Source organism: Pagrus pagrus (genome assembly GCF_965226575.1).
Source record: "Pagrus pagrus genome assembly, chromosome: 13".
NCBI classification, from domain to species: Eukaryota; Metazoa; Chordata; class Actinopteri; order Spariformes; family Sparidae; genus Pagrus; species Pagrus pagrus.
Window position 1 is genome coordinate 3168 of NC_140197.1, and position 72089 is coordinate 75256.

Sequence of the window (72089 nt, forward strand, 5' to 3'; positions counted from 1 at the left end):
AAGCACACAAAAACTCTTCTTGAACTTTTTAAGACACCTTGCACTGTACAGTTCATCTAGGGAGGGAAGAGAGCAGCCAGCGAAAGTTTGAGTATTATTACACAGTAATATTTATATATATTTTATCCAATTTAATGCAGCAGCAGCAGCCGCGGGTGTGTGGCGCAGTCGGCTGTAATTTAGCTGCGTGATAAACGGTTTGTGACGCAGCGCAATTACGGCCGACTGGGACAAATTGAGGCCGTTTTCCTTTGAAAAGCTTGAGTGTTACTTTCTAATAACAATAATTATTATTACTATTGTCTATCTAAACTCTTTTAAAGTTAGATTTGATAAAAAAAATATAAACCCAACAGCTGGTTGAGTCCACGGGAAAAGCAGCGGATTTTCACAGTGAAATAGTTCATTTATCCACATTTTATAAATGTAATGTCATATTTGTGCATATTAGAGATAAGCTGTGTGTATTTCATGACGTTTTAGTGCATTTTTGTTAGTTAAACGTTTAATGTTAAAGTGCGTCATTTTGTGAGGACGCAGTAAAACACACACACACACACACACACACACACACACATTCTTGTTCTTGGTAGTTTATGAGGACCTTGTGTGCTGTGAAGAGGCCATCAGAACTCCATCATGTTAACCCTTTAACCGCCTACAGGAAAAGTGGACAACTCCTTATTACGAACAAGCACTTCATTCTTCTGAGCTAAATGCAAGTTGCACTTGGTGAACATGAAATCACAAAATGCCATTTAGCTGTTAAAATTAGGTTGAAGAATGTGATAAACAAACAATTAACAGAATATTGTATATAAGAGCTTCCTACAAATTATTGTTGAAAAGTGATCAAAGTAATGCAGACAAAAACAAAATAAAAAATGATGGAATGGAGACTGTTTTTTCAAGTCACAACAGACCCTGTATGGGTGAAATTAGAAAATAACATTATTAAGGTTAATTTTTAATATAAATGTAAGTGCAACTCAAACAAAGAAAATGGATTGTAACTGTTTTATTACTTTTTGGCTGAACTGAAGATAACCATATAATCCTCCCACCACTTGTAGGACCATGACAGAACCCGAGACATTTCGTCTACGTGTCATCCTACCAGAGGGTGGCATTGAGAGAGTGACACTTCAACGCCGTCCTGATTCTGTCGCTCAGCTGACCTGTTTGCTTCGTCAGAAACTGGAGATCCCATTCAATTTCCTGATCCAATTTGAAGATCCTGAGTTTGATAACCAGCTGGTAAATTTAAACACGATTGAGGAAATTCCAAACATGGGTACAGCCAAATTGGTGAAGATACTAGAGCACGATGTTAGCTCAACATCAAGCTGGGCTAGCGATAGTGGGGAAAGTTCAAGCTGCTCAACACCCCAAAGAAGCTCTGCATGGCCACTAGTATTTCTGGTTCCCACGTTCTCACATGATATTGAGTTTCTATTAAGAGAAGCAAATGCTGCAAAACAACAGCATGGAAGGCGCCTGACTTTAACAAAGGAACAAAAGAGCAAGATCCTTGATGGAATGGGTTGTGCAATGTACCAGTACAAAGCCTACCCAAGTGGCAGAGAAATCTTTCAGGCTGCTGAGGCCTTGGTGTGCAAACATCCATGTTTAGAGGAGACAGGTTCCAAAAATGGCTGGGATGGCTGGAAGGACAGCCTTACAAACAAAATGAACAACTACCGACGCAAGCTGTGCAAATCTGGATGCCCAGAGGTCAAAATAAACAGTGGCAGGAGGAGCAGAGCCAATCCTGATGCAGCTTCACCACATGCCTCCATTAAGCGCCCACGACGTGCAGAAGTTAATTATCTGCCGCAGCTTCCTCAGGGGGAAACATTGGAGACTTTGGAAGTGCTCAGAGTCGACATGTTGATGGAAATGGAGAAAACGGATAAAGACAGTGTGCTGCCCTCTCTGGCATGCACGTCTCTGCCTGAAGGTGGCAGTATTGCGACAGAGGTAGAAAGAGTAGAAGCAGAAGAAGCAGTCAGTCTGCAGCCAAACTTCAGCAGTGCCAATTCCAGAGTTAAGAGAACATATGCCTGTGAGTATTATAGTTTAGTGTGTTGTTGTAACACTAACAGCTATTGGTTTAAGATGGCGGTCATTTATGTATGTTTGCCACTGTTACAATGCCAGTTGTTAGCATGTCTGTGTTTGCATTGTATATTAGCATTGAGCTAGCTGACTCTATTCCTAGCTGTGTAATGGGAATGCTAATGGCTACTGTAAGTGTGAATGTTGTTTCAAACTCTGTTGTTTGAACATATTTGTTGCTTAAAGACATATTATTTTAATCCTCTTTCTTGTATTTCAGTTTTACAGTTAACTTCATTGGGAGCGATAATAAATCCTTAAAAGAAAAGAAGACTTTGCCTTTCATTGAAGGACTGTTTAGCTATCTGCCAAACTAACACGGCACGTTCAGGGAGGGCAGAATAGACAGCATAGATTTCTCAGTGATAGACGCCAACATGAGCAAGACCTTTGCTGCAAGAAGGCTGGAGATTGTAAATTCAAGTCCCTCTGTGGAGCATGTTCAGGAAAGATGGCCAGCTCCTTTCCTGGAACACCAGGTACTTAAAGTGTATGTATTTAGAGCTATGGAATGTAGTTCATTTGATTGTTAATTTTTGTACTTGTCACACTGTGTTTTCTCATATATTTGTCACATTGTGTGTTGTAGTTAGCAATCATCTGAGATACACAGACTGAGATATTATTCGTATGTATTTGATGTTAAGGGGGAGTGATTGAGGTCACTTTGTTTTTATCAGGTTCGCGCAGAATACCAACGTATCACCAACCAGCAGCTGAGAGTTGAACTGTATGCTGCATTGGATCAACACACAGATCGTTTGCTGGCTATTGCCAGAGAGATGCAGGGAAAATCTGGTCCATGTGCCCAGAAGATCTCTTCCATCTTAAAGGCATACTCTCAGGTAAATTATAGGAACGTCCTGAGCAGATCCGAAGGATCAGTACAGGAGCCGATCAGAACCTATTTTAATGGATCAGTATGATCTTTTCTTAACTGTACTCTACTTTGTTTTGTCCGACTCAGCTTGCTAGTGTTACAATGCTGCTCTCCTTTACAAGAGCTTGTGAGGATTTTGCTTGTATATTTGAGTGAAAATTAGATTGTGTGAAATGTGAAAAATTATTTGGACACCCGGGTTGGCAAAACATTAATTGTAACTTTCATTAACAAATCTGATATCTATCTTCTTTTTTAGCAAAGAGCAGTATACCGAGCACTCAACTAGCAGCTTCTAATTTTTAGCCAGCGTAGACAGCCGCTTTCTCCGCTTAAAATGGCAAAAGTTGCCAGCAGCATGTCATATCAGTGAGTTACTAAACAACATGCCAAAAGCAAACTTTTCTGTGGTCAGTTTGTTTGTACACAGCCAAAGATCATTTGTGAGGGAAGAAGTTCCACTAATTTCAGGAGTCACGTTTCCCCAGTTAAACATTAATTCATATCCTATAAATGATTTAAGCTTATGGACTTTATAGTTTTGGATCTAGACAAATGTGTAAAATAAGGTGTGTCAAATTTAGTAGGCTACAGCTGCATTAATTCAGTGTGTCAGATATATATTTAATCAACATTTAGATAAATATAATTATAATGGATCGGACTTGGCATTGGCAAAGAACTCAGATTGGGATCCAGGCCAAAAAAGTTTATTCGGGACTTCCCTAGTAAATACAGAGAAAAACAAATCAGCACAATAATGTCTACAACAGTGTAAATATATATGGTTGGTATTTTAACATTTGTATTTTGTTCTCTTTTCCCTTATGTTTCACTACAGCAAACACAAGACATCAATGTGGACCGGATTACAGTTCTCCGGTGTCTACCAGTGCTGCTGCAAGAAGACGACTCAGAGCTGTTCTACACCTGCAAGGTGGGCTGACATACATTTTACATGGGCAAGCAATAGTAGGCTTTAATTGAAAATTGAAAATGTAATTTATCAAAACCTAATTTAAGTCCCATTGATCTGTCTGATGGATAAATTCTCTAAGAAAGGATGTTGCTACCCCTTTAATGCACCAAAAAGTACTGCAACAAATCATGAATCAGATGAACTGTAGATCAGTTAAAAAGACATAAAGTCAATAAAAAAACAGTGTTCATCTCAGATATTCAGCAAGGAAACTTTTAAAATATCAAGCATTCTAAACAGAGTTTGGCACGTTTGTCAAAGCAAAGCCGAATGTATGGTCGCATTAAATTATTATAGAGTAGTCTGAGAAAAAGACAATCTAAATTCCGATTAGAATTTAGATAGATTTAGATAAAGGTCCGAAATTAACACCCACGCGAAAATGCGGGTAGGGGTTCAACAGTTAATTTCGTAGGCTGTAGGCCTGTAAAAATATCCATTATTATCTCATGCTTTCACATTTAGGTAAATTGGCCAACAAGCAGTGTTTCCTCTAGGATTTTTTTCAACAGCGGGGGCAGGCTCTCCGGGGAGCCGTGGCGGCGTAAACAAATGACACTTGACTGCAGATTATACTTTTATGCCCAGCATAATCCCAGTTTGAATGGGATGGCCAGTTGAAAATGGCTTTTTAAAGGCTGAATGTAAAAATAAAAATAATTTAAAAAAAATACAACAATAAAATAAAACAATAAATAATAATTTCTTGATGGGGCTGTAGAATCAGTGGCAAAGTTCGCATCCAGGCTCAGAACGATGAATTTTTCTGGGTTTTTTATAGAAGAGCACTTTCTGTCATCACTAACATACTGTTAATAATCAAAGAAGCTCTGAGGCTTTGTGGTGGAGACACACATCAGTGTCTGGACATACGTGCTGCTGTCGTGTCTTCAACCTAAAAGCTGATCTTTATACATTTTTTCGTTGAGTAAAAATCCTCTCTGAATTATGGAACTGATAAAGATCATTTCTTAAATGCTTGTATGGATGTGAAACTTCTGTAGGCTGCGCGTAATTGTTTCTGACTCCGCTTAGCCGTGGATGCAGCGAGCGAGCAAAATCACAACCTCAGATGTCTTTGACGTGTGCACCAAAAAAGACCACAGTTAAACATAAACGCAAAATGAAAACAGATAAACATAAAATGGGAATATCACAGATAAATACAAAATACCCAGAATAAGACCTTAAAAGACATTTAAAAGGCTTCATAGTGAGTTGTTGATGATGTTGATGGCGGATGAGATGAATGATTTTTTTTAAGTTTGTCCTTGCTAGAGGGACCCTGTAGCGACAGGCTGAAGGAAGGAGTAGAGAATGCGGTGTGGAGTGGGTGAGGTATTATTAGCTACATTCTTGTATTGAAGCAACAACGAACAGAAACATAAATCAGGCAACTCGGTCCATTCCCCGTTTATGGTCACTGCTCCCTGCTGCTGCATGTTGTCGTCCTCCTGCTCACAGATGCCACCTGGTGGTTGTTTGGGCACATTGCCGCTTCTCATGAAAACACAATTGATCCTCCACTAAAAAGGTGCGTGATTCTCGTGCGATGATCGTGTAGCTGGTTACACTCATATTTCCTCACAGTCACCCAAGGGGAATTTGAGGAAGCAACTTTTTTAATTTGCTGGGCGGCTGTAGCTTAGGAGGTAGAGCGGCTCGTCTAGTGATCGGAAGGTCACTGGTTCGAATCCCTTCGACATGTAGCCGACACTTCCGCTACATGTCGAAGTGTCCTTGAGCAAGATACTGTACCCCAAATTGTTCCTGATGAGCAGCTGGCGCATGGCAGCCTCCGCCATCACTGTATGAATGTGTGTGTGAATGAGTGAATGGGGCATGTATTGTAAAGTGCTTTGAGCTGTCAGTAGACTGAAAAAGCTCTATAGAAGACCAAGACCAATCGAAAATATGAAATCCTTGTAAAATAACAAGTGTGTCTAGACTACAGACTGAATCAGTCAATCAATCAAACTTTATTTGTATAGAACTTTTCTTACAGGTTAGTGCAATTCAAAGTGCTTTACAGATAACTGACAAGCTGATACTAAGATCTATAGTAAAACAATTTCAGAATGAGACATGAGAAATAAAAAGGATGAAAATGTTATAATAAAACCAACCAAACGTTTTGGCCGGAGTTAGGCTAACTTTCCCCCCGTTTCTCTTCTTACTAACATACATTAACATCTCAAAGTTAACCTAAAAGTATGAACTGTCTTGTGACAGTTCAAGTATTAGAGTATGCTTCATTATTACTAAAAGAACTGTTCTGACCATAAAGTTGATCAGTATAATATGTACTGTAGTGTCATTTAAATTGGATTGTAATGGTTTAAATCCTGGTCAACTACCACTGGTCTTTTCCATGAAGAGTTTGCATGATGTTCTCCCCATCTCCATGTAGGTTTCATCTGGGTGCTCTGATTGGCTCCCACCTAACCCTCAAAAATATGTATGTTGAATTGGCTCTAATTTTTATGACAGATGTTCAGTTGGGCACACTTGTTGTTAACACGAAAAATATTGTAACTATTTCTAGTACTGAGGGTGTGTGTTAAGATTTTTTATTCTTTGATAAGCTTGTGAGATAATAAAATACACAAAAAAGAAAACACATGATGTGGCTGTAACAGACTGAGTATTTAATCAAAGTTGTAATTGTAAGTTTTTTGTACATATTTTCCAGGAGGGTGGTCCTACCATTAAGGGATCTGCTGCCATTGTGTCCATCATTGCTGACAGTGAGGATGTAAACACGGTGCCATACCATCCCCGTGAAGTCAAGGTCTTCGTCCAGGATCAGGTTGTCTTGCAGGGGACTGAGTGCTGGCCTGATGCACTCCTGTATTTGTATGGCTTGCTGTATGTCCTCCAGGCTGAGTACCCAAAAGGCATGGCATATACGTTTGAGTTCATTCAGAAAGTCCTTCTGAATGTGGGTGGAGACAAACTGAAACCCAAGACGCTGTCCTTAAAAAATAAGCTACAGTAGTGTAACAAACAAGTACAGACCATGGTGAAATAGTTTTGTTGTTATGGAGATGTTGAGCTGTTATAGCCCTGATTGTATACTGTATCTAAAATGGCATGGCACCCTCTCAGCTTTCATTAACAGTTAAAGGAATAGTTATTTGGGGAAACACAGTTAGGAAACCGCTAGCCTGGTTCTGTCCAAAATTCAAAAATACAGGCTCACTGATTAACACGTTCTATCATGTTTGCTTATTCTGTACACAGATCGAAAACTACAAGCTACCCAAAGCAAACTCAGTTGCATAGTTAGCAAAGAAAGTCTCTTAATTTGAATCAGGATTGATCACCATGGTTAATTCGAAGATAAGTACCTGCAGACATGTTGAAATTGTTGCCATTTTGTCATGAAGATGTTAAGCTGTTGGTCCTGATTGTGGCCCTTGCAAAATAAAAAAAGATAAACTTTAGACTACTATGTTCAGAGTTTTTCTTACGTAACCTTGTATTTTGTATTAGCAGTGAGAATGTTGAGACACCATGGGAGTTTGTATCAACAGTAAAATGTTCTGACACACAGCATAATTGATTATGCCTAGTAGAGAAATGTGTTAATGCTACATTTTTACGTTAGATATATTTATTATCGAGTGTAAGGTGTTTCCAAAATGTATTTTGAGGTTTTTTTAGATAAGTGAATTTTAACTAGTGTCAACATAAATACTTTTAGTAGGTACATTTGGAGAAGATGTGAAAACAGCCAAATGTAGTGGGTTTGGTTCATATCAACTTTTGAGTATATTCATGTCAGTAGGAATAGTTATATTGACATAAAAGCAATTTGTACACTTAACAAAATAGATTTTAGGTTCCAAACACAAATCTTTTTTGTCTTCGTCACACATTAACAGTAGTGGTGTAAAAATAAAAATATTTAGTATATAAAGCAGGAAGTGTATAGTTCAAATGTCATTGTAAAACTATCAACACTATTTGACAGTTTTTGTTTAACATCAAAAAAACATGGGTAAGTATGGCAGAAAAGATTCAATATGTAAGTATAACAAAAATGTGTGAAGTAAACTTAATTTTTATAGTACATTTAGCATGACAAATTTAGATGTTTTGATGCAATTTTTTTGTATTGAATAGAACACAGGTTTAATGTTTTAAAACCTAAATATTTTATGCTTAATGCACACAATGACAGACATTTTGAAAAAGAAAATTAATAGGTTTAAATAACAGAGAATATATAGTTCAAATGTACAATTACAAATGTGTTAATTGCACACAAAAAATACTGGTTGGAGAATGAATAACTTCATGTTAAGTTGACTATAAGACTTTGATAAGTATTAGTTAACTGTACACAAAATAATTTAGCTTAGTGACATCATTGTTTGTGTTGAAAAAACATTGATATATACGTTTAACAAATCAATAACTTTGTGTTATGTATAACATATATTTCAACTTAATATGACATAAACTTTTATGTTATTAAAACACAAATTATTTTATCAATTGATTGAAAACGTTATGTTAAACTGACAGAAATCTCCAGTCAGACAAGGGTCATGTGACACATTTATTTTTGAGTTAGGTGTACTCATAACTTTCATGTTATAGTACTGAAAAGTTTAGTGTGCAAGCTGTTTCCACTAACTCTTTGAGTAGAGTGAGCTAATTGGGATTAAGCTGAATAATGGAAAATGTTGTTAATTTGACTTTAAAATTACAATATATAACTGTTGTTTATACATAAAATGACGAAGTTATGACACACTATTTTGTTTACGCTTAATAAACATTAAAAAATGAATGTCAAATAACATATATTTCCGGTTAATATGACATAGAATTAAATGCTCACAAAACACAAATTATTTTGTTGTGTGATTAAAAAAGTTCTGTTGAACTGACATAAATGTCCAGTCAGACAAGGGTCATGTGACACAGTTATTTTGTGTCTGGTGTACTCAAAACTTTCATGTTACTACACTGTACTAAACTAAAAGTTTTGAGTGCAAGCTGTTTCCAATAAATGTTTAAGTTGAGTGAGCGAATTGGGAATTAACAGTGTACTCACCATCTCATCTTCAACTTTAACATTGTTTTTACAGTTTAACTTTATTTTTATTTTTGACAGACAGACAGACAGACAGACGGACGGTTGGACAGACATACGAACAGACAGACCCACAAAGCGTTCCATTTTCAGTTGGGCTTTTGACACTTATATACATAACTACTTGTGTCTGAGTGTCTGTGTGTTTTTTGTCATTTCAGAATGGCTCTCAGTGTGCTTCTAGCGACCAAACTCCAAATCAATACTTCCGCCCACCCCCACTGAAGATTTCAGTAGTAAAAGTAATTGACAGACCAAGAGTCATTACATGGGATTTTTCCCATACAACTGTGAGACCGGCTGCTAAAAAAAATAACAAAATGGCAGTCTTCACAGATGGAAAGACATGCACCAAAGTCACCATATTCGAACAGTTCGGGGAAAAAATCAGAGAGGGTAATACCTACATTATGCGAGGTCACACACTCAGGGGCAGTGACCCACCCTATCATTTAAACGTCACAGACAGAACAATGTTCTTTCGGACTGCAGCCATGACTATCACAGAAGAAATCCAGCAACAGACAGAGGCCCTTCTTTCCCCGGCATCCCCTCTCACTCCACTTAGTGAGTGGCAAAACTGCCAGGGCCTCATGACTCTAGAGGGTCAGCTGGTACAGGTAAGTTTTTTTTAATCATTATAATCATCATTATATGATCATTATAAAACATGTGAAATTAAAATAATCCATCTTGTCATTCAGGCATTACCAGTTAAAAAGGTCACCGTAGGTAGTGACTGCGTCCCTTTAAGAAAGGTCACAATGCAGCAGGTAAGCTTTAAAGCCATAGGCATGGTTAATGAAAAGGTAGAGATGGGGAAGGGGAAGGGGCAGATGGGAAGGGGAAATAGAGAGAGTTGGAATGAAAGAGGGAGGATGAAAAGAAAGAGGCAGGATATGGAGATCAGACAGTAGAAGGGAAGCAGAGGATGAGATGAGGAAAAGGAAGGTAGAGGAAGACAGAAGGAGAGAAGGAGGAGAAAGAAGAGAAGAAACGAGAAGAGAACAGGAAAAACAAATTCTGTGTGTGTTCTTTGTGTGTGTGTGTGTGTGTGTGTGTGTGTGTGTGTTCTCGTTTTCCTATCCCGGTGGGGACTGAAACCTGACTGCACACCAACATCATGGGGACTTGTGTCCCCGTGGGGACCAAAAATGAGGTCCCCACGGGCAGAGCCCCACTACTAGCTTTAAAACAGTATTTAGACACGCCCCATGCAAATTTCTCAGTTGTCCATTTTCATGACATATGTGTATCACTGTGTGTCCGAGGGTGTCTCTGGAGGTCACACAGAGTATTGCAGTCCTTATGAGGTTCAGTGTTCCGGAAATGTGCGTCACTGTTCGTCCACTCTCTATCACCCCCTACTGGTCAAAAGTCGCATTACAGCTGGGGACCATTTTTTAAGCTTTGTGTCTGTTTTGAATGAAAGATCAATATTAATTAATAAAAACATTAATAATAAGCAATCATTACTCCTAAATCGACTTAGTATTGTCTTTAATTAGATTAATTAATTAATTAATTAGATCAATCACGATCTTATTGAAACTATTCATCTCAACCTCTCAAAGTTATCTTGAATTTCTGTTTGTTACTCACAATAATTTAGTTAAACTAAATAAATACATAAAAATGTACATATTTTTTTATTTTATATCACATATTTTAAGGGTTTAATATTCTTTCAACCCATGAATCAACTTGGTAAAATATTAAACAAGCCTTTATAACCGTTCCATCCTTTAATTATATCATAAAATAATATTAAATGAAGGTGTTAATATTACTATCATTATTATCATTAAGATGCTATTTATACATGATAGATGCATGAGTAGAACTGCCCAGCTTATGGCTAGTAAGGCTTACTATTTTTGTTTTAGTAGCTAATTGCTGTTACATTATTATTATTATTATTATTATTATTATAACATCTGATGGATATGGTGGATACAGGGTTCTTTCTTTAACTCTTACAAAAGACAGTTCAGAAACTGATACGCCTCACTGAAGAGTCACCTCTTGCATCTATGTCACATGGTTCCTTCACTGCCCCACCCCAACAAGCCCCATATCTTCTGAACATTCAGACACTCAAATGGCATTCTTCAGGAGACAAATCAGGAGAGGATGAACTCTGTTTGAGACCTGTCTCTGTCTCAGCAACACACCGTCATGAAATCTGCAGATCTGTAGCAGATTATTAAACTAGCAGGTAAAAACGAGCCGGAAAATAAGACACAAACATTCTTTTTTAATTATTGACTGTATCTAATGTTGTACTGTTCTGACATGGACAAGCAACACATCAGTGATGTATCAGTGTTAAAAATGCCCAATGAAAATGGAGGGGAGAGGAGACCATGCCCACTTAGGGGACCGGAAGCAGATACTATTTCATACTGCTGGTGTAGCTTGTAGTGAGCTATGTAGTGAGTTGTTACAACCTTTGCTCTTACTTAACATTGTTGACCTCAACTGTAACTTAATGCATGGGATCCGAGGTTAAGCATATTAATAGGTTAGGCCTAATAATAATAATGTAGTAATCATAATGTGGACCCACCATATTTGCAGCATAATGTATGATGTACATACATTTAAGTTCCTTGTCTGTACCTTATGTGCCTTGTTTTTGTCTTCCTGGCCCCTTAGCTGGGCCATACTTTATATCATTATCATTTTAACTTGTCTTGTTTGCACACACTTTGGGTATGAGGGAACAATATTTCGATCCTATGTATGTCCTCTACATATGGCAGAATTGGTAGTTAAGTTGACTTTGATAATAATGTTTCATAAATATTGTGATATTTCCAGTGTTGGGCAAGTTACTCTAAAAAAGTAATTAGTTATAGTTACTAGTTACTTTCCCCAAAAAGTAATTGAATTAGTAACTGAATTACTCCTTCATAAAAGTAATTAATTACCAGGGAAAGTAACTATTGTATTACTTTTTCTAAAAAAGTTCAAATATGTCAAAGATTTTCACATGCCAGTTGCATAGAATAGAACAGCATAGACGGTACTTCATTTAACTTTTAATATTTAGTTAAACAATAAAGTGCTTTAAAGTTCTTGTACTGTAAATTCAATAAGTCAAACTATCACACAGCTACAGACAACTGGCACATACTGTAGGCCTACTTCAAGTATTTTCTTCATAACAAAAGTAAACAGTTTAACAATATAAGTGCTTTTAAAATAGATGAATAGAAGAAGTGAAAGATATGGACAAATACAACATTAGCTCCTAAACATTCATTCATTCATCCATATCACAACGGACATGGACAAACACTTTGCTCTGGGACCTAATGTACACTTCACATTGTAGTGTTGTAAGAATTAGGCAGTATCCCTTTAAGAGACTGAGGAAGTCATGTTGTGTCTACAGTCGGCGTTAGTAGCTGCAGCGTGAGCTGAGAGTAACAACGTAGCACGTTATCTGTGATAATTTCATGTACAAGAACGTTAATTAAAGCTTTAAGCCCAAACGCATGAACCAGTGAGGACATTGAGTTTCTACACACATGAACGTTCTTGTCTTTTACATCAATGTTAGAAGTAGTGCCGGTACTTCCAGTCAGAGTGTGCAGTGAGACAGCGTGAGCAGGGCATGATCCGCCCACCCAGCCAATCATCATCGCATTTGCAACGGCGTCATCACCACCCCCCTCCCCCCTCCCTCCTCCCACCCTGCTCTGTCCAGGCAGCTGATGTGTGGCCAAAACCTGACACCTTGCGCTTCATTCAACCAAATTGTAGTAACGCGCCACTTCACATTCTCAGTAACAGTAACGGCGTTGCAACGATGGGAAAAGTAATTAATTAGATTACTCGTTTCTGAAAAAAATAATGCCGTTAGTAACACCGTTATACTCTAACGCCGTTATTACCAACACTGGATATTTTTCCTATGCCATTTGAGCTATTGGTTCTTTTTCAAAGACGCATAATCACAACACAAAATTATATCCATAAATTGCCAGGGTCTGCTGCTGTTTCATTCTAAGTTTGTGAGCTTCCATGTGCACAAATATACATGCCATCCACAAACAAACGTGTAAGTCGGGCAACTCACCAAAACGGTAAAACTTCGGCAACAATTATCTTGTTAGATTTCTAAAGTTTCAGTCAATCTAATCCATGAAAATATTAAGTCTAAAGCACAGTATTACATCTATAACTAGCGACAATACACTGCTGCTTTGTTTTAAATTGGCAGACATCTAACTCTAACCTACACTCTAACTTGTTGATTGACATCTATTTTGGGCCAATAGCAGCTTCATTGTCCTATCTACCCCCTCCACCAGCCCTGCAGCAGCTAGCCTCTAGCAGCCCTGCAGCAGCTAGCCTCCACCAGCCCTGCAGCAGCTAGCCTCTAGCAGCCCTGCAGCAGCTAGCCTCCACTAGTCCTGCAGCAACTAGCCTCCAGCTAGCCTCCACTAGCCCTGCAGCAGCTAGCCTCCAGCTAGCCTCCACTAGCCATGCAGCAGCTAGCCTCCAGCTAGCCTCCACTAGCCCTACAGCAGCAAGCCTCCACCAGCCCTGCAGCAGCAAGCCTCCACAAGCCCTGCAGCAGCTAGCCTCCACTAGCCCTGCAGCAGCCAGCCACAACCAGCCCTGCAGCAGCTAGCCTCCACTAGCCCTGCAGCAGCTAGCCTCAACCAGCCCTGCAGCAGCTAGCCTTCACTAGCCCTGCAGCAGCTCGCTTCCAGCAGCCCTGCAGCAGCCAGCCTCCACCAGCCCTGCAGCAGCTAGCCTCCAGCTAGCCTCCACTAGCCATGCAGCAGCCAGCCTCGACCAGCCCTGCAGCAGCTAGCCTCCACTAGCCCTGCAGCAGCTAGCCTCAACCAGCCCTGCAGCAGCTCGGTTCCAGCAGCCCTGCAGCAGCCAGCCTCCACCAGCCCTGCAGCAGCTAGCCTCCAGCTAGCCTCCACTAGCCATGCAGCAGCTAGCCTCCAGCTAGCCTCCACTAGCCCTGCAGCAGCTAGCCTCAACCAGCCCTGCAGCAGCTAGCCTTCACTAGCCCTGCAGCAGCTCGCTTCCAGCAGCCCTGCAGCAGTCAGCCTCCACCAGCCCTGCAGCAGCAGCTAGCCTCAACCAGCCCTGCAGCAGCAGCTAGCCTCCAGCAGCCCCGCAGCAGCCAGCCTCCACCAGCCCTGCAGCAGCTAGCCTCCAGCTAGCCTCCACTAGCCATGCAGCAGCTAGCCTCCAGCTAGCCTCAACCAGCCCTGCAGCAGCAAGCCTCAACCAGCCCTGCAGCAGCAAGCCTCCAGCAGCCCTGCAGCAGCCAGCCTCCACCAGCCCTGCAGCAGCTAGCTTCCAGCAGCCCTGCAACAGCTAGCTGCACTTGACTAGTGATTTTCATCATGACAGATGTAGTGTTTGCTCTTCTGGCTTTTTTGTCTCTGCCTACCATCAGCGAACTTGAAGTGGTTGGGAATAGTTGGCATCCCATTGAATATGGGGAAGACTGTTTTATTCTTACTTATTATTGGTTTCCCATAAAAAGCACAGGCTGGGATACTATTTTTTTCAAGTTCTGTCCCACCCAGACCATGCATTGTACTGATGATACCATTTTGCCTCACTTTGTTGTATTATTTAGTGCATATGACTGGTTGCTATCGTTTCATTCTTATCCACCAAGTCCTATTAGTCGAAGGAATAGGCATCATTCTACTCAACCAGTACCTACATTCTCAGTGAAGAAAAAATGTCTCATATTTCTTTGGCTTTTACTGTCTGGGAATATTGAACTCAACCCTGGCCCAGATATAAATTGTCTAAGTACTCCAACTGATTTTAAATCCAGATCAGGGCTTGGTGTTTTACACCTAAATGTTAGAAGTCTATTGCCAAAACTTGACCTAATTAAAATCTGGGTTAAATCTACTGATACCTTTTGACGCTCCTAGTCAATTTTTAAAGAAATTGGATACTGTATACCACTGTGCTTTGCGTTTTATTACTGGTTGCCACTACCGTGTACATCACTGTTCCTTATATGCCGTTGCACATTGTCCATCTTTGTATGTCCGTAGACTCTCTCATTGGCTGACTTTCATTTATAAATCTGTTCTTGGACTTTTGCCTACATATTTGTGTTTACACATGTGTAGAAACTACAGCCGATATGGCCTGCGTTCTCAGGACATTATACAGATGCAGGTCCCGAAAGTGAGAACTGAACTGGGCAAAAAGGCTTTTAAAATTTTCTGCCCCGTCTACCTGGAACGATGTGCAGAAGGATATGAAACTGACACATCTTGTAACTCTGGGGGAATTCAAGTCAATTATAATAGACAGAGAATTGAGCTCAATCGGATCGTGTGATTGCATTGTTTAATTATGTTTTCCTGAAATGTGTGATTGTATTTTATTTATGTCTTGTGTGTTGTGCAACTGATCTGCTTGTGTGCTGCCGTCTTGGCCAGGTCACTCTTGGAAAAGAGGTTTTAAATCTCAATGAGTTTTTTTTACCTGGTTAAATAAAGGATATTGATTGATTGAGTATGTATTTGAGTAGTCATGTGTTTTTTTACATCACAAAGTTTGGTGTAGAAATCAGCCTTACAATACAGGCAGTAAGCCCGTGAACCATCTCCAATAAACGGCTTCAACCAGCCTTTGAATTCAGGGTTTGATTCCCACGCCTTTCTGTATTTTTGAGTGTACAGTTTAGATTGAGACATGATGAGCTGGCTAGATGTTTAGCTTATGTCACAGAGAGGCCCACACACAGTGGACGAGTAAATGATTTATTTTAGACAAAGAAACTTTTACATTTACTTCTCTGGTGCAGTCACAACAACCTGGAGCTGAACACGCTCAAGACTGTAGATGACAGTGGACTTTAGGATAAGCCCCCCATCACTGCCCCCCCATCTCCATGAATAATACTGTGTCTGTGGTGGAAACCTACAGGTTCCTGTCGCTCAGCACCCTCTGTAAATGATGCAGTTGTTATTTTGTTGTAGTAATATTGTTGTTCAAATATACTGTAAACAATCTGCAAATATTCAAAGAATACTGTATATTACAGCGTATCCTGCCATATCAACTACCTCGTTAAAGCAACCTTTATATTAGTTAGTATTATATATTTATTTGAACTCTGTTTGCACTCTGAATGATTACATTATATCTTGTCCATACATGTTTATAGACATTTCTATAGTTGTCATATTTCAACCTGATCTCACAGAAATGCGTGAAATAAGCACGACCTCTTAATAACGCATTGCGTGCTCCTGGCTCGCATTGTGTAAGAATTCCGTGTGACTTTCAGTCTTCACTGAAAGTCAATTAGGATCCGTTTCGTGGCGGACACACACATTGTCAGCTTCAAAGACGTCACGCTGTAGGTGTTGTTTCATAGATCCCGGAAGTGCAAATGTAGATTAATTGCTATTCTGAAGAAAGATCTGATTATTAGCCATAACGTTGTAACCATCCGAGGCAGAATGTGTAACGATAGTATGTGCTTCTGTCGAGACTAAAATCCCCGTGTAATATCAACTTTATTTTAAGAAAACACGTTTTATTTCCAATGTCATATCACGGAGAAGCACTATATTACCCATAATCCTCATGTCTATCAGCGACGTGTCTGATTGGTCGAGCTTAAATATTTTTCTTAGTAACTAAAAAATAAAACAAATTGAGCTTATATTATTTTCTTATTAACTAAAAGGTCTTAACATCTTTTTTTGTTTTCAACATTGAACAAAACAGTGCTATATTGTGAAAGTTGGCTTGAATTTTGTCTTCTTTTTTAATAATTTTCACCAGCATCTTTCTAGTCCACATCACATCACATTTAATGTAATTTTTAATTCAATGAGTGAAATTTTATTTTTTATCTGAAAAACATTATTATGAATTCAAGGGTCAGAGGTCACTGATTAGTGTTAAATTAATAAATCACTTAGACTTTGATGCAGGAAGCTGAGATGAATATGAGCTTTTAATATTTGTCTCAGAATGTCTAGTAGATTGTGTGTGCAAAAATTCAGAGCTCTGTGACATTCAGAAGGGTCAAAGGTCACCGTTTTCTTGGTATTTGACCTTTACGACTGCTCTTTCTTAATATCTCACAAACGCTTTGAGATAGGACCCTGAAATTTCAGTATGTTGCTCGTGAGACTGCCTCTTATCATAAACTTTTGGTCCTGTTGCGATCGGACCTCCGTGAGGCTACTTGGCTTTCTGATTGGCCCACAGAGTTGGGTCTCGGGGGGATTCATTCAAGCCTTGTCACCACTCCATAGGCCAAGTTTCAAGCGATTCGGTCCATCTCCATGGAAACGGCGGCCTCATGAAATTTGAAAATCAAATTTAAAAAAAGTGCATTTTCGGCCGCTGTGCGGCGGCCTTTGACCCCATGGACACCAAACTTGGAATACAAGACCCTCAGATGTCACTGAACAATAATCCAGTGGAAAAAAAACGAAATTCCCAGCTGTTTTCTTAATTGGCTGTTGCTGCTCTGAAAAATCAGGTGCTGTCAGACATATGGCCCTCTACACCCTCTCATGCAGCTGGCTGCTTTGGAGAAACTTTTGTTCTAAAAGTCGTGCAGGTCTGAATTGTTAATATGTGGTTTGGCGGCCTGGGATGAGCGCGTAGACGTCCGTTCGGTGCCGATCGGACCCACGCTTCTTGAGAGGCGGGGCTTTAGACAGACGCTTTCTGCGGCCTTCTGGAGGCCGCCGTTTCCATGGAGATGGACCGAATCGCTCAAAACTTGGCCTGTGGAGTGGTGACAAGGCTTGGATGAATCCCCCCAAGACCCAACTCTGTGGGCCAATCAGAAAGCCAAGTAGCCTCACGGAGGTCCGATCACAACGGGACCAAAAGTTTATGATAAGAGGCCGTCTCACGAGCAACATACTGAAATTTCAGGGTCCCATCTCAAAGCGTTTGTGAGATATTAAAAAAGAGCAGTCGTAAAGGTCAAATACCAAGAAAACGGTGACCTTTGACACTTGTGAAGGTCACACGGGCCTGAATCTGCACATAGTGGGTGGCCCTAGCCCCCTGATACACTTATTAAAAATTCAGCCTGATAGGCCAAAGCATCTGTAAACTATTAAAGAATTGCTGTTGAAACATTTCTCCTTTAATATGAGGTCAGAGAAAGGAGCAATGCGTTATTAAGAGGTCGTGCTTATTTCACGCATTTCTGTGAGAGCAGGTTGCATATTTCTATGTTTGCTCTGTCCAACTTTGTAGCCATGTTTCACCTGTATGTTTATTGTGTGTACATTTAGAGCCATGCAAGAGACTGGAGAGATCCTTTCATATACACACATACTTTGTGAATAAAGATGATTTTGATACTGATTCCACCTCATTTCAATAACTGACATCTTGTCAATTGAAATGACAAGATGTATGAATGTAAATTAATGTCAGTCAAACTGATATACAGTCTATTCATTCATTCACTCATTTAAGCCTTTGAAGCTAAATTTCAGTTTAGTATGCTAATTTCATGTCTGTGGAGTATGTCGTTCTTCCGCCCAGTCTCCTCGGTACGGACTCAGATATTACACAGATCTTGACATATTAAGTCCCCATCGTAACCATTCCCTTCCCCCATTCCTGTATCTCACAGCGCGCCATCTTGTGCACGCGGACTGGAGTGACCTTGTGGTGTTTGTTTTACTGCGCGGCGTGTGCCGCCAGTCTCTCATAGCGGCCTTTCTCACTGACTGCGTAGTCACCCCGCATGACGGTGTATAAATGCAGCGCTCCCTTTTCGACTCGCTCACCAGATGCTTTCAGGTAGCGGGAGAAGTAGCATCGCATTCAGCCACGGGATAACACGAACCACGGCATGGCACGGAGTTAGCTGCAGGACTATGGAAGAACTGGTAAGTTTATCACTTTCTGTACTGGGCTCCCAGTATGACTTAGCGCTAGCACTTTACACTTGTACTGAAACATGAAAAGGACTATTTTACTATGTGGCTGAATTTCACGAGGTCATTTGCTAATTTTAGCTAACGGACCTTAAGGCTAGCGGATGCTAGCGCCACGGCGTTTCATTTAGTGTGATTCACTAGCACATAAATATATTATCTCCGAACTGTGGCGCTTTATTTATTATTTACCACACAGAAAATGAACGTCACGTTAAACAGCGGTGATTGTCTCGTCTTTTACACCGTGAGTACAGTGTAGATATACAGCATGGCTGACGGCGAGACACGTCACCTGCACGTCGTGAGCTGTGTTGTTACCCGCTGTTAAACACCGTGTGCTGATGACGGTAACGGGCCTGAAGGTGTTCGTCTATAACTCGGTTACAGACACATCATTTAATCCATGTACGGATATTCAGCGCTCTGTGACTCGCGCCGGGAAAGATGAGATACAGATGAGGGACAGGCCAGAGACACAGGTGAGAGACAGGTGAAGACAGGTGAGGGTGAGGACAGGTCAGAGACAGGTGAGGACAGGTTTAGGGTGAGGACAGGTGAGAGCATCAACAGGAGAAGTTTCGGGTCATTTCATGTTGAGATGTAACTGTTCAGTGTGTCTGATGTAACTGTTTACAGTCAGCCAGTCTACCACAGCAGCACCAGTCTGTTCTAATATATATATATAATGTTAAAAAGTAAACATGTTGTTGCATGGAGATAAAGCTTGGTTACAGTCTCAGTATCACTCTGTCTGCTGTCTGAATAATCTGTTGAAAGACTAAAATAATTCAGTCATATTTGAAGGTAAAGAAACATTTTAGTGATGATGTACATTAAAATAATTTGAATGAATGAATGTCACACTTCATCTCAACGACACTACAGTTCAGTGTGATAATCTTAAGTGGACTTTTAAATGTAGTGTTTTCTTGTTATGGAGCAGATATTATAATCCACATCATGAGTCTGATGAACCATTATGGGTGTTGTGGTACAGTCTATCACTAATAATAGATGGTAACTCTTTTCAGTTACTACTAGGGATGTCGGCATGCCGATCTAGCTAATTTTATTAGGGACCAAAAAAATGTGATCGGGACATCCCTAGTTACTATCTAATGTCATTACTCAGATGACTATTCATACTTTTATCAGTAATTCTGACCCCTGAAACTACTGAGAACTTTATCATTGATGTTGTGATTGATATCGTATTGATGATGAGAAGTTCAGAAAAATAGATGCAACCTTTGAGACCAGAGCATGGAGTTTACTTTCAGTCCACTTAATACATCATGACTAGACTATATTATATATAGATATATTGCCAGTTTGAAGTGTAATGTGATGTACTGGACCTTTGACTGACGGTGTCACTTGTGTTTACAGGAGGATGGCCGAGGTTATGCACCTATTGGCAGCAGCTCAGATTGCACAGGTGAGAAGGCAACATGTGATGAGATGATAGTATGATGAGGTTTGTATAAATTAGTTTGTGTTAGTGTAGAATACCACACTGAAACAGAGTTCTTATGGCTAAAACACGTCATGGTGGATTAATAAGTTACTACGACCACAGAGGGATTGGTAGTTTTATCTCCTGTGTCTTCTCCGTATGACAGACATTAGTCACTTCTATGTACACAGATGTTGTGATTTACTAAGTATCTGTGCTGTCTCTATAGGACTGACCAAAACAGCATTAAGTCACATACCTTAGTTTCCCAGTTTCTAATGTGCCATCTTTAATCTTTCATGTAGAGGAAGCACATTGTTAATCACAGATTGAACAGCCTCCACTCAGCCTCGTTAATCAATCTTCAGTCAATTTAACATTTTCTTTTTCTTCAAATTATTTGCAGTTGCTGATGAAGCAGACGGCTTTCACCCTGAACAGAAGAGAAAGGTAGGATATGTCCTCTTCACTTCAGATCGTCAGATGACCTGTTAGTCCATAGAGCTCCTCTCCACAAAGGCAATACTCCCTTGTGTAGGTAAATACAGGGCTAAAGGGCATTTAAACATGTGACAACAAAGTCACGAGATATCACTTCCATCAGAAAAAGATGGACCAGCAAGTGAAGAAGTAGAAATGCAACCTTCATTTGAGGTTGTGTGATATGATGAAAATCATCTATACTGATAAAGGTCATTCAATATCCAGATAATACATTTCACAATGTAACAAACTTCTATAAATGATGTGAAAGTGTTTCCTGCTGTCAGGCAGACTCTGCCACTCTCTAACTTAAATTACATCCATAATAATCGATAGTAAGAAGAAATATTCTTAATAAATACAGTTTTTGGTCATTTTATTGTTCAGATTTAGGATGAACAGAGTTTTAACTGGACGGTGACACAGAAAGAACTTTGGGATGGTGGGATGGTTTTCACAGGACAATGTTGAGCTGTAGGCTAACTAGCTCAGCGTGAGACCACTGAACTCTGCAGTATGATCGTACTGGAAGATATTGTACGATTTAAAAAAAAATATTATGTACATGTTGGACATTTTCAATGTTGTTTTAGACATTATCTAAGACCATGTTGGGCAAAGTTTGGTGTTTCACAGATTGAATGGAAAGTGATGCTCAAAATGATCAAATCCATTCCTCAAAACTATGGTACAGCCTGAACCGCGACTTCTTATTCACTGCAGCCCTTCTCAATATTAAACATTTTTAAACTTCTTTTTCTGTGTCTTGCAGGCTGACAGTCGTCACTTGCGACGCCTGAAGAAATTGAAAACACATCATAATGTGTGTGAGACCCGATATGAGAAGGCGTGCGCTGAGAGCATAGAGCAGGAGCGGGAGGAGACCGCAGCTTTACAGCGTAGCGTCGTGAACACAACAGTGAGTAGTACAACACGTCTCTGTCATGTACACAGAGAGATGAATGTTTCCTGTCATTATGTGCATTTGTCTCTGTCTTTGATTGTTTAGTCAGATTAGTTGTAACTTTATCTTCAGTTGCAGTATTAGTGTTGGCTTTGTATAAATTTCTGCCCACTGTAACACTGTGTGTATGTTTACCAGTTTACAGACCAGTACATCAGACTGGCACATCCTGGAACTTTGGTTTGCAACACGTCCCCTTGCTATAAACTTTCATGTAAAGTAGCAGTACAAAACAATGAATAAAATGGCAGAAAATTAATGAATAAAATACCCAAAGGCACTTGGTCAAGTACTCCGACCTGATGCCCAGATGCTCTCCTGCTATAATCAGCTGTAAGGTGCCTGTTTTTGTGCCTCTGGCATTCTCCCTGATTCGCCTTTCTAACTGTTGTGTAGCAGCCTCACAGTCAAGCTAACTATCCATCAGTGACTGTTAGCATCAATGAGCTGTTTACAACACTAAAATAAATATGGCTGTTTCTAGTTTCTTATTCTTATTCAGGATCATTTACATGACAGAACCTGTTCCTTCTTTTGAAATGTACTATTCTCATTCAGTATTTTCATTCCATACTAAATAATTGAATAATTCATGTAGCTTGATAGAAACATGATGATGATAGTTCAGTCATAATTCTTATTTACTTTTATCTTTCAGGAATCATTAAGAACTTTACACTTTTGAATAAAGGGCAGCAGAGTTACAACAGAAGTCTTTGCAGATCTGTTATAGAAGGTTTTCAGTGGATTTGAGAATTTCATAGTAAAAAAATATTTTGCGATGTTTGTTTTTCAGACAGTACAGGAGAGCTCCTGTGACAGCCAGGATACAAACATACTTGACCCAACTCCACCTGATGTTTGCCTGGACAAAAGTGTACCAGAGCTCAGAAGGACTGACAGTGTGATTGTAAGTTTCTTTGAAAAACTGCAAATGATAACATATGAAGTGTCTGTCAGTTGACTGCTATCATGGATTTCCCTGCAGAGAGGATAAAGGAAATACAAAGTACCAGCCAAGTTTTTTTGCCATGTCAAAAGGTCATCTGTTGTTGAAAAATATTAGTTATTGCAGGAATTGGATTTCAGTCATTTGTATCTGCTATGGTGGTTCTACCTCCAATGCAATGCTGAATCCTTTGCTAAGTTTTGAAGCACAGTGCATACTTAAGTAGATAGAAGTCTGCTTTGAGCCATTTACACTGCTATTCATCTGAAAAAGGCATGAACGCTACATAGTTGCTGGGCAAAGGAAATCTATCTTTTCACCACTGAAAATAAAACATGTTCTTGTTTTGCACATTGAGCACAAAGTAAGTTCAAGTAATGGATCAGTTTGTCACTCAATGTGGGGTAATTATCAAATAATTGGAATTGGTTTCAGCTGTACAGAATTAAAGGTGCATTTTTATATAGTTAAGACAGTCAACTTTACCATCTACAACACCACAGGAACTGTTTAGCAACAGGAGGCCTAGGTACAGTTGGTACATAGTAAATAATGTATCTTTGTGATTTGCAAAATATAATAATATGTTTATTAATATTTTTCACTTTAGGCAAGCGCTCAAATTTTCATCTGAAATTTTAGCTCTTTGTAGTTTTAGTGAATTGTTTAGTCTTGACATTTCTGATGTTTTAGTTCTTGTGATTTTACAAAATACATAAAGACTTAAAATAAGCTCTAATCTTGTTTTTAGCTTACCAGAGACATGCTTGGATACTTGTCAGAGGAATCATACGAGTTCAGTGAGGATGATTATGTTCCCCAATCCGCTGAAGACACAGAAAGCGACAGTTCAGCTAAAGATGTCAAACCAAAGAGAAGTGAGAAAAAGTTAAAGAAAAGAACTTCAGCAAGCTTTAAGAAAAGAGGTGTCCAGTCACGTAAACAAATACCCAAGACAGACTCTAGTCCCCAGGATGGAAGTGACACAGAAGAATCCTCTCCACTCGATAGTTCTGATGTGACTGTCATGACACTGAAAAGGAAAGAACAGGGCGGCAGGCTCTATGACAAAAAGTACTACTGTGTGTTTTGTTTGAAGCCTTTCTCCAAAATGGCACGCCATTTGGAGTCAAAACACAAAGACAAACCAGAAGTGGCGAGAGCAGTTTCATGTCCGAAGGGGTCAAAAGAGCGAAGAATACAATTAACTCTTTTGAGAAATAGAGGGAATCGTGTCCATAACAATGAGGTGCTTAAATGGAACGAGTGTGTGTCGTCCCAGGCCCTCAGGAATTTGAGTGAGGCTAAGTGGAATGCTCCGCAACTTCTCCCCTTCACCGAGGATGTGAGAAAAATGCACCAACATCTCAACATAAAAAGGAAGGAGTGGCAAACAAAACTTGATGAAGAACCAAGTAAAAAGCACTGGGCAGAACTTGCTAAAATTACTCTTTGTGAGGTGATCCTTTTCAACCGCAGAAGGGAAGGAGAAGTATCCAAGATGTCCCTTAATGCCTTTACCTTGAGAGATGCCTCATCGACTCATCCAGACGTTGAACTTGCTTTGTCTGACCTTGAGAAGAAACTTTGTAAGCACTTCCAGCGAGTTGAGATAAAAGGAAAACGAGGAAGAAAGGTCCCCATTCTCCTCACACCTGATGTGCTGGCATCAATGGAGTTGCTTGTCAAGACTCGCAGTAACTGTGATGTGTCTGATGAGAATCACTTTATGTTTGCGAGACCAGAAGCACTCAGTCACTTCAGAGGATCAGATGTTATCCGTCAGATTGCACGAAACTGTGGTGCAAGCCACCCAGAAGCATTATCCTCCACAAAATTGAGGAAGCACATGGCAACTATGTCAAAAGTACTCAACCTAAAGGACAATGAAATGGATGACCTTGCTGACTTCCTTGGCCATGACATCAGGGTGCATCGGCAGTATTACCGGCTTCCTGAAGGCACGTTACAGCTTGCAAAGATCAGTAAAGTCCTTATGGCCCTGGAACGAGGACAAATGTCTGAATTTAAAGGAAAGAATCTTGACGAGATCAACATTGACCCACAAGGTAAAAGAAGCCTCTGTAAATAACTAAATGTATTTACATACATGTTGTTCTTTCCAAGTTGATTTGCCAAAGACAATCCATCAATTGCTAAAATAAAAAAAAAAAAGCCAAAACACTGAATTCTCCAATGCAGTATTACAATCAGCAGGTGTATGGTGGTATATGATGGGCTCCATTGGTGGAGAGTAGTCAAGGCAGTCTTACTTCAACATTATAAAGGCATATTATCTGCATGTTTTTGTGCAGTGTTGCTTTCTTTAAGTGGTTCATATGATTTCTAATTTTGATGCATCTGGTTGCTGTCTCGTCTCTGTCCAGAGAACATGGCTTTGGACAGCGATGCATCAGACACGGAGGAGGAAGATGACATCTCTGTGAAGGATGCTGCATCATCTTCACAATCATCAGGTATGTGGGATATTAACAAAGAGGAATTATAGTAAAACAAGAAGCCAATTGTAATCATGATTATGATTTTCTTACAGATAATTGTTACTCATTAATTCCATGCACTGTAAATATTTACCATCAGCACCATTATATGGAGGTGTTCCAGTTTGATTTGGATGCATACTGTGATAGACATTCTATCCTACAACAATTTGACGTATCCAAATGTTCATGTTCCTCATGATAATCATCTTATAATCAAAGGTTATTCTGTTAACCTTTTAAATTACATAGTAAGAGCTATTAAACTATGAAAAAGACCCACTTAAAACATGCAAATCTCATGGGAGTTCATTATCATCAAGAGTTCAAATGTATGCCTGGAGTAGTTGTGTGTTGCACGATCCATTATGATTTCATCAGCTATCAGTGAAGCCTCCAGATATAACAAATGCCTGAGGAAGTCTTTATCAACAAGGAATTGACTCTGCTTGCTGGGTACCTGCTTGTGGACAATACTCTCAGTGTGCTCTATGGAATTCATAGAGCCTTTATAGAGCCCACCGATGCAACTATTTACAATGAAAATCTGCCAATCAATCAAACACGCAGGTCAGTTTCTATATGTGCCACTAAAATGCCACAGTGGACTGAGCTGAATGCTTACCAAAATGGAGTCCATCTTCTCATGCTGTTACTATAGCAACAATCACTGGCTAGCTACCTTAGTAGAGCAAATATCCTGCTGTCTGCCCTTGTCTTTGGTAGTGGCAACAGCATAACAAATGGTCGGACCCCGGATGGCACGGACCCTGTATCGATCTAAATGCACTATGAACCGGTCGATGGCCCGATTGTAAAGTTATGGATCGGTTTATTGAAGCTGCTCTGCTGTTACTTCCTCACTGTGTCTTCAAACCCTCGTAGAATTCTCACCGGAGACTCGCTCTGGTCGTGAGCGACTCTCGCAAGACTCGTAACAGTAACGTTAGCGTTAGCGTAGAGTTACCTGAGAGGTAAACACAAGAGCAACGTGTCCGACAACGCCAACATGCTTTACAGTGCACCGTCACATCTAAAATTAAAAGTCTGTCTGTTTGTAAGCTCTGTAGAGCCGTGATTAAATACTGCAGCAGCACGACAAATCTTAACACTCACCTGGTGAGACGGCACGGTGAAACATACGCAGAAGACTACAATGCTAGTAAAATTAGCACAGGCAAGAATACGCAAGAGAAAGACAGAGATTAAACACTTTTTCCAGCCACAACTCGGCCAGGTCAAAGGAAATACTGCATCTATAACCTGTTTTATTGCTGAGGACTTACGACCTTACAGTGTGGTGGAGAATGACTTTGTTTGTTCATGTTTCTCCCCCTAAGTGCCAAAATGAGACACCTGGGCATGAATGTGTCAGACAGACTTCACTTTATATTTATAATGTCAAACATATTGTAGTATTTAGTAGTATTTGTTCATACATTAGGCTTCAAGTTTTAGTTCTGAAAAGACACATTTCATACTTAGGATTCTCTGTTATTAAATATCTATCTGAAGGTCAGCAGTGACACTTTTATAGATTTGACTTATTCTAATATGTCATTGAAAATGAACATCTACATTAAACAAAGAATTGTGTTACATCGAATCTAATCTTTCCATAATAAAAAGGATCTTCCCTGAATCGTATCGTAGCTCATGTATCTAGATACGCATGGAATCGTCCACTAAGGGAGAGATGTACACGCCTATTGAATACTCATTTACTAAAATAGAGCTATTTTGATTACAGACCAGTCAAGGGTGAAAAAGAAATCATCCACAGAAGGTGAACAAAGCAGTCGTCCGCATCCAGCCAGAGGTAATTAGAATACAGGAGATTTATGGAAATTTCTTTTAACTTTACACAAGAAAGCACATATTTTTCAACAATATTAATAACTTTTAATATTTACATGCCTTTTACTTTGATTCTGTATTTTTTATTCCTTAGAATGCCACAGTAAAGTTTATCCAGTGGGGACCAACAGAACTATTTGATTGCAGATATTGCATGTTTTTAAAAGTCCTTTCATATTTTTTGCTAATGTGTTTTTAACAGGCACCTCAGATGAAAAGATGCTGCTGGTAGAGGAGGCCACTGGCAAATCGTGCAGAACTAAAGGCAAGCTGTTTTATTAGTTAATTTGACATATTGTGCTAACTTGTAGTGGAAGGTACTTTTCTTACAATGCCACTTTGTACCTTTATTCCACAACATTACACACCCTTCACTGGTAACCCAGTACAAACGCGTTATTCCACCGGGCGCACCGCAGTGCATGCCTCTGCTCTGCAGAGAATACAAAGTCATTCAGCACAGAGCAGATCAAGTCAGACAGGAAGTCGGACACAGGAACAGCATTGACAATCTGGTCAATTTCAAAATAAAACACCCTGTGCAGTGTTTGTATCTTCTGTTACGGTCATGAACTGTTGTCATTGTAGTTTCATTACGGACTGGTCATGTGACATTTTGAAGAACATTAAGTTTCTGTCTCATGTTGTTCAGGGTCATCACAAACAAAAAGAAGGAAGTGGAGTGAAGAAGAAATTCAGGCTGTGGAGAAAACACTGATGGACTACATAAACTCTGGGAAGGTTCCTGGTAAAACACATTGTCTGGAGTGCATTAAGACTGCTGTCTGATGGGAAGTTCAACAGGTTACCACAGGTTTCAGCTGGAGTTCTAAATCGTGCTCTCTGACGGTTATGTTTGGTATCTATTTTATTTGTTTTATAACTGTTTTTAGTTGCAAAACAAGACTTACCACACTTATACAGAATACACTGCACTGTACCGTGTGTACTGTTGTAGTACTGGAAGGTTTTTGCATATTTAAATGATTTTACACTATGTTTGTGTACTGTGTTGCACTTTCCAGTGTAATACAGCAGTTTCAAATATAGTATATATATTGTGCATGTATACACATACTGTATACACCAAAGTAATACATACAAATGCATGTAGGTTCTTGTATTTTGTTATTTGAAATGGTTGAAATTGAAATAATACACAGTACATTTCTGTTTTACAGTGCTGCAGTATTTCAGGTTGTAATAAGTACAGAAAAACAGGTTGGTTGTGCGCACATCCAATGCCTATTTTAGGCCAGGTGCCAGACAGTCAGGATAATTGCAAAGAAAAAAAGGGAATATCTGCACACTGGATTGTAGCTCCCAATTATAGGCCACCTGATTGGCCCACCTGAAGCCAATCCAAATAATGACAGAGGTGTGGTGTCATCAGGCCTTCAGCCCATATATGTATATGCCTGCCACTTGTCATGCCATTTGCCTGAGGAAGACCACATCAGTTGAAACGTTGCAATAGGCTATCAAATAAATGGGAGCTACAATCCAGTGTGCGGATATTCCCTTTTTTTCTTTGTAATAAGTACAGAAACAGTTTGTTGGAAGCACTCACAGGTTTTGCCATTGAACTCCTTAATGCTGACATTTCAGTACTGTGATAGGACAGTATGTTTTTTTTTTATATATTTGAAATATTCTACTTCTAACTTCTACTCTTAGTTTACAGCAATAGTTACTTTACTTTTGAATATACATTGTTTACTGTATGCTGCCACACAGCACCTAAATTCTTGTAGCATTTTGTCAATTAAAACTTTTCCATTACACTGGAAATTAAAACAAAATTCAGCATTTTCATATTTTTCTGTGCAGAAATGGTACATAATGTAAGAAGTGCTGTCACAATTTGCTAGAAGCACTAATTTTCATTTAAACAGTGACATTGAAATATTAATGCAGAGAGCATTACAGTTGTGGTATTTTGATTTTCAAGTTCTGTACGTGCTTCCTAACTATTATCATGCAACACTGTCGGAAGGTAAACTTAAGATGGCTGAATAAAGCTCCTCAGTTAAAACAATTCTATTGAGAGTGGAGTCCAATATGTGCATATAAGGCATTGATTATATAAACAGGAGTTATTTTGAGTTTAGTATTCTAAGAATAAAAATATATGTACATATAATACAGATGCCATTCTTTTAAAAAAGTTCTTTATTGATCTTTATTTCTTTATTGAACCACTGTTGCTTACCTTAAAAGACTTGTAAGAATGTAAATAAATCCTCTACAGCCAAATGTGAAACAATGTCACCTGGTGGTGGTTTGTGGTAATGCACAATCGAAGTGTCCCCACTGGGATAGAAAAAACAGACAAAAATTAAGCTTTCTAAATTTGAGAAATTTTGACATTTAACTTCATTTTTGGGATTCAAAAAATCCAATTTAACAATGTGAGTTAAAATTATATTTTTAAATAGTTTAGAAAGTGGTGTCCCCATCTGTAACCACCCAGTCAGGGGCAATTTTAAGTCCCCACGATGTAGCAAAAACAAGTATGTGTGTGTGTGCGTGCGTGTGTGTGTGTGTGTGTGTGTGTGTGTGTGTCAATCAACCAATCAATTAATCCAACAACATTATTTCTCCAAAATGGGGCAATTCCGTTTACAGTCTCCAGTAAGACAGCACACAAGGTCCTCATAAACTACCAAGAACAAGAATGTGTGTGTGTGTGTGTGTGTGCATGTGCCAGCATGTCTAACTCACTCCCCACTGCCACTCATCATGAAGCTGCAGGCAGTTAGAGTAATTGCATTGGCCAAAGTACAACATCTTCTTTCTAATGTACATGTTCCACGAAAATCACTACGTGATTTGTCGGATAAAACTGTATATTTTGTGAGGCAATGGACTGGCCTAAATACACATACAACACGTAATATCATATTTCATAGTAGGAGTGAGGGTGGTCTGGGTGTTCCCAATTTTGAATGGACATATATTGCTACGAGACTTTCCCACCTGTTGAATATGCTGAACAATGATGATAAATGTGTCAGAGAGCTTGCCCGAGCTTCTCTGTTCTTGGACCTGAGAAGACGCAAGGTCCCCCTGGCTCGTGGGTCGGAGCCTAACTTCCTGGGCTTTAAGAGGAAACCTAGTGGAAAGCTGGACAGCCGCTCTCCTGGCTTCGGTGTGTGGTCAGACTGGCCCGATTTGAACGATCTGTGTTGCTGGGCTGATGTTACCCTGGAGTGGATGGGGTCTGACTCTGAGTCCGTGGAGGTCTCAGAGGAGGTTATATCTGACCCCAACATCTCTGTAAAAGCAACTGTGAATGTCTGTGGGACAAAACATCTACTCCCACTAAGAAATGCTCGAAGTCACCTTTTGGGGGCGCAGCAACAAAGGCAGCGGCAGCAATGGACTGAGCTGAGACTTCAAGGGAAGACTGCGTGTCTCCCAGCTGCAGACCACTCTGTCTCACACGCTGTGTTCAGAAATGCTGCCCTGGATGAGAACATTGTTACATTTACTATAAAAGCGAGACTACAGGTTTTACCAACTAAACTGAACCTTTCCATCTGGTTTCCAGGCGGTCATGCTCCTCACTGTGTACATCATGGCAGTGAACAAATAGCTGAAACCATGTCTCACATCTTAAATGGTTGCCATGTTTACAGAGGGCTCTACATATGTAGGCATGACAGAATTGTGGATTTGATATCAGTAGATATCTCTTCTATCTTCAGGTCCACCATCATGCTGTATAAACACTGTGAAGCCGAGTATGTTCAGCCTGTGTAATAATGTCTCAATGTTCTCTAATGTAACAGCTAATACTCCTGATGTTGTTGTTGTTAATGAAAATCGTAGAGAGGTGTTCATTCTGGAGGTCGGCTGTACCTTTGATTCCAGCCTAGAGGAGGCCTTTCTAACCAAGGTGCTGAAATACCAGCAGCTGAAGCAGACCATCTCTCAGCTGGGCTACAGATGTAAATATATTTGGTAGTCTGGGGCATGTGCATAAGTTGGTTGTGAGGGGCCTTCAGATGGCTGGCCTCCCTAAAAGAAGAGCTAAACAGTTAGCCAGGTACTGCTCAGTCTCAGTTATTATTGGTAGCCGTTCAATCTGGAGGAGACGATGTTTTCTGTATCCTTGAATGTCTGCTTCTATCTGACCTGTAGGTCATTTTGTATGTAACTGTGTTCAGCCGCCCAGGCGCTTTGTGACTGACGTCTTCCCTTGTCAACTGCACTGGCAGTGTTTATGTCCCTTGTGCAAGAACCCTTGTACTTTTTTGTTATGTGGGCATAAATAAATATTTCAAATGTGTGCATGTGCCAGCATGTCTAACTCATATCCAAACTGTAGGTAGGATGTTCTAAATAAAAAGAAAATGCAATAAAGCACATTACCAAAACACAAATAAGAGAAGAATATATAGAAAATACATGAAAGTAGTCATTTTCAAAAAATCCATTGTGGCAAACAGTTATATATTTTGTTGAGCCCTGCCTTAGAAAATATTTGGAAACCAATGTTATCACAATCAGTAGGACCAGGTATGTGCAGAGTGATGGTTACATATTGAGTGACAGGATTGGGCAATGACACCATTTTACATGCCTGAAGATGAAGATTTCAGTTATTTCAAATTTTGTTCAGCCCTACCATAAAAGGCTTTTCACATCGTAGTTAGACTTAGGCTAATTAGCCCCATTAGTTTATAGCTTCAAGCTCCAGTAGCCCTGGACTGACAGTCGTGTCAACACTGTGATTTCAATTGTGTTAGTCCATCTCTGTCAGAGCTGGTTCACCTTTACTTTTTAAAGATTTCTCCAAAAAACATGGAGTTAACGTCACTTTTGTGACTTCAGGGGTCCGTTTCACAAAGCAGGTTTAGTGAAAACTCTGAGTCTGTTAACCCTGAAATGAGGGAAACTCTGAGTTTTCCGTTTCACAAAGGGAGGTAACTCAAACCAGAGAAGGAGGGGTAACTCTAGCCTGTTTCACAGAGAGAGGTAACTTAAGCTCTCGGTCAGTTACCATGGTAACATACTCTATGAACCTAACCTGCTCGGTTCTGCCGTCTGTTTTTTGAGAAAATCATTGCAAAAATCAGTCAGTCGGCGACATTAGGAGTTATATTAGGTGGCGACTATTTTCACTACCATGGCATGTCCTTTTGATAATGATCCCGTGGATGAAGGTGCAGCATTACTGCGCAGAGAATTAAATGCTCGTCGGGAGATGATTATCAGACCGCGCACAGATGTTCTTGCATTTCCAGACAACTATATTTTTGAACGGTATCGTTTCACGTCACAGTCCATCATTTACATACACAACCTAATCCGTCCTTACATTTCCAACATTACCAACCGAAGTCTTGCTCTCACATCCCAGCAGATATTGTGTGTTGCGCTGCGTTTTTTTTTGCAAAAGGGAGTTTTTTATACAACGTCGGAGATGCAGAGCACTTGAGCAAGGCAACTGTATGCAGAGCGGTCAGAAAAGTGTGCCTCGCCCTGAAACGCCCAGTGGGGTGAAAAACGTAGCCCTCCTCTTCCCCGTTGCCATGGTGACTCGTCGAATCGATGCTCCATTGACGCTGTCTTTTTGTACTTGTGGTGCACGCGCTTAACCTCAGGTGAAACTACTCCGAGTTGATCAAACTAACTCAAATCAGATGTTCTGGAACCGAAAACTCAGAGTTTCCTTTCTCAGAGTAGATCAACTCAGAGTTCAAGGTTAGACTCAGAGTTTGTTGAACCTGCTTTGTGAAACGGACCCCAGGTCTCCAGGTTTGTTTGCCAATCAAATCATGTGACAAGGCTCATATCCAAGCCATGTGTTTAGGACATTCTCAAAACCATACCCTCAGCTTTGAGTGCACAGTCTCAGCACTGGGCTCATCCATAACTGCTTTTCAGAAGGGTTTACATTAGCCCAAAGCTAAGTATACAATGGTGAAAAAACATTTAGTATACCTACCAGCTGAAACCCCAAACTAATGATTACTATTTTTTTTAAAAATCAAGTTCAGATGCATGTAGCAACTGATGTAATTGATATGATTTACACCTTATCTGTGTCGTCTGTCGGATAGCCAACAGATAAAGATGGAAAGGGAAGGATGACATGATAAATAAATATAAATAAATATATATTATTATGAACAAAACAGACTAAACTGGTGTCCTATACTTCAGATTCGGTTACATGGTCCACGGGTCAGTAATGTAATCTTCACTAGTGATTCTGTCATGGTGCTGTTTGTTGAATCTTTTCATTGCTGCCACAAACCGAACTGTCAACGGAGCACACTGTCAGTGTGAAGGTGTAAATGAGTGAAGTCATGACCTTTGACATGTTCAGTGGCTGGAAGAATTGCTGCTCCCTATTATCGGGTCACGTTTGGCGTGAGGACAGCGTCACTGACACAGAGGCGCTGAGAGGCAGGGGAATGGAGCTCGCCCTGAGAAAAGACAACAGAAAGTCTTTAATCTGAAGACCATGACACAAAACATACACAAGAGTTGCACCGTACAAAGTAATCGACTACCTTGCACACTGCTGCAGGGCAGAAATCCATTTTCCCTCCAGAGCCACTTCACACAGAGAGGTTTTGAATGGCTGAATGTCTTATGCATGTTAACTCTCTGGGCAGTCTGGAGGTCTCAGCTGTGGAGTGGCTGGATCACAGCGGAGGAAGACCTGAAGAAAGAACTTCATTCAAAATACACTCCCAACTGTAACTTTAAAGTCAAAAGCTACAAAAACTGTTTGATACACAGACAATTCTATCAAAGCACATACAAGAATATTTGTATTCTTGTATGCTTCGCGTCGGGGTTCCATACAACCTGTCGGGGTTTATTTCTCCATAACAACCTCCGAACTATACATTATCCCTTACTTAGTTCTTATTTGTAATTCTATTTCCTATGGTTAGGAGTTCTAGTTCTTAATTCTATTTTATTCTTGTGTATTCTGCGAGCATTCTTAATTGGCCAAGATTTTTAAATGTTGTTCTACTTTTATCCATCCTTTGGAGCATTTTTTACTAGCCAAGGTTTTAATTTTGAACCTGATTGGAGAGTTAGCTGTGTGTAATTCTCTCAGCAACATAATGTCCTTGTAGGTCAATTTCTCTTAGACACAATAAACCAACATTCATATCAAGTGTTGAGCGGTGTATCCTCTTGGTCCACCCTCCCTCCCACACAGTCTCAGAGAGACTGAGGCAGCCGGCAAGGTTGTGAAGCCAGGCTGCAAAGAGGATACCCCGACTCTGAGTAATTGTTGACTATTTGCTTTGTAAGTCTGTATAACTACATGATCTGTCAAATTCTGTACATTGCATTTTCAGTAAGCGATGATCATTGTGATATAAACTTTAGATTTTACCATTGTCAGCTTAAGTTTTGTTTTAAACCAAAATGTACAAAACATATTATACTTTTTCACACAAAATGGTCTTAAACAATTTTCTTAATCCCTTAATCCATGAAAACAAACAAATCCCTAGTCCTAGTACTTTTCAATGTCACTCACCGGATTTCTTTATGAACTGCTGCAAGAGATTACACAGTACACAGGGTTGTGATAACTGTAGTAAGTTTTCATGACACCTGAATTGAGACAGTGTTGTGGTTGAGAGATGAAAATGAGGTCCAGCAGTGTGTTCTTCTCGGTGGTTGCATGTCAGAAAAAGGCCGCTGCAAGGCGCTTTAAGGTTCAATAACCCCTTTAAAACAAAAATGATGGTCCAACCACAATAGCACTTCAGTGCAAAGTTGTATTTATTTTAGCAAACAGTCATTTTATTTCACGGAGGGTTACGTGGGTTATGTGTGTGTGTTTTCTGAAAGGGTTAGCCATTAGCTGCTAAACGGTTCGTGCACTCACTGCTGCAGCTAACAAACAGAGGGGAGATTACAGGTGTGTTATGAGGGGGAAGCTGCCGTGTTCGGTGACAGAGCCCACTGTCACATTGCAGCAGTGATTAGTTGGGCATATCCCCTAGACCGAAACAGCTCCAGTATTGGCATACTTCCGTTAGATAAGAGATTCTCATTGAAATCGCCACAGACAATGATGGGGTGGCAATCCATGATCTCCAGTGAATCCAAAAGGCTTACCAGGTTTGACAGGAATGATGCAATGCTGTAGTCTGGAGGTCTGTACACGGCTGCAATCAGTGCACTCACAGGGGCTTCAACCTTCAGAGCCACAAACTCAAGATCAGTCACATTATGTAGATACTGTTTTTCACGCACTTGAAAGTGGTTTTTAACATAAACAGCAACTCCGCCACCACCTCTGTTTGCCATTTGTGGGAGATTTGTGTAAGACACGTGTCTGTTGCGCTTGAACATATTGTAGCCGTCTAAATGGAGGCTGTGTGCAACAAAGGAGCCTTGTAGGTGGGTTTCCGTGAGACACAGAACATCTGCAAGACACAGTTCATGGTGGCTCTTGATGTCATTCACATGTGATGGCAGTCCCTCTGTGTTGTGGTGAACAATGGTCAGAGTGTCATGTCTGCTCAATGTTTGTTTGAAATGGATAAGAGGCATCATGTTGTCCAAGTTGACATGTGTCATGGTCTCCAAGGCTGCAGTGACGTCTTGGTTTGCATAGATTTTTTTCTCGTCTATATCCAGCATGTACAGTCCACTGAGAGAGGTCACTCTACTGATAGCCACATAAGCCATGCCAGGTTCAAATATGTGTTTCAGTGAGACTACAGCTGATGTCTTTGTCATACCTTGAACCTTATGTATTGTGCAAGCAAAGGCAAGTTTAATGGGAAACTGTCTGCGTACCACTCCTTTCTGTTTCATATCCTCCTCCGCTCTGTCAATGTACACAAGATTATCGGGTCCTCCTGGTGCTCTATTGCGGTAACGCATTCCAGCTGTTTCATCATCCATCTTGAGCCCAAGCATGGTGACGTGTGTAAAACCACTTTGTTCAGAGGTAATTATCCTTTCTAGTGTGCAAAAAAACCATGCTGGTTTTCTTGGCCAAGAACTCGTGTTAAGGGAATAACTAAGGTTGTAACTTGTCCTAAAGGGTAGATATTTTTTCCTGATTTTATTTTCTCTTGATTTAGTGGGCTGGCCCTACTCTATTTCAGTTTTGTCCCTCATACTATAGATCGCTGCACCTTGTTAGGCAGAGTCAAGGGCCTTGGTGATTGTGATGAGAGACATTACAGTTAATTCGTGCCATGTTTAATTTATATTTATTTAATTATTTAAGTTGTTTCCCCGTGGATTTTTTATGTATTTCAACTCTGCATGGTAAGAGATGTTTTGGTTGAGTTTACAAGAAAATAGTTTAAAGGGAGCAGGGGAAATTAAACTTTAATTTCACATAGTTATAATGTCTTATTTAAATTAATGTGCTTAATTAGTTTGGTATTCATGTGCAGTTTGTTCAATAAAAGCATGTTCAAAATGATTTATTTCATTCTTTATTCAGTGGGCATTGGCTATTCAATGTTTCAGGTCTATATTAGCAGTGTACATATTAATGCAGAAACACTATTATTAACTGTATAGTTAATAATATGCAAACTTCAATATGTGTTTATTTATAGCAAGTTATATCGTCATCACAATGTTGAACAGTGTTATCGCACATCGCAGATTTTCCTCATATCGTGCAGGCCTACTAACAACGTTCTCACAGCTCATTTGAATTAATAATGGATTAATTGATGTGACACGGCAACCTTCAGTGTTGACAGGACATTACTCATGTAACCAATCGGATAATGCTTGTGGGTCAGACAGTGAGCAAGGCTTCAGAGTAGTGTCTACAGAGAGACAACTACATATCATAGTAGTACAAGTAAAACTGCAATACACTATATTATTATATCAGTTTAGTGACAGTCATGACAGACAAAATGTGTGTGTGTTTGTACTCACACTGTAGAGTCAGCACACGACGTCAGCAGGAACACAAGAAGGGTTTGAGGGTGGGGGGAGAGATAAGATAAGTTTCAGTTTACCTCACAAAACAAGTGTCACAGCTCATTTGAATTTATTGGCTTCAGAGTAGCGTCTGCAGACAGGCAGCTACATGTCATAGTATGGTACAATAGTAGTAATATTTTATTATTTTTTTATTATTATTATCCACCTTCTTCTTTGTCACTCAAATTAAAGTTGCTAGCTATTAACTGCAGCTAACTGACGTCAGCTCTCCTTTCATAACTCCTTCACGCGCTCGTCAGTTAACTTGGTTAGCGTTAGCGGTTATGCTAGCAACGTTACCATCAAGTTATCTGTAAACTGAAAAAAATACATGATTAAAATAAATGGGACAATGCTCTGAACTGAAAACTGCTGTTAGTACGTTGGCTGTTGGTTGTCTCAGCCAAATACACTGGGCCTCTGCTATTAACTGCAGCTAACTGACGTCGGCTCTCCTTTCATAACTCCCTCACACGCTAGTCTGTTAACTTGGTTAGCGTTAGTGGTTATGCTAGCAACGTTACCATCGGGTAGCCAACAATAAAGGCTTTGCCGAACAAGAAAAACTCTGCGCCCGTAAATTCATGTTTACTCCCGTACGAATTAAAGCTCTGGTCTACGATCTGAGAAAGGTTTGAAAAAAGCATCACCCCCCACACGCACCCCTCCCCTCTGTGCTCCTTAACCCCTCCCCTCCGAGCTCGTATCGCTCTCCCCTCGGAGCCCCGCGACACACCCCCTCCGGCTACAAGCTTTTTTTTTTTTTCTCTTCAACGAACTTTATACCTCCCGCAACAAGCTTTTTTTTTTTTTTTCTCTTCAACGAACTTTATACGTCCCGCAACAAGCACCAAGAGCAACAAGCCGGCAGAAACCAAATACAGCCCAGCTTTGAATGCGGAGTAACGATGTCGGATTCACAGATAAAGTTATTACAATGCACGTTGAAACTCACGTAAATCTTGTAAGTCATTACAATGTCCACAGCTAAGCTCCACAGCCAAGCTAGCGTAACGTCATTAGCATGCTACAGCTACGTTACCTTACAGCTACGTAATAAGTTACAACAGCTAAGTTAGCCACTTCTAAAAGTTACTGAGGGCCAAGAGACTAACAGATGCTGCCGTCAGCTTTCATCACAACGATCGCTTCCACATTATGGCTGAAAAACAAACCTGCTTGAGTCTCAGGGCAACTGTGTGTGTCCCAGCTGCTGTCTGAGTAGCACCAGACAGCAGCTAGGACACACACTCACACAGACCGCGACACAAACGTGTCCATAAACCGTAATCTCTTGTTAATCCATCATATTGATTTAGCAAAGGCTTCGTTGAAAACAAACGGACAAGACCGGGAGGAGGGTTAGCAAAACAGTTGAGTAGTGACCGGGCGAGAGGTTGTGATGGAGAAATAAATCCGGACAAATAAGATAAAAATCCGGAAATAAATCCGAAACCCCTCCGCTTCGCGTTGGGGTTTCATTCATCCCTTCATTCATCTTACTTGCTGCTTCATTTAGCTGCCACGAGCAAATAAATAGGCTGATTTGGTGTAAACATCTTAGCAATGTTAGCTTGTTGTTAGCTTACAATGCTAGCATAGAGGCTAACGTCTCCGTCGAACAAGTAAACAAGTGTTGACAACACTGCGGAGACAGACACCGTCTAATAACACAGAAACAAACTAACGGCAGCTTTCACAGTCATCAGCAGCATCGGCATGAAAGTTATCTGTGTCACAACATCCACAATAGAGACGAAGGTTACCTGCTCAACAGAAACGCCACTGTATCAGCACCGGGTCCATATCTTCACGGACCTTTCGCCACCGTTCAAACGATGACCCGATGTTTATTCGGTTTCGAGCCCTCTTTGTTTCACATCTCGCTTTGTGTCTTTTCAGTGACAGACTTTCTTTCTTTGACTCTTTGTCAGTGGGGCGAGCAGAGGCAGCTGAACTGCTCAGGGCAAAACAAACCTCTTGTCCGCTTGTAGTTTCAAATGCGGAAGTGGGTCGGGACCAGACGTGAGCAGGAGCAGGAGAGTGAACGAGGATTGGATCGGAAAATTGATCCAATAGGAGCCATCCGGGCCGGATGGTTCCTATTGGTCAATTTCTTTTCAGTTTTACAGACACTAGAGAGAATGGATTTTTTTGGTTCCTTTTACTCTTCACATTGTGTGGGTGGTACTATTGGGTCATAACCACCATGTAAATGATGTTAATAATAATAACAAATCTTTCAAATCGTAGACCATAGCTTTAAACACCACTTTAATGTACTTCTGAAACAATAAACCTGTATTTGGACCGTTCATAACTGCCGGCCGTGTGAAGCGGACTTACCTGTCAAACAGCACACAGCGACTGACGGAAGATCCGGGTGCTGGGCGTTCAGGTGACACTCGGAAATTCTGGCGTTGAACACAAAAACCTCTGAAAGCAATCCCCAAATCCTGCAATATCTCATAGAGCCCGTGGTAAAAGAAGTCAAGGCTCGTGTAACATTGTGAGCTTTGTGGGGATCTCTAGTATAAGTAACCCTAATCAACGTTAGGACGGAAATAGATAACGTAGATAACAGCGCATACAATGTCCGACATTAAACGCGTCGCGCCCCGCTAGATATGAAAATACAGAGCTACGCCGACGTCATTGGAACAAACAGATACGTTTCTTACACATAGAAAACATTTCTTCATGTATAACGTTTGCCGAATGAACACCTGTATTCAAATAGTTAAGACTACGTTGTACACTGCGTTTCACAATGTTTATACAGTTTCTCCCAACACAACACGTTTCAAAGTTGTTGTTTTTTTAAGGGAGTCCGGCGACGAAGTACCAGACTTTTACAGCGATGTCGCGAAGAAACTGACACTTTTCACAATTAAAGACAAATCTTAATGTATTGTACATGATGCCGAATTTGAAAGGAGGCACCAACGAGTTAAACTTTGTCATAGGTGTTCCAAAAAGTTGATTAAGCTTCTCCTCATGATGAAACAACTCTTAAAATCACTCGATTTGTAAGGGAGTCTGGGATATTGCCGTTATAAGTCACACACACACACACACACACACACACACACACACACACAGCCAACTTCTAGTAGTGGTTTTGTGTTTGATAGTTGAACAGTTTCTCTAGCTGAACATAAAGCTTTTTTATTTTGATAGATAGATAGATAGATAAGGTGCAGTGAACAGATGAGGTGCAGAACAGTGTAAAAACATATAAAGTGCTTGGGGCTGTATGTTATGATCAGAGTTTTAGCTGTTATTGTACAGTGTGATGGCATGTGGCAGGAAAGATTTCCTGTATCTGTCCCTTCGACAGCAGAGCTGAAGCAGCCTGTGAGAGAAGGTACTCCGCTGTCTGTCTACTGTGTGATGGAGAGGGTGCTGATCATTGTCCATGATGGATAAAAGTTTCTTCAGTGTTCTCCTCTCCACCACGGTCTCAAAAGGGTCCAGCCTGAGACCAAGTACAGAGCCAGCCTTCTAGTTGAAAAGTTTCTCTAGCTGAACATGAAGCAGAATATTTTGGTTGTAAGCAAAACTTCTGCGGCCGGTGTGTGTGTGGGCTAATATACAGTAGGTACTACTTCAAAGTGGCCATTTCACTCGCGGGGAACGAGATTCACGCAACGCGTGAAATGTCAGTGACAACTGTAGCCACTAGGTGGAAGCATAGTACTGAATTGCAGCTGAAACGATTTTGGGACAATTCCACATTTGACCACAATGTAGCTGCAATGGAGAGTGGCGCTGTTTTAGGCTACAGGTAGAGTGAATGGAGAGGGGGACTGCTAAACCGTATCAGATTGATTCAGACTGATTGTTTCACAGCGGTGGGACACCTCAATTATCTGGGTGACCTTGGATAATCACTTGTGCTTTCTTTGTTTTACAGTAGAGCTAAAATATGGACATTAGTTGTTTTTTAAAGAACATTTGTTTACTGGTAAAATTGCCGACCTGAATTATTGTCCCAGTCCGCCCCCGTGAGCCTATATCACGTCCTGACTGGATGTTGCTTAAATATGAGAATAGCCAATAAAAATATCTGATACCCTAAAGACATCTGAGGTTGTGATTTTGCTCCCTCGCTGCAGCCACGGCTAAGCGGAGGCAGAAACAATTACGCACAGCCTACAGAAGTTTCTACGTCCATACAAGCATTTAAGAAATGATTCTTAACAGTTCCATAATTCATAATAATTTTTACCCAACGAAAAAATGTATAAAGATCAGCTATTAGGTTGAAGACACGACAGCAGCACGTATGTCCAGACGCTGATGTCTGTTATGACTGGTGTATAGCTCCCCTGGTAGAGCAGCTCCCTCAGTAAGCAGAATCTGCCGCTGATACGAGTTCGAATCTCCGTATAGGCTGTAACGTTAGTTAATGTGTTTTCTTTTCTCATCATCATTATGATCACATATAGCTCCAAGTTTGAGCAAATAAATGAGCAAATGAGCATTAATTCTCCGCGGCACCAGCTTTCCTGCTTGTGTACATAAAATACATTAAATTCTGACACCACAACTGTAGCGTACCGAATATCAATAGATGATAACCAGAAAAAAAAAAACGTTCTATTGATCTGATTCACCGCTGCCACACTCCGTGACACCGATGCCTTGCTGAGGCCGGTGCCGTCCCCCACCACCTCCAGGAAGCTCCCCACTGCGTAAAAACGCAGCGCAGCCGGGAGCTGCACCTCCGGGCTGAGGGCAAAATTGCAGCTGTTGCTCTCTGGATGTGTGGAGACACCGAGTGATCAGCCGTTGGATCTCCGCACGGGGCAGCCGGTACTTTGCCTGGACAGCCCGGTCTGACAGCACGTCCAGTGGGGAGAAGTGCTGACGCACGTATGCATTTATGTAAACCGTCTGGCTTCGCGCACGGCGACGCTGTTGGTTCGCAGCGAGAATGTGCTGTATTGCAGCCATGGTTTCTCACACGCGCGGACTTTGGCAACGCATTTATATAGAGTAGCAGGTGAAGCCTCTCTGGATGAGGTTCAGCTGAGTTTAATTACATCTGTTTCCTTGATATCTGTGAAATGCCACAGGGTTGTTGTTTTTTATGTGTAGTACTATAAACTCATATGCAGATGTGTGTGGAAAACTTAAACGTGTAATTCAATAACAAGGTTTTTTTTCTTCTACTATTAACCATGTTTCTTGCGCCAGTGGTCCGCAGCTATGAGCGCATTTCAACATTGAGCATTGTTTTATTATTTCGAAAAGTGGAGGATGTAAATTTCCCTGACGCGGCTTGATCACTGAGCATCTGGTCACTAAGAAGGCTGTTAAGAGTGGGTCAGCTCGATCTTACATTTCCTTCTTAGTGAAAGATCTTCTTAAGCTAAGAGCGACTCTGGGAAACACATCCTTCTTTCACAGCGTTCTTAAGAGCGCTCCTAAGAAGATCTTAGCACTTAAGAGCTTCTTAACGAATCTGGGAAACGCGGCCAATGGCAGGGCCAGACACAGCTTAATGAGCTTCTCCACCTCCGAATGCAGGATGGACACATCCTGGATGGTGCTTACTTCTCGTCCCCTACACACATTCCTCAGTATGGGGGAATGCAAATGTTAAGGCATCTGGAACAAGTTCGCTTAACTGGAAAGACCACATCCATCCCCCACACTTTTGAAAAGCTTGCTACGCCAGCACCCCCACCCCCACCCCCGCGCGCTGAGGACAGCAAAGAGGTCTGCAACAAACAACACTTGGCCAAGGGATCTCCTCCTGCAGGGTGACTGCTTCAGGGACTCACTCCGCTTTAAATAACCTTCTGTATATCCGACTACTGTGAAGCTGCTGATTATGTATTTTAATAAAGCTAGAGAAAACTGTCTGACATGACGTGGCGTCGTTCTTCTTTCTATAAGCCTGTTGTAGAAAATATAAGGAATAGAAAGCACAAATATTTGTGTTAAATTCTGACACCACAACTGAAAGAAAGAAAGCTGGTCATAGACGTCGGAACTCACGCACCCCATCAGCCTCCCTACCCACGGGAAGATACGAGAAGTAAGCACCATCCAGGATGTGCATATGGACCTGGTGCGCTCCGAGGCGGAGCGGCGTTTTGATCAGGAAGGACTCCGCATAGCTGCAGGGCGAGAGCAGGCAGTTCTTGAGGCGGCTCAGGGGAAACGAGTGGATGTGGGTTCCCCGGAACTGACCCCCTTTCCACGAGAGCGGCTAAGCCTTGAGCTGGACATACTGAGGGATGTGTGTAGGGGATGAGAAGTAAGCACCATCCAGGATGTGTCCATCCTGCATACCTTGCAGCCCCAAACCCGCTCCATGCTGTCGGAGGTGGAGAAGCTCATTAAGCTGTGCCTGGCCCTGCCAATATCTGTCGCGGCATCCGAGCGCTCTTTCTCAGCCTTGCGCAGGCTGAAAACCTGGCTGCACACCATGACGCAGGAGAGACTAACACATTTGACCGTTATGAACGTTCACAGTGACCTTATGGGTGAAAGCGATGTCTCGACCCTGCTTAAAACCTTCATCAGTGGGTCAACTGAGAGAAGGTCCACTTTTGGATATGCATGAAAGCCCTGAGTCAGGAGCGCAGACTTTTCTTTTTTTCATTCAAGGGTACAAATAATGCCGTTATGTTCCTTAAATGGCCTGATTTAGTGATCAAAGTTTCATTTTCTTAACAATAAAGATGCTGTGTTCATCCATTCTAGTTCTCTTATAACTGCACGCCATTATAAAATAACTTCAAATCAAATCCTTAATCATTGATAAAAGTGCGTGCTTCCCCCGCCCCCCCTCTCAGAAAATAGTTCCGACGTCCATGAAGCCGGTGAATCAGATCAATAGAACGTTTTTCTGGTTATCATCTATTGATATTCGGTACGCTACAGTTGTGGTGTCAGAATTTAATGTATTTTATGTACACAAGCAGGAAAGCTGGTGCCGCGGCCGGCGGAGAATTAATGCTCATTTGCTCATTTATTTGCGCAAACTTGGAGCAAAACGTGATCATAATGATGATGAGAAAAGAAAACACATTAACTAACGTTACAGCCTAAACTGAGATTCAAACTCATATCAGCGGGTGATTCTGCTTACTGAGGGAGCTGCTCTACCAGGGGAGCTATAGTCAGTCATGATGCTCTCATGTGTCTTATTTATCACCGACCCGCTGCCCCAGCTGACACATCAGCGTCTGGACATACGTGCTGCTGTCGTGTCTTCAACCTAAAAACTGATCTTTATACATTTTTTCGTTGAGTTAAAATTCTCGCTGAATTATGGAACTGATAAGAATCATTTCTTAAATGCTTGTATGGACGTTGAAACTTCTGTAGGCTGTGCGTAATTTAAAAGGCTTCATAGTGAAAAAAATCATTCATCTCATCCACCATCAACATCATCAACAACTCACTAAGTTTGTCCTTGCTAGAGGGACCCTGTAGCGACAGGCTGAAGGAAGGAGTTGGAATGAGGTGTGGAGTGGGTGAGGTATTATTAGCTACATTCTTGTATTTAAGCAACAACGAACAGAAACATAAATCAGGCAACTCTGTCCATTCCCGTTCATGGTCACTGCTCCCTGCTGCTGCATGCTGTCGTCCTCCTGCTCACAGATGCCACCTGGTGGTTGTTTGGGCACATTGCCGCTTCTCATGAAAACACAATTGATCCGCCACTAAAAAGGCGCGTGATTCTCACGTGATTCACGCGAGAATCACGCGTGAACTCGGCCACAACGAAGTAGTACCTACTGTACAAGACAAAAAAGGTAGCAGAATGTACCCCTTTGGGAATACAATCCCCGGTCAACCATACTGGACAACCATACTTTATCCACTGTACTACCACGGTAGCAGGTTCAGGATGGTGCCCTTCTTTCACAAATAATTAAATCGGAATGGCTTTCGGAACGCTGTCCTGGAACCGATCACTTCATTATGTGGTCCATATCCATGCTTTACACACACACACACACACACACACACACTGAAAGATCTCCACAAAGCTCACTTTTACCCGTCTGGCTCTATGAGATATTGCAGGATTTGGGGATCGCTTTCAGAGTTTTAGGTGTTCAACACCAGAATTTCCGAGTGTCTCCTGAACGCCTCAATCAAACTGAACTGTTCTACTGCATCCAGCCTCTGCATTCTGGGTCTAGCATTATCACCTCAATTAGCTTTAATTATTAGCTTTTTATTTATGTAAAATGAGGCTTTAATTGAAACCGATTTTCAATGTAGTTTTAATACACAAAAAAATGTGTGTTCAAATTCCATGCATTTATCTGTGTTTGCCTATCTGGCGACCCTGCGTCTTTGCCTGGTAAATATGGGAGCTGCAACAGCCTACATAAACAATAAAGACAATTAAGCACTGACAATAGACTTCTTAAACTGTAGTTATGTACCAGTGACTTCATAAAAACGTAGAATGGGTGGAATGACATTTATTACAGTTTGAACATAATATAGAACCAAGATTGAACATAACATATTTTAACAGAACAGAAACAACAACATTAACAAGAACTTATAACACGATTACATTGCAAGAAATGAAACATAACATATTTTAAACATATTAAAACAGAAACAACAACATTAACAAGAACTTATAACACGATTACATTGTAAGAAATGAAACTGATTAAAAAATGATGATTAATTACCCCCACCCCTTATTCCTCTTTTTCGACCAAATTCAACTCCACGATCACTCTTCCCTCCATTTTTAGATTGGCTCTAATTGCCCCCTGTTCAACTGGCTGCCACAGCTCCTTCTGGATCACACAGATCGAGTCGTCCTGCAGGAGCAGCTGCAGGACCTCCTTGTCCTCTTCCAACACCCCGATGATCTGTCCCTCCTTCACAACTACATCCGGTTTCTGTCGAGGGATGGAATAATCGTATGACATTGGATCAGAATTCTTATTTTACTAAACAAAGTAACAAATTGAACAGATTTTCTTTGCCTGGATGAAATGATTTGCCGTGGCAGTCAGGATGGTTGTTACTGTTTTCTGCCCCTGTCTGTTTCTCCCCTCCTTTCTACCTCACCTGCTCTTTCCTACTGTGTGTCTGTCTGTGGGTGTGACTGCTGCAGCTTGGAGACGCACCTGCATGTCATCATCTCATCAACTGCTGCTAGATCAACCTGGTCGCTTCAGTACTTCTGTGTCAGATCTCTCTCTGACCTGTTGTAATGCCTCCAGCCTCTGCATTCTGGGTCAAGCATTTTCACTTAAATGAGCTTTAATGTTTATCTGGGGTCAGGTTTTGGTGGCAGTAGGCTTAGCAGGGTTTTTAGACGTCCCTTCTTCTCAACACTCATTAACTCACACTGATCAACATTAACTCATATTTTAACACTCAATTCATAGAGACATTGTTGATTTTATTTTCAAAAGTCATAAGGAAAAAAGGTTGTGGGTTTTAAAACTGAGTTAAAAAAAACAAGACCGTACCTCATATATGGTGTAAAAACTGGAGTGCATGGAGTTGTTGTTGCCAGCCCTAAGGTGGGTAAGGGTCACCCTATCCCCAACCTGTGGCACTTATATGGCTGGCTGCCGCCAGAGGCACACCTCCACCTTTGCACTTCCCTGTCAAAGATAGGGGAATACATTATTTTTAGTTTTTTTAACAATCACACTGGAATACTACATCCTCTAACTTCCTTTCCTCTTTTCTCTATGTCCCCTTCTATCTCTTCCTCTTTCAGTTCTGCATTCTTCCCCCTTCTCTTCCTCCCGTACCTCATCTTCATCTTCTCTCATCCTTCTGCCCCTTCTCTTCCTCTTCTTCGTCTTGGCTACACTGTAAAAAAAATCCTAATTTTACAGTATATGACTATTTTTTTACAGTAGTTTTTCTGTTCTTTAAAAATAGTGTACAAAACTGTGAAATTACAGTACAGACATTATCCGTAAATCAACAATCCGCCTGTTATTTTAAGTATTATGACAGTAATGACAAACTACATTTATTTCTCATTTTTTTACAGAAAAATACTATATTAATTTTATGTTATATTTTCTGTTTTCTTAAATTACATACACATTCATGTAAAATGACAGTAATTATCTGTAATTAAATATGTAGCCTGGTATATCAAAGTTTATGTCCATACTAACAATCTTAACACTTTTCTCTGTAATTTTAAGGTAAATCTTATTATTTTTATATTTGCATGTAATTATACATTCAACCTGTAATTAAATATGTAGCTCATTATATAAAGGTTTATGTCCATACTAACAATCTAAACACTTTTCTCTGTAATTTTAAGGCAAATCTTATTATTTTTATATTTGCATGTAATTATACATTCAACCTGTAATTAAATATGTAGCTTGTTATATAAAGGTTTAAGTCCATACTAACATTATGTCTACTTTTACATTCAAACTCTGTAATTCAATATGTAACTTTCTATATAAAGGTTTATGTCCATACTAACAATCTAAACACTTTTCTCTGTAATTTTAAGGTAAATCTTATTATTTTTATATTTGCATGTAATTATACATTCAACCTGTAATTAAATATGTAGCTTGTTATATAAAGGTTTAAGTCCATACTAACATTGGCGGCGTTTCCCAGATTCGATCGTTCTTAAGGACTTAAGAAGGCTCTTAAGAAGGGTTCGGCTAAGAAGGAGCGCTAAGATACGGGTGTTTCCCAGATGCGTTCTTAACTGCCTTCTTAGGAGAACCTTAAGATCAAGCCAAAGAAGCTTCTTAAGAAGCCCTTAGTGGGAGCTGTCCACCGCGGTGCTGCTGTGCTGAATCAATCGATGCCAGGCAAATCGATCACCCACCTCTTTATCAGCGCATAAGTGTGTGTGTGTGTGTGTGTGTGTGTGTGCGCTGTCAGACCGGGCTGTCCAGGCTCGATCTTACATTTCCTTCATAGTGAAAGATCTTCTTAAGCTAAGAGCGACTTTGGGAACCACATCCTTCTTTCACAGCGTTCTTAAGAGCGCTCCTAAGAAGATCTTAGCACTTAAGAGCTTCTTAACGAATCTGGGAAACGCGGCCATTATGTCTACTTTTACATTCAAACTCTGTAGTTCAATATGTAACTTTCTATATAAAGGTTTATGTCCATACTAACAATCTAATGTTTTTCTCTGTAATTATAAGGTCAAGATTAGTTTTATATCTTTGTACTTTTACATTCAAACTCTATAATTAAATATGTAGCTCATTATATAAAGGTTTATGTCCATACTAACAATACTTTTTCTCTGTAATGTTAAGGTAAATCTTATTCACAATCTTGTTCACTAGTACTTATATGGTATGTATAAAAGTACTGGTGTAGACTTATATAGTTAGTACTTCAAACTGTAGTTCTGGATATAATGCCAATGAATCTGACAAAAATACAATGAGTAAAGGCAATGTCAGGAAAAAGGATTGCAATAGTCCAGGCAGGAAGTAACAACAACGATTAGCTTCTTGCTGTTGAAGTTTTATTCAAATAACAGTACATTTGCACTTTATCAAAATGATAAGGGCATCATGAACCCCCAGAGCGCTCTTTTGAATGAAGGGCCTCTTAATTGAAGCTTAAATTTTTGTGTGCCAAATAGGCCTAACACATGAATATTGAACAAATAGTTTGATGCACCTAATATCTAAACTAGCCAGCCGCAGAGTGAGACACTGATACAAGAAATCTTCAATCTCTTGCAAGTAAAAAAAATCAAGAAACAATATATAGAAAAAGGCTGTGGTTACAAAAAGTTTGTCTCAAATGAATAAATACTTTTCAATAACATTGATCAACTCGTTTCAATGAACTGTTCTACTTGGAAACCTTTGGTCCTGGCATTCACATGGACACGTAACCTAAACATTGCTTGACGGATGATTGTGTTTGTTCGGTGAGGTAGTGATCTCACCCTTTTACTCTGTTCATTCAAAATTGGCAATTTTGGAAATGAGGCTCAGCACCCTTGGGTTGACAGCATACTGACGTCCCTCTTCTTTTCGTTTGACTTTGGTCCCTTGATCTGGGTTGATTCTGAAGATGCATCTGTTGGAAAAACATTTTTTTAACACAAAACATTCAGAGAAAACTAATCTTGGCCTTAAAGCCAGTGAAACAGCATCTTTAGATACAAAGTTAACACGTTTTCTCAAAGCTACACTATGCAATTTCCGATCATTAGAGGGGGTTGAGAGTAGAGATGCACTGAGACTCCTAACATCAGCAGTATGTATACATACAGTATGTTACAGAGCCTGTGAATATTCTTATTCATCCAGGTCAGTTATCTCAAGGAAATTTAACCAAACGCAACTGGACTTGGTTATATGTCTTTGAAGACGTTTCACCTCTCATCCAAGAGGCTTCATCAGTTCATGCTTGTCTGACTAGGCTGGACTAGATTAGGATTAGTCCAGCCTAATCAGACGAGCATGAACTCTTGGATGAGAGGTGAAACGTCTTCAAAGACATATAACCAAGTCCAGTTGCGTTCAATTAAATTTCCTTGTGATACGCATGTCACAGAGTTATGAGCTGGGGTGGAGTTGCCAGGTTTGAATGCTGTGTGTTTACAAACAAAAAAGCAGTGTGTGCATGCATACTGAAAGCGTACCTCTGCAAGAACTCCATAGTAGCTGCAAGTTCCACTGGGTAGTCGATGTTGTGCAGGTAATATGAGCAGAACATCATCTCGACTGCTTTGGTGAAGCAGGGAAACTGTTCGTTGACTATGACCTGGTCCACAGCAACCATGAACATCTTGGCAGTGAGTGGGCTATTACCTGCAAACAGTGCGAGTATGATTACCTTAGCCAGTAATTAGTTTGTTACATGTATAGTATGCACACACCCTTGTAACTTCATCTTCACAAAAGGTAGAGTTTGGATGGATGTTTTCATTTAATGATTAAATAATTACCTTTGAGAGATGAATACTTTCTATGATGTCAACTCAAGAGACTCATGTTAGCAGAGACAATTCAGAGCATTTCTGATGTTACCGACTACGGCTGTTCAGTGTCTTTTACAACAATGGCTTTACTGGAGCTAACGGTGCAGCCAGGAGGCTTCTCTGCACTGCTGGAGATAAAACCTATGTTAAAATTAATAATAGTAGAGCACTCTGCCACCTCTTATTTTGTTATTCTCATACAGGCTTGACAATATTGCATCCTTTAACATTATTTAATGCATGTTTAAAATAAAGAGGCTACAGACCATCTATCTCATTCATCTTAATTGCCAGTTAAGTTTCATATTGTGTTTTCCTGGAAAAAGGACACCAGTGATTGGATAGAAATCCAGGCAGTGGACATTTGTCATCAGTACACAACAGACAAGATTAAAGAGACACTTAGAGCTAATAGTAACATGTCAGATGCTGAGATTGATTCAGTTTTTCAGAGTCTCCAGGAAACTGATTTGCATGCTGCATGTAGCTCTCATCTCTCCACTGAACATACCAGGAGGAAGTATTTTGAAAAGAACTTTGCCTATGTGCACCCAGAAAATGTTTACCTGGGCACCAATGAACATAGAAGAGATTGTTATGCACAATACATACCCTTGCATGACACTTTAAGAGCTATTCTAAAAGATCCTGTTGTGTGGGAAGAGTGTGTTAAGTCTCAAAATCGGCCTGTTTCTGACATCATCTTAAGTGATATTTGTGATGGCTCTGTCTTCAAATCCAAAGAGCTGGTTCTACAAGCAGGTGAAGTAGTCCTGAAACTGATTTTGTATCAGGATGCGTTTGAAGTTGTGAACCCACTTGGGTCAGCCAAGAAAAAACATAAACTTGTGGGAGTATACTTCACACTTGCTGACTTTGAGCCATTCCATCGTTCCAGTATTGACAATATGCAGTTAGTACTGTTGTGCAAGGAAACAGACTTTAAATCCTTTGGTCAGGACACAGTGTTTTCAAGATTGTTGTCAGACCTGAGACAACTTGAAGAACATGGACTTGTGACACCCTCTGGTCGTGTGGTTCGAGCAACCATAATATCTATTGCAGGGGACAATTTGGGGTCACACCTCATTGGTGGCTACACACAGAATTTCAGCACCTCCAAGTACTTCTGCAGGTATTGTGAGGTACAAAGAGACCAACTTGAGAGTGTGAGTCGGAGCTCTCCTGTACGAACACTTGATAACTACAAAGAAGCAGTGCAGTTATTGCAGGAGAGTGGTGTGAATCATGTCAAAGGCATATATTGTGACTCCATCTTTAACACTCTGAAATATTTCCATGTATGTCAGCCAGGCCTTCCACCATGCATAGGGCATGACTTGTTTGAGGGAGTTGTAGCCTATGACTTAGCCATTTACCTGCGCTACTTCATAAAGGTCAAGCATTGGCTCACATACTCTCAGTTGAACAGGCGAATCACACAATTTGCCTACAAGGACTCAGATTCCAGCTCATCTCCCTGTCAGGTGAATGAAAAGGCCAAAACAGTAGGTGGCCAAGCAGCTGAGAACTGGTGTCTCCTTAGACTCCTACCTGTTATTATTGGTGACAAAGCTGACCCTCGTGACGCAGTGTGGCAACTCGTGATCACTTTGAAAGAACTTGTGGAACTAGTGTGTGCACCCAAGATCACCACTGCCCAGGTAGCTTACCTCAACATTGTTGTGGTTGAAAATGTGGAAACAAGGAAAGCAGTGTTTCCTTCTGATCATCTAAAACCCAAGCACCACTATCTTCTCCATTATGCATCATTGATCCACAAAATGGGCCCCCTAATATGGCTATGGTCAATGAGATTTGAGAGTAAACACTCATACTTCAAGAGGTGTGTGAGGAGGATTCAAAACTTTAACAATATATGCCAGTCACTTGCAAATCAGCACCAACTCCTCCAAACAACCCTCAGCTTGAACTCCTTTTTTGCACCAGTGTTGAAATAAAAAAAAATCAACTCCATATCATGCTCACCTGTACAGTGATGCAGTGCGCAATGCAGTTGAAGCACAAGTTTCCAGAACCGGATTCTCTGTCCACTGAGGTTGACTTTAAAGGCACCCTTTACAAAAAAGGATGTTTTCTCTGCCTAAAACGTGAGTCTGATGAGTCGATCAAGTTTGGTCAGATTGAGCTCATTTTGATTAAAGATGACAAAAAGGTGTGCTTTCTGGTGACACCACACACTTCATTGTATTTGTCGGAGTACAGACTCTATGAAGTCAAACAAGCAGCTGAGGATATGCACTGCATAAATGCAGAACACTGCCTGGATCTCTATCCATTACCTCTGTACAGTTTGAATGGACATAAAGTAATATCTTTTAAACACAGTGTTGTTGATCAGTAGGGGTGAACTATACTGAATGAAAACTCCTTCAGGTATCCAGGAAGCTAACGTTTTCTGTTGTAGTCATGGATGAATGGGTGAGTGACCTAACCTCATCCCTCAGTTCTGTCTTCAGCCAAGAGGATTCTATACAGCGAGTAGTGGAGGTTATCAGAAATATTGGAGTCTGTTCAGCTGAGGACCTGAAGTATGTGGAGGCAAATGACCTTGCAGCCAGTAGAAATCCCTCTCTGAAGCCAATAGAAATCAGAAAGGTTATGGCCTGCATTAAACGTAAGTAAAACAATAGCTGCGAGCAGCTGATAAATATTCACATTGTCATATACAGTATACAGTTCCAAGCAACATGACATCTGTCAGATATTTTCCAAGGGTTTTGGACAACCTCAAGCTGACCTTGTGTTTGTGTGATGTGAAATATGATAGGCTGTAGTCAACTTACTTGTTCCTGTAGGCAAGATGTGCTCTGAAGAGTGGCTCACTGTAGCTGTAATAGCTGCACCTGTAGCCAGTGGGGAAAAAACAGCAAGTCAATTCAAGTTAGTGCAATGCAGCAAGTAACTTGGAAATGCAATTGTAACTTGGAATATTCATTGTAGTGAGTCCCTAAGATTGAATGATAGGATTGCCAACCAATAACACGTTAGGATCTATATAATTGTAGTCAGCACTGAATTTCAGTTATTTCAACAGGTAAAAAAGGACTAAGCAGCTACAATCTGTCAAATGTCAAAGACTTGCCTATACTATTACAGTTATGTGTTAAAGTTATGACTGTTTGATCCAGATAAAAGCTGCAATAGACTTAGACTATACACTGACAGATACAGCTTTAAGACACTGTTTATCTACGTTATTATAAGTTTGTGTCCTTTTTGAAACGGACACTATTTGTGCTGGAATTTATGGACAGCGACATTTGTTTGATTGATTCTTATTAGACTAATTTAACATGTATTTTTGTTCACAATGTACAATTATCAGGGAAAAAATAGGGTGCGCACAACGCAGCGATAGTGAGTTAAATTTTTTCATATTTTACCTATCAACATCACTAGAAATGCCTAATTTCCGTGAATTATCACAAAAAAATCGTTGATAAACCATAAACTAAGACGTTTACTTTCTAATGCTTTTAACACTTGATGCATGCACTGATCGCTCAGCTAGTTAAAATTGCTAGCGAGCTAGCTTTATAAGCCACCTTCAATAAACATTTATATTCTAATATGCGGCGTAGTTAGAAAAGTTCACAACGGCATCGAGTTGACACAGTACTGTCATATAAACTATACAATTGGCTTTGTTTCTTACCTTCTTCGCGTAGGTCAAACTCTCTGTGGAGACAGATATGTCGAGTCTTTCAGTGGCTGTAGGCAGTGTAACGTGTGGGGGAAGGGGAGGTCAAACAGAGCAGTGGCACGTTCACGTGCAATCGGTAAACTTGTTGATGGGTAAAGCTTGAATTCAGATGATGCTTAAATAACAAAGATTATTACAAAAAAAAGTTATGAGTGGGTTAGCATTTGTAAATTCCAAGGTAGATAAAAATAATGTCTATCTATTGTGTTACAATAAAATGGAATAGGCCTTTATCTGCTATTCAGCAAATTGAAAATGACAGTACCATGAAAACCTAAATGATGACCAGATTCTGGAATGCAAGTAAAAATATCGATGCTTTTGATATTTTGCTTAACCCTCATGTTGTGTTCATTTCATGTTAAACAATTTAGTGTTCCTGGTCAAAAATGACCGTCCATTAAGACTCATCATAAAAACTGTAATAATACATATATTATTACTACTTGTTGTGTTAGATTTTTTTATCAACTTAAGTTCTTGTGAACATTACAAGTTTTGAACTTCTATTTGTTATTTATGGCCTGTATGCCTCATTGATCTGAGCTTAAACATCTTGAATTCGACTTCTAAAAAACATAATTTCTGGATTATTTTGACTATAAGAAATAATCCGATGAAACATAGTATACTGTTTATCACAGACTACTCTGGGTCAAAGTTACCAAGGACATTTGTTTTGAAACCATTTAAAATTTGTATAGTCACATAAAGTAACACCTGTTGTGTTCTGGTCAAAAGTGACCGGATCAGATGTGTTTACCTGATAACAGAAAAAAACTGAAAACTGATAACAAAATCAGGCTTCTAAACTTGATGGAGTGGGTTAACTCAAACTTCAGTGGTGTTTTTGCATTGCATTTATGGCACGTTATGCTTGTTTTCACATCTCTTGGCGCACACAGACTGCACCTCTTCCTTTTCTGTATCCCATAAACTGCTGGTAGATTCATTTCTGGATCTGTACACAACAGTCAAAATCAAAAGACCCATGTATGCTTTGATGTCTGTCTGGGTTACCTCCTTCCAATTGTCTTTTCTGAATCTGTTTCCCCTCCAAGTTGGTCATGTTTGGCACTATGGTTTTGATGGACTCAGTCAGGAACAGTTCAAAGCAGGATCCGATATCATCAATCCGAGATACACCATATTTTGTAGGTCCTGGGGTCATCCTGATGACATTTTCAGCTGAAAGCCTACCTGATTCTCAGGTGGGGATGAAGACCAGGATAGGTTCCCATTCTTTGACTTGAATGTGACAGCAGCCTCGGCATGGCCATCCTCTTCATCACCGGATTCCTTCCCATCAGTTATTTCTTGGTCTGGATTATATTCCGTGTCGTCTTCAGTTTCTGATACTTCCTCCTCTAATCCATCTTCACTGTCAGTTTCCTGGCCTCTCTCCTCCTCACCAGTGTGGTGATCAAATATATAATCAAGAGCCTCACTTATGGTATATCGATCTGCCATGGTGCTGCCACACAATGAACTGCGAGCAAGGCCTCAAAAAAGCATTATATACCAAAGCTACAAGAAAAGTTCAATATTATTGAAACTATGTTGCAACTGTCTCTGAGAACTGCCAACAGGTGTTGTTCCCGTGGGAGAGAGACTCTACTGGGCAAAGGTTCCCGTAGTGGTTGTCAGGGAACCCAAGGTGTGTGTGTGTGTGTGTGTGTGTGTGTGTGTGTGTCTGTGTGTGTGTGTGTGTGCGTGTGCGCGCATGTGTGTGTGCGTGTGTCCATCTGACAAAAGAGGATGTACCTGAGCTCATTATTTTACACTTATTGTAGTCTCCCCCATTCATTTCTAATGACCGGTCATTTTTGACCGGGAACACCAAGAGTGTACAAAAGTTGAATAAAACACACAAAATTGTAAGCAAATTAATAATAAAAAAATGTGTGTTGGAATCCTCTTTGTGGACAAAGTCATGGAATCTTAGTCAGTCTGATCAAATTAGCTACATTTTTCAGAGATAAAACTTTTAAATCGGTCAAATCTGACACTACACAAGGGTGCAAGAGAAGTCAACTCACCTTTGTTTATATAGTGTTTTACACATAATACAGTAGATCGTGTGTGACAGAGAGAGAAAGAGATGCTTATGTAATTGAATATATCAGCCTACAAATAAAAATAAATAAATATTTCTTTTCTTTTCTTTATAATCTTTTCTTGATAAAAAAAAACGATACCACGCTGATACAATTGCTATTGGCTGTCTCGCCATGTTGCTTTGAATGTGATTGGTTGATGTGGCTGTCAACAAGACAACTGGCCAATGACAACTGTGCGCCCCTTCTTTTTTGAAAATACGTCAGTTTGGATGGGTACGGTACGGCGCTCGCGTCAGTCGGGCTATCTGACCACTAATGGATAAGCTGTATTATTACCTGGATTATTTTACATCTGCTTGCCATGTTTTTTTGGAGCGAATCAGAGTTGTGGGATTTCAACGGAGAACAAAAAAGTGGAGTATGGACGCAGTTGAAGGGTCAGACCGATCTATTTGGTCAGCTAACATTAAGTGAACTTCACGGTTATAACTGCTCTCCTGCTATATCAGGTAAGAAAACATTTCCCTGTTATTTTATGTAAATTCATAACCTAACGCAATGTTTGTGTTCAGTCCCTAACTTACAGTGATGGTGTTTTCAAACAGATTAGCTAACCTTTAAGTAGCGTTCAATTAACAAAAATGACAGGTGACAACGTTAGTTAGCTTGTTGGCCTGATTCATGATTTTAATATTGAATGTGGTTTAAATGAGAGGTTGCGTCTGTTCTGTTTGCAGGCAGCGAGTCTTTGTCATGTCATTAACGTTATGTTAGTAACCTTACAGTTGGTTCTCTCTCTTTCATGAACTCGTTCATATTGTGGGCGAATGTGAACTGAACGTACTGTATTTCTGCCTGATGAACGTTATTGTGAACGCGTTCATTCTGGCGTTTGTGAGCGGCGCTCCGTCACAGTTTAACTTCGTTCAAGAGAGTGCCGGATTTCCACAGAGCCTCCCAGGCGAGGCAAAAACAAATGAAGGCAGCAGCACTACCTCAGACTCTGCCTCCACCATTAATACGGCATCTTCGTATGATTACTTAAAACAATTATATGAAAAGGTCAGTGATGATCCAGAAGAAGTAAAGCAGTGGGACAACTCAGCCAGGAAAACAAGGTGTAATGTCTAATACGTGAACATGATGTGAGCAGCAGAGTACACGTTACGTTACATCGTATATCTGTCATATCTGTCAGAAAATAGTGAAGAATGTTGATCATTGTTTCCCAAAGACCAAGGTGACGTCCTCAAGTGTCTGCCTTGACCCAATGTCTGTCTTACATTACTTTAGTAGCAGTAAGTTAACATTAATTCGTGGGGGAGTTTTTCTCTATATGCTGACTGTAAATGTACATTAAATTAAATTAAATGTAAATTAATGAAATGTACATTTTACTGTACATTAAAACAACACTGGAAACTTTTGTGTGTATGTTCCCTGCCTATCCCACCCTTATCAGCTTTAGATGGACCTATTTCACACCTCGTTTTACCAGCCAAAATGCAACTGCTTGATTAATGGATATTTTATTCACTTAATGAATACCTAGCAATACAACCAAGTTAGAATGAATAAAAATGTACATTAATTTCCATGTACTTATATACATACTATATAAATTCACTGATACTTCTTATTCTAATTCCAGAGACGCTCATCAAGGCAAGGTGATGATTGTCGGAGGGAAAGGTAAGTCATTTATATATACAGCCTATACTACAGGTCATTCTAAGACAATAAAAGATGTAAATGTTTTCAAGTTATTTACAGAAATCATACTATTTGCCCCATTAAAAAATCCAGATCAGTCTAAGAGATTGAATGACTGTGCCTGCTTAGCTTAACTACCATCCTCATCTCTCATTTGGTGTTGTTCAAGTAGTTTAGAAGTATTAGTAGTAGTAGAAATTAGTAGAAGAAAGATAAACATGACCTAAACTTTATAATGATGATCAATAAGAAGCTTTTGGTTAGTTTGACTGTACAGAGTCATGAATGTTGCCTGCTTGTAGCTCAATGCTGAAATCTTGTATTATAACATATAGAACAAAGCCTCAGAGCCTCTTTGATTACTAACAGTATGTTAGTGATGACAGAAAGGTGATAACTCGCCATCAGACTGACGAGGCTGCAAAAGTTGCTGCTTGTATGATGTATTTTTCTGTTAAACGATAAGAGGCTCACTTTAAACAATATTATTAATAATAATAATTAATGATAATGATGATGAGAAGAAGAAGTAGAAAAATAGCTACTGAAAAGTTCTGTAGATGGTTGATTATTTGAAAGAGTAAAACTTGAGAGAAGCTTGGCAAAAAAAGGCACAGATTGATTTCATAGATTGAAAATTACATTGAAAAGACAAAAAACATTTTAAGTGTGAATAGAACAGCTGTTCAGATCATCCTCCTGTAAAACACTGTTGGTCAAATATTTAAACTTGATGTCTGCATTAGAGAACATGGTGTGGGGTGAGGCTGTAAATCTTATCTTATTTTTTTAGCACGTGTCAAGTAAAATGCCCTGTAACATGTTTCACAAATTACAAATTGGGAATATGACTTGGCTACAGCTCGAAAAAACATTTCAGTCAAAAGATTTTTTTTTGCTTTAATCCGTGGGTTTTTCTAGTTATTGTCTTGTATAGTGATACCACTAAATATGACACACTGGACTTTGATATCAAACTGCTTTGAAGGTTTTTACATCAGCTCCCCCCTAAATTACACAGAAATACAGTATATGATAAGGCTTATGCTTGTCTTGGAGAGATGTTACAGAGATGTTATATTTGGCCTTATGTATGTGTGTTACGTATGTGTAACTGCCTGTTTATTTCTGAATATTTTTTACATTCTCATCTCCAACACTGATAACTGCTAATGATGAGAAATTTGCTTATATTTTTTGCAGACCAAGCATTGGAACAAGGTTTATGGCAGAGAACAGGCACCCAAAGGAGAGACATGTCTACCATCAGTAAGTATCAACTGCAATATATAAGACAAGATATTGGTCAATGTTATCCACTATCCCTTACATTATGATGGAGATCTGTAAGTGTAGACAAGTCTTTAAAAGCGTTGGCAGAAAAGTCAAAGTATTTTGCTCCAAGAGCTGGAAATACAGACAAGTCTTCAGTTGCAACTCACATGGGCCTCTCAATTGGCTGTCTTTTCACACGTGACTGTTGCCACACTTCTGCCGCGGTAGATTTGCAAATGTGTGTGGTGATTTGTGTGATTCTTTTTCACATTTACAATCTGATTACACACACACGGATTGAGATACAGACACAACTCTCCGCACACATTTGTAAATAGTTTTACTAAAACAATAGAGAGCCGAAGTCACGCTCCTTTCAGTGTGCCCCATGGGACCTTATTTCAGAAAAGGTTTGTATGGCAGTCAGTTTGAATTGAGCCACACCCCAAACAAAGCAAAGCAAACGCTTCATGGCTGTTTAAATAAATGGTAAAAAAATTTTTTTTTAAAAATAAATCCTACTTTTTATAGTAAGGACTTTTCAGTGGCTCTTACTTTGTCTTTTTCCCTTCCCCCCACCCCCAGATGCACCAAAGATCCAGCTGATTACTGGCAATTTGGAGGAGGATTCTTCTTTATCCGCTATGTTGCATTGTCACTTCTGGTACAGATTCATTGACCTTTTGTGGTATGTTTTGATTTTACTTAAAGGTGACATATTATGCTCATTTCTGCTTGTTGACATGGGTCCTTGATGTCTAAATGGAATGATAGTAACATGCTTTGGTCGAAAAAACCAAAGGATTGAGCACAGCAGGGTTGTTTACACACCAGTTTCACAGCCCTGCTCTCAGCGGCCGGATTCAGTGACTTTTTTTCATTATGTTAATGAGCTACTGCGTGCACCGCCCACTTCTTCCTGCCGACCGGAAGACGTGAGGAAGGCATCGCGGGACCATGGCAACAAGCACTACACAGCAACTTTCAATAAAGTTGAGGAAAAAAAACAAACAAAAAAAAAAAACAAGGAGCAATACGACGCAGCTTTTCTGTGTCCGTGCCTGCATGTAACTGATAGTAGCACAGCAGACATGTAGCAGGTAGCCCCTGTCTCCGGCTCCAAAACAAAGTAGTGACTGCTTTACTGCAGATAACGTTTTGATACTCTCAGGTCTGGTCTCTCATGCCAGCAGCTAACGCTACAGGCCGTAGCAATAGCTGTACCGTTAGCTGTAGCCTACAGCTAACGCTACAGCTAATGCTACGGCTAACGCTACACACGTATTACATGTATACCAACACACAGAAAAACGGTCAGAGGACAGTCTCCCAGAGCCATGACATCTGCCAAACTACAGCAGCTCCTCGGGCTGTCACACAATCAGCAGTGCATTCAGACAAGACACGCTTCTAGAAGTTTGCTTACACACTGTCCTTTAGCACAACATGCTAATGAATGAACGTAGCTCACTGGCTGTGAATAACAGACCAGTTCATACCGTTTCCTCTGCGTGTTCACCGCGGAACAGCAGCTAAACGTCCGCGAACAACTGACACACACAACTGAGACGATGTCACCCCGTCTCCTCCGTTTGTTCACCGCAGAGCAGCAGCTCACTGTCCGCGAACAACTGAGACATTTCACCCCGTCTCCTCCCCATGTTCATGGCCGAGCAGTGGTTCCCCGGCCGGTTAGAAGCGATACAATCTCAGCATCCTAATTCATTTTCTCAATTCACCTTCATGTTTTAAAAGAGTGCTGATATGACACATTAACGTTTCGTATCATTAACATTATCGTGAATCCTACGGCCTGTAAGCCCAGCGTTGACAACTTCACACGTAATGTTAGTTCAGCCTCATATTTACACCCACGGTTAGCGTTAGCTCATGTGCTAAACGGCCAAAGTAACACAAACTATACTGTTTTTTAAATACTTACAGCTCCATCATTGACAGCGGGTATGGATCCATCTTTTAAGGGACAATCTCGTTGCCAGTCCAGCGTTGTACTGACCCTGGCTGCTGAAACAGTCCGGGGTGAAGTGACTGGCACAGACCGTAACGCTTCTGCTCACTGAAGCTGGACCCTGATAAATAAAAAGTAGCCTCTTCGCTCTGATATCCTCTTTGGTAGGGAGGCGATGTAGCGAAACATGAGGATCCGTGCATCCGACGACAGAGCAGCAGTGCTTGGCTTTCGGGTTGTACATGGTAGCGGTCAGGCTGTCACGTACAAGTTAGCGAGGGGAAAAAATGGCGGATCCTCGTTCAGGTAGCTGGCGTAATGTGGGAGGAGATACGCAAAGAGTATGCAAAAGACCGGATTGTTACGTAACAATCCGGGTGAAATCCAAACAGCTCATTTAGAGACTCAATTCCTGACTCTGCCAGGTACAAAATATTGACTTAGTTGTCAAAACTCATGCTTAAGGGGTGGGGAAGCACTCCGGATACGCAACTATACATACTAAAGCAAGGAAAAAGTCAGTTTTGCATAATATGTCCCCTTTAATAGTACACTGTATATTCAGGGTTCTAAATCAAGAATGTAATGCTTGTCCACAAATACTACAAATATTATCAGAACTACAGTATACAGAGCCCCCAAGGGTCAGGAGAATATTGTAGACAACAAAACTGAATTGGAAAATACAAGCTAAAAAACAACAGACCACAGCCCCCTCAGCCCAAAAGCTCTCCACCTGTTTCAAAGGTGAAATCATGACCTCATCATGATAGTACTGTTAACAGACAAGATACACATATGGAGAAATAGAATGCTTAGTTTTTCAGTTCCTCCTGGGGGGCTCTGAAGAACTGTTGGTGAATAATTGGTTGATATTGTAAATTAACAACTCAATACATTAAATAAAGGGTTTTAGAATCAACAGTGGTGTGTATTTCATTGTAATTAAGTTCCCCACCCTACTTTAATTGACACAGTGAAAATATTTAGGGTTTTTGTTTGGCAGTCGTAGCTGCCAGTCATTTGACTGTTTTTCTAAGGTGGCTTTTAAGGCTTATTATAGGTGTTTGATCATAATTTAGGAAAAATCTGTAGCATAACGGGATATTTCTGCAGAACTTTTAACATTGTCACTTTATTAAAGGTGTTTGATTGTAATAATTTAGGAAAAGTCAATAAAATAACGGTATTTTTCTGCAGAACTCTTAGCATTGTCACTTTATTAAAAGTGCTTGATTGTAATAATTTAGGAAAAATCTATAAAATAACGGTATTTTTCTACTTTCTCCCATCCTCTTCCTCTATCTCATCTGTCACCTCCTCATCCTCTTGTCCCCCTTCTGTCCTCACCCTTCTCCTCCCTATATCTACCTGTCCATGAACCCCTAATTATGTCTGAACTGATCCAGCATCAGTTCCTCTCAATTTGTCTGCGAAAACAGCATGTAGAACTACCTACAGTTTGGATATGGGTCAGACATGCTGGCATGCCCATGAACCATAACAATGACTTTACAGCTTACCTGCTGCAGAGTGACTTTTCTCAGGGGCACGAAGTCTTTCCCAACACACACTTTTTTTACTGCTGATACCTGAATGACAAGATGGATTATTTTAATTTCACGTTTCATAATGATATTCCAAACTCAAGTTTATATCATTATGATAGTACTTCTAATTGTAAACAGAAGTCTTGGTTTTATCAACTAACTAATCAACCTCTGAACACAGACACAAAGTTTATTAGTATCAAAAAACCCATGAGTTACAGGAGCAAATGGAAAGTGGCTGCCACTGTACTATGGACTGCCACTTTACCATCTTAATACTAGAAGACATGAAAAAAACTTGCCTCCACCACCTCACCCTCGACAGTGATGAGGCCCTATGCTGTCTGACAGTCGCATAGCTCAGTGACCTGTGATCTGGGCCTCAGTAGGAGCTCTGCCTGTGTATGTAGCTCTTCTGTTACATTGATGTCACTTGTTCTGAAGAAGAGCGTCCTGTCAGTCATATTTATCTGATAAGGTGGCACATTGCCCCTCAGAGTGTGCCCCCTCATTATGTATGAGTTTCCCAGTTTCATCTTTTGGCTGAACTGCTCAAAAACAGTGACCCTGCAGCATGTGATGCCGTCAGTGAAGACCGCTGCTTTGTTGTGTTTAGTAGCAGCTGCTCTGACTTGATTTCCTGGGAAATCCCATGCGCGGATTTTTGGTGAGTCAATCATTTTGATAACAGCAATTTTTAGGGGTGGAGGCCTGAAATATTCACTGGGAGACTGGGTGTCCAAGAGGAGACTGAGTGCCATTCTGAAATGACAAAAAACAAAAACACTCACAGACATAAGTGGTTTTCAAGTGTCAAAAGCCCAACTGAAAATGGAAGGCCTTGTGGGTCTGTCTGTCTGTCTGTCCATATATAGCTAGACAGCTAGCTTCGCTGTCACTTGATAATGGATCACTGAAGGTGTTTATGGGATTAATAAAAAAAACTGCCTCTAGAGAACCTTTAGGGAACATTGCCTATACGTTTAACCTACTGTACTTTGTGATATTTCAGAGTGAGACAACTCCTTGAATGACACTTATGTTATTGGTTAGGAAAAGTGGCCTAATAAATAACAAAAAGATCTTTATCTGTAGGAATTGTTTCCATAGTGTTGTGAGAAACTTGGAATAACAACTTTACTTTAAAATTTAAGTAACTAGTAATATTTTATATATTGTATTTCAAAAATAATGTTAAAGTTGAAGATGAGATGGTGAGTAAGATGTTTTTATTTTGAGGGGGGCTTTTGTATTTCTGACAGTATATAGGAGTCTCTGGGTTGTATACAGTCAAAGAAATTGTCAACAAAAAGTCATTGTCTTTATTCTGTAGAGAAGCAGTGATAACAAAGGACACACCTGAAGGTAAAAACACTGAGAAATAAAATATAGAACTGAATCAGTCAGCTGCCAACACATACAACTGCATATTTAGTTTATTCAGCCTTTGGACACTGTCTTATGGCTACAAAAGTTCAGTGTGATAAATCTAACTTCATTTTGGTACTTGTGGTTTTGGTGAAATAGAATATTATATTTACATTTACATTTAGGACATCAAGCAGACGCCTTTGTCCAAAGTGACTTACAATAACTATTTAACTATTTATAACCCCTTTTGCAGTGACAATATAGTTAAATATTGTAATTGTTATTTTAATGAATATAGACATTATAATAAAATAGGGGTGACATGTGGTCACAGTATTTAGTGCAGGGGTCAGCAACCTTTACCATCGAAAGAGCCATTTTTGCCCCCGTCCCTCGCCAAAAAAATATGTCTGAAGCCGCAAAACATATTTGTGTCTTATAATGACGGTCACACAGCCTAGAAAGTCTAAATTAGCCTATCAAGATTATTAATCAGCCTCAATGAGCATTCATTAGTGTGAATGCTTCAAAGCATTCACACTATTGTTCTTCTGGAATTTATTATTCGGTACGTTTTTCGGCTCGTTTCTCCTCCTACAAATTTTGAGCTATAGAAACCATTCAACTATCAAAATCTTCAGCTTGTTAAGGACATTACTGCTTGTATTTTTGGCATTTCTATCTTTTATACTTTTGGAAATAATGAGCTTTTTATGCAAAATTTTCCCCATTCATCCTTATGGGGATTTTTTCAAATTTCATTCTGCTACTACTTCAGCATACGTTCAGCTATAGAAACCGTTCAACTATCATCATGTTCAGCTTTTTAAGCTCTTTCAGCCTTGTACTTTTCAGCTTTTTCAAATATTCAGCTTTTTCAGAAAAAAAATTAATATGGAAGCAAATGGGAAAATCTTCAAATCCTCTTCAAAACTCATCCACTTTCAAGCTCTTCTGCTCCCTCATACTTTGAGCTAGAGACACCATTCCAACTTTAAACTATTCACAAGACCTTGAACTATTTGGCATGTATTCAGCTTTTTAAAATCTTTTATGGTTTTGAAATTATCAGTTTTAGTTTGAAGGATTTTTAGCTCGTCTTCTGGGTTTATAATGGGTGTGTATTGCGTGAGCTAGAGTGGGTGACATCATCGCTAGAGTGGAGAGCAGCTGCAAAAACTTTAGAAAAAACTCTCTTCAGCTTGATTTGGGTCCCTGTGATGTGGTCGAAATCCTGATTGGAAAACATCAAAACAGCCATTTATTATTAAGTAATTGTTCAGCTGCTGAAAAACAGTTTTTTCAATTATTTTACTTAAAATTGGGAGGTTTGATATGGGCCTATAGTTATTCATTACTGATGTGTGAGGTTTCTCTTCTTCAGGAGTGGTTTAATGACTGCAGTCTTCATGGCTTGGGGGAAGACGCCTGAAAATCTGTAGCAGATCTGGAGTCACGCAGTCTGACACTTTTTTGAAGAACCCTGCTGGTAAAATATCAAATCAGCAGGAGGAAGATTTCAAATGTTGTATTATTTCTTGCAGGTTTTTGTCATTGATTGGATCAAACTGTGTCATGGTGTTAGAGAATTTTGGCAGTGAAGAAAGATGCAAATTCATTACAGGCCCTGGTAGACAGATGTTCAGAGGCTACTGGCACAGGAGGGTTTGTTCGCCTGTCGACAGTAGCAAACAAGGCACGAGCATTATTTTATTTCTTGGTGATAATGTCTGAGACGAAGGACTGCCTGGACTTATCCAGCTCCTCAGGGTCCAGAGGTGACGACGACCAGGCAGATGATGCTCTGCTGGCAGAGGCACTCGCCACTTTTGAAAGTCAAGGTACATCAGTTTATCTCCTTGGATTAATGTTACAGCATGAACCTCATTAATGCAGAATCTGTGTCTAATAAAACCAGCTACAGAATAACACTGAGGATGGTTCTACAGCTCGGTCCTTCAGCTGCTTTGACATAGATTTTTGTCCTCATGGCTGCATAAGCTTTTGTCCTGATTTTCTTTCAGGGGACACTGAACTGACCCCTACAAATGCTGCCTCCCAACTACAGCCTCCACAGCCGTCACAGACAGAAGCCATTCCACCGTCACCTGTAAGCCCATAGTTCATAGATTACATTGATCATGTCGACATTTAGGTTTTATACTAATACACTGATCTCTTTGAAGGCTCCTTCGTCAGCTCCTGTGGGTCAAAAAGGGACGACGTCTGATGTGACTGAGGCAGCAGTAGCTGCTACTCCACGTGAGGTAATACATGCAGGTTAATGGAGAAACAGCCTTACAGTCAGAGCACTTACTGGTTGCTAAATGAAGCTCTTGTCTTTGTTATTCAACCAGGTGACATATGAGGGGTGGCACAAAATGTGGGAGTCTGGTCCTAATGGGCTCCCCAAGGCAGACATCAGGTGGATGAAAGAGGATGCTGAAAGAGGACTCTTCCAACACCAGATGTCTTATGAGGACAAGTACAGGAAAATCAGGAAAAGGTAAGTGATTGTGACTGGAGTTCCCCCCCCCTCTGCCCATTGCCAATGCTGAGGCCGGACCATCCACCAGACAGTCACCTGAGCTTGCTGTTGAGACTGAGGCTGGAGACCAGGGAGAGCCTTCTGGAGAGTGTGAGCTGTCTGACGCGGCATCTGTCAGCAGTGCAAATTATTCCAACAAGGTCAGACAGCGCATGCTCCAGAAGGGCCTTTATAAAAAGCATGCTTTGGGAAATCCACTGCTGAAGGACTTTGCCAATCACCTGGAGAAAGAGCTTGGCAATGAAAGTTTCAAACAGGAGGTGAGGACCATCATTAAACACTCTGTGTTTATTAGAAACGTTATATACAAGTTCATAAAAGATTAAGCAAGAAGCAACAGTCATGATTAGAAGGTAATTTAACATTGTATATTTTATTTTCAGGTTGAAAATGTTGCACGGTACCTCTACTATGTCAACCCAGAGACAGCATCCCTGCAGTTTGTCTATGAAAGAGAGAAGCTCCGAGAGTACCTACGTGCCCTCTCTGAGGCAAAATTGAAAATACTTCCTCTGACAGATTCCTGAATTACCACATTTCCAACCTGTGGAAGGATGAGAAACTCCATACAGACTGCGTGGAATTCATTGAATACATTGGGTGATCTCTTTGTCTGCTAGCTTGCAGGTGGCTTTCTGCAGAGAACCAAAGGAGGTAAGTTGAAGTGTTTGTACCCATGTAAATGGATTACTCTACAGAACTGGTAGTCCTCTCTCTGCCTGCTGTAATATGATTCCTTAATACATTTGATGTGTTTTCTCATAGGCATAACATGTTGATTGAAGAACATCAATTAACAACACGTGACTGCTGGGCTGTTCTGGAGGCTGCCAAGACGGACTTTCTGGGTGTTATGGGTAAACTGTCTGACAGTAGTTCTGACACCCTGGAGTCTGCTGAGTCCATCTTTGTGGTGTACTATCTCGAGGCTCTTGTCATACTGTGCTCTTTTGGTCGGCATCGATACATTTCCCCTGACATTTTAGCCATTAAATTTACTAATCAATGTGATATCCTCATTTTTTACAGGTCGGTGAGTGGATCGGCAGGGTAAAAGAAGGGCGACATTACGTAATTGAGGTAAATGAGCACAAGACGTCAGCACAGCAACTGGCCGTCTTCGCCCTGTCAGAGGAGGAGGCGCGTGTAAGTTCATCACAGTGAGATCTCATTTCTTGTGAGAACCTGTCAGAACGTGTTCAACAGCAGAAATTAATCGTAATTAATCTCCTCTGCCAACAGTGGTTTGACACCTTAAAATACCAAAAATAATGGACTCATGATGACTGAAACTGGCTCATATTAAATGCAAAGATGTATCCACCAGTTTCCTTGTTAAACAGATAAGCTATGTGAGTATGTTTAACTGGGACATTGTAAATGCATTTTCATACTTTCTAGTTTAACTGACAGACAATTCCAGAGTAAGTCAATTTTGGTCCATGAAAGTAGTCGGAGACAGCAGAGGTGCTGCTCAGAACCTCTGGATCTGGAGGAGAGCTGGTGTAGATCCAGAGTCTCATCAGATTCTGCTCTGATCCAAAACCAATTTTTAACTTTTAGGATCAGAAAGTGGATTTATCTTCACTCCTGTTTATCAACCTGACTGCAGCAATGATTCGGAGGTGACCTCCATTGTCGGGTGTTTATGTTCTGTAATGTTGACTGCTGACTGGAGCTGGAGGGAAATGTACTTTAGAGAACAGTGCCAAATTTGTCAAAATGTCTGTCACATATTGACAGATGAGGTAATGGTTTAGTTTTATTCCCATTACGTTTTGTCTCATTGGCTCATTCCTTCCTTTTCTCTCTCTGACTCTCTCCTGGAAGTTATAGTCACGGGCGACCAAATGAAACGTACCGTTACATCGAGTAAACTTCTCTCTCATTAATGTTAGGGGTGACACCAATATGACCCTGATATTCAAAAAATGTTAATAATAGACAAATGATAATATTGTGTAAATAATCCAGTGCCTCTGAACTTGTTGGTTTCTTTCTGCTCTCTTTCTTACAGAAGGTGGCAGTAATGCACCTTAACACTGGTTGCCAACCACCATACAACAGAACAAGAAGAAGAAAAAGCTGCAGTAACAGTTAGCTATTAGCTATGTGTGGCTGCTACTCATTGATTTACAGCTGCGGTGAAGAATCACGTGGAAACAGTTGTTGTTACAGACTCTCCCTTCACCTCCTACACTTGTATAAGGAATGTTGTTCATTTGAAAAAAAAAATTAAGATGAATTTGACTGAACACTTTCCCCCATAAACTTAGATATAATATGTAAAAATTCTGTATTAAAACGTCTACAACAACTAAACCTTATTGTGTACTTACATTATCCCAAATGTTTCCAACAATGTTCAAACTAGATTGGCATAAAATGCCAGCTGTAATTGTGTAGATTAACATTTTTCAGCCTACTAAAAGTTTACTATTCAAATTCATATTGGCAATGTTGTGTAGCAGTTGTGCAACAGAAGACCATTGCAACATTGCTGTATGGTATGTGTGGGAGGTGTTATTACAGAGGATTAAGGTGAAGGCATGTGAGCACATTAGTCTTTCCTCTGACCGACTGTCTGCACTACCTGCTGTGGCTCTGCAGCATATCGAAGGCGGTGTGAGTGTAGAGGGCGGTGCCAGCTATTGCCTGGTAGCACGGATCCTTCTCAGGGTAACGTAGCTTCTCCACCACACTGTCACAGTGCCTCAGCAGCTCATCCAGCCCCAGCTCTCTGCATACCAACACATACAGAGAAATATTCATACAGTTTGTCATATCACATCATACCACAGTGTTTTCAGGATTATGGCCTACAAAATAGTTTCTCCAAATTAGAATTTACAGACTCCTCTATAATTACTGGGATTTAAATCATCTCCATCTTTAAAAGTAGGAATAAATCAGACCCTTGTTTTTATGTAGCATTTGTTGCCGCTGGATTCCCCGTTTCCAGTTTATGCTAAGATACCGTTGGATGTATCCATATTTTTGATTAATAAATAATGTTTATTGTTTATTTATTGTGTTTATTGTTTATTTGCAGGGAACCAAAGCTAATCACACTGCAGGATTTTAGCGCTGAACTTCCACTCACAGATGTTTTTTCGGAGACAAACAAAAGACCCAGACCAGATGCAAATTGGCGCTTGCTCCCATGAGTGACTGTGGCCCAATTCTAATCTGGCCACTACATCGTCCTCCTACCCACTCTCACTCTGTTTGCTTGTTTGTGTGGAGTTTCATTCCGAAGTTTCAACAAGTTTCATTCCAAAGCAGTTTGCCGTAGGTGGAGTGGATTTAATACCCTCCAACACTGAGTCTACATCGATGCAAGCTTACAAACCTGACTCACAAGTGCAGCACCTCTTTGTGTCTTCTTTGGAGAAAACACCATGCAGCTATTTCCTCAGGATAATTATTATAAATATTATTATTTACATGAATAGTTGTCTTACCTCAGTCATTTGAAAGATACATGCATACATTGTATATTGGAACTGACGTGGTTTAAATGTTTTTGAAATTTGACTTTATTGCCTGTGCTATGCAATTTCAGCCACTAAGGAAATAACAAAGGACCTAATCAGATTATAAATGGCAAACGAAGTTTAACAAATAAAGGAAGGTGAGTATGGGAGTGAGTTTTTTTCTTTTTATTCAGTTGATAATTTTCCTTTCACGCTTACAATGACACTGAATTTATCTCATGAAAACGCTACTTTATTGATTCCTGAGGGGAAATATCACAGGTCACATTAGCAGTTGCTTCATATAAGAACAGTAAAGAGAAAATGTATGAAAACTGAATAGAGAATAACATTTGAAATATATAATAAGAAACAGAAGTATGTGAAATTATGTGCATCATATATAATTCTTGCTGCCTGCGCATCTTAGTCCATCCTCTCACACATATTCTCTTCTTTTACTTCCTTAATTGTTAATGCAAATCAGCTTCAACAGATTGGACAGCATCATATGATCTTGTAGTGTGTGGTCCCCTGTTACTGATCAGTCATTGTGTGCAAAACGGCACACAATGGAAGGCAGTAACTGTTGATGCTGTTTGACTCTCATCACCCACTGGAGCACAAGCTGGGGGGCTGAGACCGTGCCCACTAAGTCAGAGGGAAAGGAGAAGGAACAGAAGCACATCAGGGAGCACTTAAAACCTGTGGCTACCCAAACTGGACCTTTGTCAAAACTGCTAAAAGATCCAGAGCAGACAGAGAGGAGGAGACGAGAAAACATAACAGGAGGATCTTTACTAAACATCATATCCCGGTTCACTTTAAACCTACCAACACACTGAGGCAGAAACGTGTCCATCCTCAGGACAAAACACCCAGGCATAAACAGAGTAATGTAGTTGATGCTGTTTAATGCAGCCAGGACTGGACAGATTTGTAAATTGGGGAGACAAAACAACCTCTCCATAAACAAATGGCACAACACAGGAGGTCCAACTCCTCAGGTAAAGACTCTGCTGTCCACTTACATCTGAAGGAGACAAATCATTCCTTTGAGGACAACAATGTAAATATGTTGTCCAGAGCAGACAGATGGTTTGAAAGAGGAGTGAAAGAATCCATCTATGTCAAACAATGCTGAGTGATCATGTTTCCTGCTTTTCAATGCTGGACAACAAAGTCCAACAACAAAGTGTTCGCTCTGAACATCATGTGAAAATACACTGAATATCTGACTGATCAAACAATAGAGAAGACGATCTGGACACTTGAGTGAACCAGCGTTGGCCTACGACAGAAGCAGGACAACAGTTGTGAGCCTGACCTCCTGAGCTGCTGGAACTTGGCTTCGTTGGTGGAGCAGAATTGTTGGAGCTCGCTGAAGGTGGAGGGCAACGGCAGCCTGGACAGAGCATGCAGGGTGAAGATACATACAGACAGGAACTCCTGGACAAACACATCTAGCCAGTTAGTTTTTTGTGTGCCAACACCTGAAGAAGATCCGGAGAAGATCGAAACGTCGTTTTTTATTAGCGACAAAGCCAGTGAATCGGACCAGCTGGGTGCCAGCCTCTCCCTGTGGCTGGGTCACACCCCGGTAGAGAAAAACAGAAGACATAATCAACCTGACCAGCAAGCAATGAAGAGCTCTCTCTGCAGCCAGGGACTGAGGCTTTGGTCAGCCAGACGGGTGGATGGAGCACCCACCTTCTCCACACAGAGGGGGTATCAGGACCCTTTCCCTAACCCCCTAACCCTAACCCCTAACCCCTAACCCCTTACATGACCTTTTATCCATCTGTTATTCTCCCTGTACGCCATCTGTCATTTCAACATGCCATTACATTGCAAACTACATTGAAAGGGGGCTTTCCTTTAAAAGACCTTTCCCCCGCGGAGACAGGAGAAGGGGCCCATTCCCCATCCCTATCCCCTAATTACACATTACAATGTTTTTCAGCCTTCTTTTTTGAGATTTTTCAGGCGGCATAAGATGTGTGGCGCATGTGCGTTTCCCGAGCTTGGGAGAAGTCTGAAATAGCAAATAATTCCTAAAAAAATCACAGGAGCATCTGGAATGATCACGGAGGGTTTTGTTAGAGATGGAGGGGGGGGTGGGGGGAGAAAATTGACCTACGATCTTGTTTCGGCAAGTTACATGTAATGTCAATTTGTACCATGCTAAACAAAGAGGGCAAATTTGAGCTCTCTGAGCTGGGTTTTCAAAACATATTGTCTAAT

At 40.4% G+C, this 72089-nt stretch overlaps 2 protein-coding genes across 2 annotated transcripts; both read left to right on the forward strand.

Annotated features, from left to right (window-relative positions):
* Positions 1–2001: 2001 nt before the first annotated feature.
* LOC311267670 (uncharacterized protein) lies at positions 2002–7380 on the forward strand. Its single transcript, XM_084370864.1, has 5 exons — positions 2002–2065; positions 2339–2597; positions 2799–2963; positions 3840–3935; positions 6670–7380. Exons 2-5 carry the CDS (start codon positions 2496–2498, stop codon positions 6973–6975), a joined length of 669 nt encoding a protein of 222 aa, XP_084226990.1. The 5' UTR covers positions 2002–2065; positions 2339–2495; the 3' UTR covers positions 6976–7380.
* A 17423-nt stretch (positions 7381–24803) lies between these two features.
* On the forward strand, positions 24804–27524 carry LOC311268672 (uncharacterized protein). Its single transcript, XM_084372427.1, has 4 exons — positions 24804–24949; positions 25268–25357; positions 27132–27200; positions 27441–27524. The coding sequence occupies exons 1-4, from the start codon at positions 24877–24879 to the stop codon at positions 27518–27520; spliced, it is 312 nt and encodes a 103-aa protein (XP_084228553.1). The 5' UTR covers positions 24804–24876; the 3' UTR covers positions 27521–27524.
* The last annotated feature ends 44565 nt before the right edge of the window (positions 27525–72089 follow it).

Excerpts from the sequence above, each read along its gene's own strand:
- LOC311267670 (XM_084370864.1), top strand. The coding sequence starts at position 2,496 with ATGAGCAAGACCTTTGCTGCAAGAAGGCTGGAGATTGTAAATTCAAGT. Across the intron at positions 2,598-2,798 it reads CTCCTTTCCTGGAACACCAG|GTTCGCGCAGAATACCAACG; the intron begins GTACTTAAAGTG and ends TGTTTTTATCAG. Across the intron at positions 3,936-6,669 it reads AGCTGTTCTACACCTGCAAG|GAGGGTGGTCCTACCATTAA; the intron begins GTGGGCTGACAT and ends CATATTTTCCAG.
- LOC311268672 (XM_084372427.1), top strand. The coding sequence starts at position 24,877 with ATGGCCCTGGAACGAGGACAAATGTCTGAATTTAAAGGAAAGAATCTT. Across the intron at positions 25,358-27,131 it reads ATCATCTTCACAATCATCAG|ACCAGTCAAGGGTGAAAAAG; the intron begins GTATGTGGGATA and ends TTTTGATTACAG. Across the intron at positions 27,201-27,440 it reads TCGTCCGCATCCAGCCAGAG|GCACCTCAGATGAAAAGATG; the intron begins GTAATTAGAATA and ends TGTTTTTAACAG.